We start from the raw sequence: 57,087 nt of genomic DNA on the forward strand, positions 1-57,087 counted from the left end.
AGTTCAGATCTGTCATCATATGAGCTCCCAGTGTTTGTTCAGATTAGATGAATAAAATTAGTCTTACAGATCGTTCCATGTAGCTAAAGTGTTGAAGAACGTTTCAACAACAAACCGTGTTATTACTGTTACTGACTGGTTTATAATTGACATTAACTCTTGAATAATGTCGCTGCGTTCAGAAACAGTTCTGGGGCCGTTCACTTTGATTAAACGCGCTTGATGGACGCGTCTGACCCTTGCGCGTGCGATCTTAAACACCGATCTGAAAATGCGTCTCTAAAACTAAAATAAGTTTAGTTTTCACTTTTCACATTTCTGAGGTTCTGAGAAGCAGACATTTCTATAGTGAACGCAAACTACAACAAATAGTTTTTGCGTTCACATTTGCATAACAAAAGACTTCCTAAAAGAGGGAAAAATCGAGCGATGACATTACATTGGACAGAAGACAGAGAGATATTAAATTGGCTGTGACTCTCTCAGAAACACTCACGCAGTTAGTTTAGCTGCTGCAGCCTACGTAATTACTAAGGCAAGAAAACTAATTATCGAGTTACAAATAGACAATAAAATTGTTAAAAATAAGCCATTAAACCGCAGAAACGTTTTAGGCAACAAAAACTAATTTCTCTTTTTTTGTTTATAGCTATCAGTTAGATTAGTGCGCACACTGTGTTTGGATGGAGACTCGCTCAGAGGAAAACCTTATAAAAGCATTGTTTCAGGGACATTCTAAAACTCTTAACGTGACCTAATGCATTAATTATTTTTATAAGACCTAACTCTGTAAACAGGTTATTAATAAATCATACTATGTACAGACAAGCAGATGAGTCCAGGATACGAATGCAACGAATTTAATAATGCATTAGAGTTTTCTTCCCATAGCCAGAAAACCGTGATCAGGAACATAAACGTGGATGCATTAAAACAGTGTTTTATTATTATGGGCTCTGCTTGTCTGTATGTACTATATAGAGTAGTATGCTTTATTAATAATGTGTTTACTGAGTTTTGTGTTTTAAAAACACTGTATTAACGCATTAAGCCACGTTAAGCATTTTAGAATGTCCTTTGTTTCACACAGAGGCAATTAAGTGTTCAAGTTGTTATCATGTTAAAGAGCAACTGGAATCATGTTCAACCAGATGTATTAGGAAGAACGAACTGAACATGAACAGCGATCTGTGTTAATATTTCAGCTCCTCTTTGTCTGTGATCGGAGGAGCATCAGATGATCAGCAGCAGATGGAGAGACTCCTGCGGAGAGCAGAGCCCTCAGACTCCTCCAGAACACGGCAGATTGAGTCTGAGGCGTTCATCTGTCAGATCGGAACATGACTGCCCTGTTAGGGTCATATATATATGATACATCTATATCCAGCTCAACTTTATCAGCATACATGCACTCACATAAAGCGATAGGCCTATATAATATATAGCAAATCTCAACTGATTGTTTATAAAGTTGCAAAATGTAACTACTGTATATTATCATCCAGCTCTAATCTGATAAATGCGATTTAAAGGCATAAAAATAAGATATTATATACATTAGCATCATGATTTTCTGTAAAGCTGCTTTGAAACAGTGTGTATCGTTAAAAGAGCTGTAGAAATGAATGTGGCTGTATCTTACACCCATATAAAGGGAGGATGAGTTTGTCCTCGTTCGACCTCAGAGCAGTGCGCATGCGCTCCGACTGTCTGCGTCTCACCGCTCAACCCTGTCTGTCTGACAGCTGACGACAGACACTATAGCGCGGCGAGTTTATTATAGAGGACCGAGCCAATCACACACACACACACACACATACACTCTCTCTTTCTCTCTCTCTCTGTCTCTCACACTCTCTCTCTCTCACACACACACACACACACACACACACACACACACATTCTATATATAAAAAAAAAAATAACAGTCTCTCTCACAGACACACACACCTCATTTGACTCACACACACACATTCTCTCTCACACACACACACACACACTCTCTCTCACAGACACACACACACACACACACACACACACAGTTTGACTGCATAAGCAGCACATAATAAAGCTGCTCATTTCCTCTGAAAATGAAAACGCTGATTTGCTGAAGAGACAGACTGGACTTTATCTCCCATGGCAACCGACATGTGACCAAATATCAGATGTTCTTCTGACCGGCGTTTGCATCAACACAGAAATACATAAATGCATGCTAGTTTATCGAAATATTCTAAATGCAGAGACGGAAAACACTTGTGTAGCACATGCACACATCAGTTTCTGAAGTCATCAGTCATTCTGTCTGCTTCTGATGTGCAGCAGATTGTGTTACACATGATGCTGATCAGTGAGTGCACTTCATAGGGCGCACATGTTGGCCTTTGACCTCCTGGAATCTGGCAGACGTTTGTCAGTGTGTGTGTGTTCGGGGAAAACACGTCTAAATATATCTGAAATACATCTGAAAAGATGAACACTTTAGCTGGAGAAGATGAAGTTTTCTCTCAGGATGTCATGGGAGAAACACGTTATTATTTAAACCAGCTGCAATTATTTCTGTCCTAAGTTATAAAGTCTGGTGAAATTATTTATACTATATATTCAAATATGGGAAAGTGAGTGGAAGTTCCAGCATGAATGTGAAAGATCTGCTGTGTATCGCGGTGTGAGAGCATGAAGTCTTCAGGAGATGTGAGGCGTGTTTACTGGCTCTTCGCTGGTATTAATATCCTGCGTTTGAGAGCGGACTGCAGTGCGTTTGCAGTGGTGTTATATTTGCATTCCAGACGCGGTGAGATCACAAAGATTATCACTGCTGTCGTCACGAGGAACCCTTCGGAGAACATCACTCCATTGTTTGAAAGCAAACGTTCATTCAGCTGAGACACAACCTCTTAGAGTTACACTGAGGTTTGGAGCGGGATTTACCCGGAAATGATTTTCACTCAGAAATAGCAATTTCACAAATAATTTTAAAGAAGTGGCAAGTAACTTGGTGAATTAAACATGTAATGTTTAAGTAGAATGGCTGAAGTGAGATTATACTCCAGTAATCTTTATTTACAACTTTAACAAATATTTTGGTACAGTAAGTGTTCATTTGTTAAATCCATAAATTAACAAACTAACAATGAGCAATTCTTCCGCAGAATTTATTCATCTTAGTAAATGTTAATCCCAATATTTATTGATACATTTAAATATCAAAAGTCGTATCTGTTATTATTGATTAATGCACTGTTAATATTGTTATATTAATATTATAATTATGAATATTATAAATATTGTTAGTTCATGTTATTTTACCAAATGAGAACTTATTGTAAAGTGTTACCAATATTTAACTTTTTTACATTTACAGTGTTACATTGTGGTAGGTTTCATCTTTAATTGTTAAAATGTATCACTTACTTAGTCATCATTACAGTAAATGTTTCCATCAAGGTTTGATGTTTTCAAATGCAGGCAAATGTTTTGCTTGTTCAGCATGATTTAAACTCTTCACTTGATTCGTGAATTGTGTCTGTCTGGTGTTAAAAAGAGAGTTTGAACTTATTTAGATTAACATGGGACAGAGATCAATTCTTTGAAAGACAAAAAGATCCCATGCCAGTGATGTTACGTGCCATTTAAGTCCTTGTGGTGTCTGTCCTGCAAGCCTTCAGTCTGATTCTTGATTCAGTCTAGACTGAAAAGAGCATCGTGTTTGACTCTAGAGCAAATGTAAATACAAATGTAAAAATAATTTAATAAAAGTAAATAACCCTAGTGCTCCTCGTGTGCCGTTCAAAAATGACAATGTTTTTATTTCAATGAAATGAATGTACTATATTTCAGTTTGATAAAGTTGTTTGGTTATTATTTTGTATTTTTAGGAGATTTTAATGGAACTAATTTATATTAATGATGAAAACTTCAATTGTCGTAAATCTCGAATGCTTTTGAACTAAAAAAAGGCTATAGAAGTTTATTATAAAACAAAATGCTCAAAAATACTATTAAAAATGTATATGTAAAAATTTTCCAAAACATGTTTTACTTTAAAACTGCAAGAAAATCAAAGCCATAAATCTAAGCAGGTTGTGCTCCACAATGGAGGTTGATATCACAAAACAGCAATCAACATTTTGGCTGCAGTACCAAAAGTTTGGCTTCCCATTCATTTCCAATGCTGTCATTTTTGACAGTGAACAATGTAAATGTGACTGTTTTTTTCAGGACCATTTAGCCTATGTTCACATAGCAAGTGCCACAACTTTTACCAAGTTTTGTACCATTCCAATGAAGTTAAACTTTCACACAAATTAATGCATTTGTTAATGTTCATCTGGGTGCGTCTCCCTCAGTGTTGAACCCAATATAAAACTCAACGTCAGCAGCCCTGACACAACCATCCGGCCTCAAAACCCAGAAATGTTAATGCTTGAGATCACATGAGCGATTATGATTATTATAACGTAAACATCTACGATCTAACACTTCAGTCACTAACAATCCTTGTAGTGTTGTTTTTCTGTCTAGATTCTTTAGTCAAAGTGTGATTATGATGAGGAGTATGACTGAAGCGGAGTGTTTCATCCAGCTGTTAATGCAAGATTATTCAAATGTTTCCACGGGAAATTAAAGGCTTTGATTGTTTTGTGCTGAAAATCCACTTACAGACTTTGAGCTTCTGAATGTCGGGCCCCAAAATGCTAAGTTTTCTGGTGAACGTTACAAATAACAGTCATGAGTAAAACATTTGAAAAGTGCAGGAGAATCTGCTTTATAGAAACCATTCTGAAAGATGAATAGCTGGCTATTTAGATCAGATCAATTTCAAACTGGTGTTACACACTCTCAGAAGTCTGCTCGGTTCATATCGGTTTACGACATGAAATAAGTGCCCGTTTGGAAATGTTTTCATGAGGTGAGAATGTAGATAGTAACTGTGACACAAATTAATCAGTGCAGATCTCCAGACCGAGTGTTAGTAGCAGTCTTTCATTTCAGGAAAAACAATAAAAGCTGATGAGACTGAAATGACGGGTTACAGGCCTTTCATTCTAGCTCTCTGAGTTCGTAAAATCATGCAAAGCTCTTGAACGGAAGAGAAATATAATCGCTCGTGCCTCATAGAATCTATAAATTACTCAAGAGACTAAAGTTTTGTTGTACGTGTCAACACATTAACATTCATATTTACAACTTTCAGTTTTTGCAGTGTTGCTTCACCGTATGTATTTCATCATGAACTATTAATTTCATCAGTGCATTGGCAGAGGGAGTCAGTGGGGGGGTCATTTGGTGATAAGGCTATACCTGAATGTCATCAACATAGCTGTAATTGGTAATTTGGTTAAAAGTAACTTTCCCGCACACTGCACATAATGCACTCATCTCGCTGTATTCAGTGGCACACGAGAGTGACATATTTCTCAGGACGCTACAGAAACGTGTGCATCTTTGAACGAAACGCAGAGGCATTGAGTTAGAGAGAAAAATGCACATAGATCAAAGAGCCTCGTGACTGTGAGAATATCAGATGTGTCCTTTGTGACTGCGGCTGCTGAGAAACGCCGGTTCATGTGAGCGGAGCGAGGGACGCTGCAGGATGATGAAGCGGCCACGATGACAGTTCGCCGGTGACAGCCTTCATGGTGTTTCATCAGCGCTGGACCGGAGCCACCTCAGTAAGCCTGCGGATCGCACTGGGTGATTTTCCAGCTCGCTGTCCTCAGATAAACCCAGCGCCACTGCCAAGAGCCAGCTCGCTTTATAGAAGGTAACTGGGTTACAAGCCAAGCAGTGCAGAGGAAAGACAGAGGCCCAGAGAATAAATCAATCATTCCTGAAGAACACGCATAAGCACACGCTAAACTGAGAGATCAGACTGGAAGCTGCGGATCTGGACGGGGTTGGTAGATCCCAATCTCAGCCGTGAATCCTCACAGTCACCAAACACACAATCCACTTCATTTCCAGCGATATCATTGACTTGATTGCACAGATACTATTTAAACTGAACTGAGCTGGATGATGACATCACTGAATTCAATGATGAACCGCTTTAACTGAAAACTGAGTGTTTACTATTGTCATTTTGCATTATTACACACTATTTTCCTATTTAATACTGTAAAGTGCTTTGACACAATCTGTATTGTTAAAAGCGCTGTATAAATAAAGGTGACTTGACTCAGACGAGAACAAAGATGTTTCTGAAGGACTGCAGTCAAGATGAAGATGACGTAGTTCTGATTTTGCACTGATGCTGCATTCCTCTTTTTGGAATACAAACCTTCTGACTCTCTTAAATTGAGTGAAGAAACAAAGTTAAGTAACACGCATTCAGCAGAATGAACAGAATGACTGTCAGAAGAACAGAGAGAAGAAGAAGCTGCTTCCATGGAAACACTGTAATCCGGTTTACAGAGAGACGCCGCTTTCATCTGAAGACCGAGACGACGCATCTAGACATACAGTCTTGTTCCTCTGACATGATTATGTGTTCACTTTATCCTGAAGAATGCCACAATGAAAGCAGATTGTTTTGTTGCTTTCACAAATAATAGCCTAAGAAATCTCAGATACTGTATCTCAACAGCCTGAATATGTTTGTACACATAAACTTTTAAGCTGTTTGGGTAGAATCAATTATGAACTATAGACCGAAAGAAGGGTTCGCTTCTTCTAAAAGAGTCTTCAGAGTGAGTTTCATCACAATCTGAAAGCTCTGTTTGTCTCTGTCCCTTTTCCGTCTTGGAGATGTGTGAGGTTACAGCAGCAGATACTGGAAGGGTTTTACACTCAATGCACAGAACAAAACTCCCAGTGACTGAATGAGAAAAGCTGCTGCTCTTGAGTCTCATCATAACGGTGCTGTTCTGACGCTACCCTCGGTTTTCATAAATATGTGTCCCTGCAGCACAAAAGCAGTCATAAGTAGCTCAGGTATATTTGTAGCAATAGACAACAATACATTGTATGGGGAAGTTGTGGCCTAGTGGTTAGAGAGTTTGACTCCTAACCCTGAGGTTGTGGGTTCGAGTCTCGGGCCGGCAAAATCACGACTGAGGATTCCTTGAGCAAGGCACTGAACCCCCAACTGCTCCCCGGGCGCCGCAGCATAAATGATACACACTGCACGGTGTGTGTGTGTGTGTTCACGGTGTGTGTGCACTTTGGATGGGTTAAATGAAGAGCACGAATTCTGAGTATGGGTCACCATACTTGGCTGTATGTCACGTCACTTTCACTTTTTCATTGTATGGGTCAAAATGATTGATTTTACTTTTATGCCAAAAATCATTAGGATATTAAATAAAGATCATGTTCCATGAAGATATTTTGTAAATCTCCTACCATAAATATATCAAAACATATTTTTGATTAGTAATATGCATTGCTAAGAACTTCATTTGAACAACTTTAAAGTTGATATTCTCAGTATTTCGATTTTTTTGCTCCCTCAGATTCCAGATTTTCAATTAGCTGTATCTCAGCCAAATATTGTCCTCCTAACAAACCATACATCAATGGAAAGATGATTAATTCATCTTTCAGATGAGTTTACATGCACATTTGCAAATAAGAGATGAATATGATGCATGAAGTGGGTCAGTGGCTAAAGCTGTTCTCCTTCACTGGCATCTGTCACAGACGTGCTCCTGTGGATATTTACATGTAACATACACCACACACATGAACACTCACTCCGTCTGTACTAATAGTGTGTTCTATTTTCGTCTGGCTAAATGTTCTTTGAACATCATAGAATGCATTCTGAACTTATGAACTTAACCTGCAACATTTTTAAAGCGCAATATGATACGGTGTGCAGAATCTTACATGTTTAGTTTGAAAGGTGATCCAGTAAAGCAACGGCTGTTTTAGATCATGTGTGTGAAACAATAACTACCGTAAACACTATAGCTTTCTATTCAAATAAGAAATGCAAAAAACACTGATTTATTTAAGGAATGAAACAAGTGACTGTCTTTATGAGAGAGTCATCTGAATCATCCATTCAGTCAGTTTCTTCAAAAACGATGGATGGACTTTTTTATTTGGCCAATCATGATTTGTATATTGTTGATGAATGAATGTTTTTAGGACACAGTATGAAAGCACCTCATGCAGCGACTCCAAACTAAACTACTTGAAAGTGTATAGCACAATTGATGCACGTGAACAGTAGCGTCAGCCTCCTAGAAATTAAAAAGCATTTGCTGTGCTACAGCTGTAAAATTATCCGAAAGTAAAAGTTGCAAATAGTTAAATTATTTTATTTTTGTCACTGAATGACATAAGAATTTTTGATGAGATTTTGTTTTTTTGTTGAATTGTAATGAGTTATGTTGTATGGGTCACAATTATACATTTCTCTTTTATACCCAAAAATCATTAGGATATTAAGTAAAGATCTTGTTCCATGAAGATATTTTGTAAATTTCCTACCGTAAATGTATCAAAACTTAATTTTTGATTAGTAATATGCATTGCTAAGAACTTCATTTGAACAACTTTAAAGATGATTTTCTCAATATTTCGACTTTTTTGCACTCTCAGATTCCAGATTTTCAGATAGTTTCTATTCAAAAAATTTAGTCCTATCCTAACAAACCATACATCAATGGAAAACTCATTTATTCAGCTTTTAGGTGGTGCATAAATCTCAATTTCAAAAAAATTGACCCTTGTGTTCCAGGGACACATATAATGCATAACATATATTACATAAGGTTAATTTATGCTCCAGCATTGGAGTATAACAGACCCTCCCCGCAGCTGTGAGTGCATGAGCAATTTAAAGTAAACTCTTAATTTTTCGGTTAAATAAAGCCGCTTTACACTGCCAAATTAACAATGCTTTGTGCCTGCTTACAATTCTGTATAAAAATGCAGTGTAAAAGCCAGACTAAATTATGCCTGTTCTGATCCGCCTCAGTCCCAGAATCAAAGTACAGCATAAGCAGCATTAAGCAGTGTGTGTAAAGACCAGGATGATTCAGTGGTGTTAACAAGCCACCAACAGAAGGCGACCAATTACCAGTAGAAACCCGCAGGGACCATTAGAGTTTCCAAATTCTGTGAGTTTCTATTGTTTGTTTGTTTTTTTCAGCAGGGCAGAATGCTTCGATGACCTGAAATAGTGCATGAAGCAATCTCTTGTGACGCGCGCCAGTGAATGCGCAGTGATTTGCGCGCTTGATCCGGTTGAAGATCAGAGGGTTAGCGCCGTCTGGTGTCTTCAGATGATCGACTGACGCTCTGCGGCTCAATCACTTGTTCAGATCATAGGAACTTTCGCAGCGCGTCGGGGAGTCATTCGCGAGCGTCCGTGCGCTGCTACAGCTCCTGAAGTGGACTAACGGAACATCTGAAGCCAGTTTTAACGTTAATAGAAGACGCTTTGATCTTAAAGCGCACTTGTTTGCGCTGCGCTCCGTTCCGCGACGGAATGGCATTTCGGAATATGAGTGATGCGCCTCGGTGTATCCCAGCGTGTGTTTGGAGGCGGAGTGACTGACTGACATTCATTCATCATATAAAAGGGAAGTTGAGCCGCTGAACACCAGAAACTCTTCTGGGATCGATCATGAATGCGGCGAAGGCGCTGAAAAACGCGCTGGCGTGTTTGGTGATCCTGCCGCGTTTTCTCGTCGCCGCGTTCATGCTGTGGTGTCTTGATTTTCTGTGCGTGAGGAAAAGAGTTTTATTCCATCTGAGGAGTGAGGAGCAGGAGGAGGAGGAGGAAGACCCTCCGCTGTGCATCTCCGACAACAGCCGCATGTTCAGCTGGGAGTCGCTCAAAGCGGTTTTCCACGGACACAAGCTGGACTGGATGAAGTCCGCGCGTCTCGGCCGCGACGCGCCCAACAGCGAAGTGGTTCCGCTCGCGGATCCGACGCGCAGACGCGTGCTGGACTTCGCTTGCGCTCAGAGGCCGCTGGTGCTCAATTTCGGAAGCTGCAGCTGACCGCCGTTCATGACGCGTCTGAAGGCGTTCCAGCGGCTCGTGCTCCAGTACGCGGACGTCGCCGACGCGCTGGTGATTTACATCGAGGAGGCGCATCCCTCCGACGGCTGGGTCAGTTCTGACGCTCCGTATCAGATCCGCAAGCACCGGAGTCTGGAGGAGAGGCTGCGCGCGGCGCGGCTGATGGCGCGGGAGGCGCCGGGCGTCGCGATAGTCGCCGACAGCATGGAGAACTCGTGCAACAGCGCGTACGGAGCTTATTTCGACAGACTCTACATCGTCCAGGACGGGAAGGTGGTGTATCAGGGCGGCAGAGGACCGGAGGGGTACCGGATCTCCGAGCTCCGGAACTGGCTGGATCAGTACCGCACGCGGCTGCGCGACGCCGTGATTCGCGTGTAAACTGACGCTACTTTTATGTTTCCATCCACCTGTTTTTATAGTATATATACGGATGGAAACGCCAAGATGCTCATGAATTCTAAAGATGCGCATAAAAAACGTATTGGTTGGGTAGGATAGACTTTACGCATATAAACTACGATGAAAGCACTGAATAAATGATAAAGTCATGTGAGTTCGCGCTATGAGACGGATAACTGGACTAACAGCGCACCGATCTCCTTCACAGCTTCTGAAATGAAAAGCCTGAGCAAAGTCTGTGGTCAAAGTATTTCTGTAGAACGGTCTTAAAGGACTGCGTTCCCAAACAGCAGCATCCACCTCTGAAAGCACTGACAGCATTTAGTGTGTTTCTTCTGCTCGCTTTGAGACACAAGTCCTTCATCATATATGAACATTATTATATTCAGTGGCTTCAACTACTGTTCTCAGTTTATCAGGAAGTGATGATTTTATTCTCTCTGACTCGTTGGATGGAAACAGTGCTTTATTCGCAAATGTTTTATGCGATGTTCCAGTTTTGTGCAGAAGTTAAATTCGACTCTTTGGATGGATACATTTTTTTGTTCTGTGTGAGTATTTGGGTGGGTGAAGTCTGTAAATAAGGCTTGGTTTCCCCTGACGAATGAAGCCTGCGCATAATGTGAAGATTTAAATGTGAAATGCATTTCTGTTGCTCTGGCTGAATCTAAATTCTGATTTGGAAAGAAATCGGTCACACTGAGTAAATTCGTTCATTCAGAGACGTGCGCGTTTATTGCTTGGACGGAGTTTGGTCACCTCCAAGTGTCCAAATACACGTGCAGAGTCCAGATGAGATAAACTTCACTCTCTTTAACTCAGTGCTGTTGAACTGAATATACAAATCCAACGATCTGCTAAAATAACCTCGAGTGAAATAATAAGAGAGCGCGCTTTATCTGTCATAACAAACCCCTACGCTTTCCTTCAGAAGCTGTTTTGTTTTAATTTCTATATTTTGAAATGTCATTTTTTATATTAAATAATGTATATCAATATTATTATCTAACACGATGTAAAATGAATAGAGTTGTAAATGAATGTGTTCGTCGATCTGGTGTGGTGTTGTGAGACTCGTTCTTGTCTTGAGCGCATCTTCGTGTGTTCTTCTGTAGAAAGGATCTTGTTGTGCGTAGCTGCTCTCTCTCTTTCCCTCCTGTATTTTTTGTGAAGGTCGATTTTTAAAAGGTTCACGACCAGAAGATCGACACTGATGTCTAAAGTACAGGACAAATACATGTAAATTATTCCTTTTTATCAAAGACGTTTTGTAATAAAACATTTCATCCGGAGGCGTGTTCGTGTCTCTGAATTACACACTGATTCAGTGACATGAGGAAAGTCATCTTCAGTTCTGCACGATCATATTCACACTCAGTATTCTGTCAGGTTTGTGTTCTTGAATCCTTTGACTGAGGTTCACTATTATAAATTAAGGCTTTTTTCTGCAGTGATGCCGTAGAACAAACATTTTTGGTTCCCTAAAGAACCTACCAGTGTTCAGTTCTTAAAAGAATCATTTATTTTTAAAGATCATCTAAAGAACCACTGATGCCAGTAAATAACCTTTATTTTTAAGAGTGTTGCTCATATAAGAGACTCATTAAAAACGTTTGATTCATTCAGGAAGGAAACAAGTGAAGTCTATATGAGCGAGCGGTCATTGAATCATTTGTTCAGCTTATTTTTTTTCAACAATTAGTTGAATATTTTATAAATAGACTGCAGCGATAACTAGAACTTCTAGTAGATTACATGGTCATTTTTTAGAATCATGGTGGGAGATATTCTCCATTCTCAGTTTATCCAGAATCCTGCAGCTCTAGTTGGTCATTTATCCACATGTTATGTAAACAAATTAATGACTTTAATTTCAGATAAAGCATTAAAGATGTGAGGTTCACAATCCAGAAGGTATACATTTATCTTGTGCTAAGTATTCTACAAGTTGCTCAATAAAAATACCCTGCAGTTGTACGAAACTGTAGGCAGTACCTGAAGTCTGAAGCTAAATCAGAACAACTAATTTTGTACTTAATGCACTTTGATTGTGCTGAAGCTCAAATAAAGATATATTGAGGCATTGATTGTACTAAAGTGGAACTATTGCAAGTATATGTCAGGTACAGTTTAAATATCTTGCATTTAAAGACTGATATTATCATAGAATAGTATCAATAAAACTGGGGCTAAGCCCCTTATCTCTCCCAGCCCCAGACTTGCACTGATTTACAACAGTGATAGAGTTCAGTCTGTGTCCACAGCATTCATTAAAGCCTGTTTGAGTTTGTGTGTCTCTACAGGGAAGAAATGATCAGTGTTGCCAGATCTTAATATCATTAACCAATGCACACAAAACATAGATTAAACAAGGCTAAATTGCAATCTGTTGCAAAACAATGTTTTCAACCAAAAAAAGCAGTGAGCAACCAGAAAACAAGACCATATTCTGCAACAGCATCTGAGACCATCCATATTTGTGTCCCTGCAGCACAGAGGGGTTTAAACTGTATTTGTGACCCAATGTTCAATAGACAACAATACATTGTATGGGTCACAATTATACATTTCTCTTTTATGACAAAAATCATTAGGATATTAAGTAAAGATCATGTTCCATGAAGATATTTTGTAATGTTCTCCTACCGTAAATATATCAAAAAATAATTTTTGATTAGTAATATGCATTGCTAAGAACTTCATTTGGACAACTTTAAAGGCGATTATTTTGTCAATATTTCAATTTTTTTTTTCTCCATCAGATTCCAGATTTTCAAATAGTTGTTTCTCCGACAAATATTGTCCTCCTAACAAACCATACATCAATGGAGAGATTATTTATTCAGCTTCAGATGATGTATACATGTTACCCTTATGTCTGATTTTTTGTTCCTGGGTCACATTTATGTGATTATGTGAAAAAAGTCTTAAAGGGACAGATTACCCAGAAATGATCGTTCTGTCTTCACTTACTCACTCTCATGTTGTTTCAAACCTGCATGAGTTTCTTTCTTCTATTTTGAAGAATGTGAGACACCAAACTGTTGCTGGTAGCCATTGACTTCCACTGTATTTTTCTTTTCCATCATATAGAAGTCAGTGAGGTCAAGCAACATTTTGATTACCAACTTTCTTCAAAGTGTCTTATTTTGTGTAAAAGATGACAGAATTTCTTATTTTTAGGTGAACTGTGCCTCTAATAACTGTGTCAGAGCAGGGCTGCAAAATGCAGATGTTCCTGAGAAACTCAGCACTAGCTGATCACATTCATGACTGTTGAACACACGTGAAGAACACACTCAGCAGGAGTGTTGTAGTTTATGGAAAGTAAACAGAGCTGATTTGATCGCTGATTCTTGCTGAAGCTGGGTTTCACTGTGGTGCAGTCTCATAAAAAGCAAGGATTTTTGGCTGCACCGTCTCACCATCAAAGGCAAAATGTCTTTTTCAGTTGCCTGGTTACTGTTTTGCATGCAAAACTATACAGATTTGTGACTTGCTTGTACTTTTATTGGAGGAAGAGTTTCTGAGCTGAGAGGAATGATGACTGAGCTTGATCTGCTCTTCTTGTGTTGTCACATGTAAGAGATTTCAGGAGCTGAATGCTGTTATTCACATCACGAATCCATCTGTGTGACCTGAACTCAACCCTGATCACACACACACACACACACACACACACACACACACACACACACACACACACATACACTTCTCACCAAATCTGTTTCACAGCAGATCATGACATCTGTCCATCAATCCATTATGTGTGAAATCTGTGTATTATTTTAGATAATCATCCACTTCCAGAAGAAAGACTGGCGTATCAGTGTAATACAGACCATCTGGAAGATCTCGCAGCACTTTATATTCAGGGTTTGAGGTCGTATGTGACCAGCGCTGCCAGGGAACCGCTTCAGCATTTTAACATATTACTCCCATCATGCACTTCTCCAGTGAGAATTAGCATAAGCGCTAAAGCCCTGTGCTCTGGCGTCATCTGCGTTTCCATATTATTATTAAACATCATTTATCTGAGAACAAGCTCTGCCAACAGACGCCCACTTTATGAAAACAAAAAGAAAGGCATGACGCTGATGTGACGTTAAAACAGCATAATCAGATCATGAGCTTCCCTTCTAGAAATACTGGACTTTAAAACTTTAAAAGTCACCTCAAGTCACTTTCCCAATTAAAATGTCACATACAAGGAAATTTAGCATGTTTTGAATCTTCATGTAAATGCAAGTCATCACGAGGAGGTCGATGTGTTGAGATCACATGACCAGCTGAATGTTACTGTTTCTCAGTGGAACAAAAGAATCATGTTTAACTGATAATAAACAAGTGTGTCTGTAATAGCATCAGAAATGATGTATTGGCTAGAAGAGATTAGACTTTAAGAAATACTGTAGTTCACCCAAAAATGAACATGTGCTGAACATGTCACTGTCTCAGCAATGGATGCTCTGCAGTGAATGGGTGCCGTCAGAATGAGAGTCCAAACAGCTGATAAAAACATCACAATAATCCACAAGTAATCCACAGCACTCCAGTCCATCAGTGAACATCTGGAGAAGACAAAAGATGAAACAAATCCAGCATTAAGATGTTTTTAACTCAAATACATAGAGTCTATAATCCATAATTATACACTTCCTCCAGTGAAAAAGTGTTCTGGTGTGAATCAGGAGAGAAATCTGCACAGATCAAGCAGTGTTGAAACAGCTCTAAACAAATATGTGTCTGGATTTTGATGCGAGAGACAACAGCAGATGCACTTTTTCACTGGAGGAAGTGTTATTATGGATTATAGACTCTATGTGTTTGAGTTAAAAACATCTTAATGCTGGATGTGTTTCATCTTTTGTCTTCTCCAGATGTTAACTGATGGACTGGAGTGCTGTGGATTGCTTGTGGATTATTGTGATGTTTTTATCAGCTGTTTGGACTCTCATTCTAGCGGTACCCATTCACTGCAGAGCATCCATTGATGAGACACTGATGCAGTGACACATTTCTACAAACCTGATGAAGACACAAACTCATCCTGATCTCAGATGAACTGAGGGTGAACTATTCCTTAAACCAAAGCGACATACACTGAATTTAAAGTCTGCACACATCAGTATTCAGTAACGTGTTTCCAGAGGAAGGTGATGGACCAGTACCAGTGTAACTTACAGAAGATCTCTAAAGACTCTAAAGACTGCTACGCTCAGCAGCACATGTTGTTTTTGTCAGATAACTGTGTCTGTGGTTCAGATGGAAGTACAAACTGGAGTCAGACAGGGACACGGCTTGATTAGATTCCCGTGCTCTGTCACCTCATCCGCTCTCTCTCGACGACCGCAGACAGAAACACTTCAGCTCAGCTCACAAAAACCACACTGAGATTCATTCTTCAGAAACATCCATCAAGATGTGTGTGCTAACTGTGTGCTGTCCGCCATCAAAAACAGCCAACTTCTACTTCAAAATCACTGTTTCTATGTAATAATTGTAGTGAAAATTGTTTTCCAAGTTTTCTGACAAGGAAACACCAGAAAAAGACACAGTTTTCTTTTTCTGTGATGCATTCTTTTTTTCCCCAGTGCTAATGAAATTTACAATTATTAATTGCAAAGATTGCCAGTGTTTAGAGTCACAGAAGGAAGAGTTTCAATAAAAGTGTGAAATTAGATGTTCCTCTCAGTAAATTAAAAAGTGTTTTCCCCATATGAATGCATGAAGGAAAGACACAAACCTGCTGTTTTCTTGCTTCAGTGATCTGACTGAAGTATCCGTGGAATCGTTTCTTCAAAAGTACAACTCTGTTTTGTTGGCAGCGGTTAGCCTCGCTTTCTCTTGTTTGGAGAATCGCTGGACTTCCGTGGCTTTCTGAGGTCAGAGGTCACGCTTCATTAAGGGCTGTTCATCTACAGAGAACACGATGACCTCGTGATGACCTCTGGGGCCCGGGGTCACGGTCCAGGCGTGTCAGAGATCACGACCGCATCGCTGTTTTTAACACTTTCATGCGATCCGTAAGCTGTGAGATCAGGCAGGCGCTTGTTCTCAGACCTGTTTCCCAGGCACACAATCAGCTCTCTGTGGACGCGCTTCTCTGGGCATCCGGCCCTTCTTCCACTGAGGACTCAGAGGTCAGACGAGGTCACCGCGGTCATATTTGCTCTCGCTTTGAACCGGTCACTGCATACGAGAGCTGGAGAATCAGACACACAGGAAATTCTAAAGTGCAAGTCAAAGAAAGATAAAATCTGTCTTGACAAACATCTGGTTAAAAATTATTTATTATGAGCAAGTGAATTTCCAATTTTATTGTACTCCAAAAGTAAAATTGCTGTTCAATTCATTTTCTTTGAGGGTTAGTGTTATGTATGTATCACTGAGATATTATTATTATACAGTATATATGTTTTATTAAAATAAATCAGTTTTTTTAATTTTTAATTTTCATATGATTAAATTTCATATTTCAAAATGATTAAAATTATTCATTTTGTTGTTTTTTTTGTCATTTAAATTTTTTTAATAGTTTCTCTTTTATAAATGATACGAACAGAGTTGGCGTGACAATGCACCTTTACTCATTTTCATTTAGTTTAACTTGATGTATAAAAAAATTCTACATTTTTATTTCAGTTTCAGTTTTGTTTATTTTACTACATTGTTTAACTAAATAAAAATTAGTAATGTTGCCTTGACCTAGGTTACATTTTTTTAAATATTTTATTTTAATTAAAGTTTATTTTATTTCTAATAACCAGTGTTGGGATGTAATTAGTTACATGTAACAGCATTACACAATTTAATTACAAAATAAATGTCACTGTAATCACTTACAGTTATTCAAAAAAATTGTAATTCAATTTCAGTTTAGGGTTATTTTAACGATTACAAAGCAGGTTTCATCTGAATATTTTTCACATACAGATTTATTTATTTCCCAAATTGCATCAACTGCTCTAAAATATGAGACAGCAGTGTTTGAGGAGTTTATTGAGTGTTTTTTTATTGTTTGTTTATTGTTTTTTACTGTTTTTTTTAACTGTTTTTAGATGGTTTTTTTTTGTGTGTGTTTTGTGTCACAGCTGTTTTAAGATTTGTTATCATAGCTATTAAGCTATTTCTTGTTATGATTTTAAATCTGTGTTTAACCTCAGAACAATCTCAGAGTAAAAAGAGGTGCTAAAGTCTGGTTTTGTGGTGGCTGTGCTTTAAAATGAAATTATTATAATCTTAATTTAATTTTTGTTGGATTGTTGAGGTTTATTGTTGTATTATTGTTTAATATTGATGTTGTCTGCTTTACACGTTTCAAAATTTTAAACAGTTCAAAACATTTGTTAGAAATTTAGAAAAGTAATCAAAAAGTAATCAAATGTAATCAGTTACATTACTTTAATAAGGTAATTTAAATAGTAATTGAAACTACTTATTACATTTTAAATAGGGTAACTTGTAATCTGTAACCTATTACATTTCCAAAGTAATAAACATGTTTTTTTTTGTTGTTTTTTTTATGGCTTTTGTTTACTATAACAACCCTGCTGAGAAATAATGACCAAAACGGACTGAATAATGTGTAAATCACAGTTTTTCTCTCCAGTAATGCCTCAGATGAAGCTCCTCAGCGTCTCATTTCTGAAGCTCGTACCTCAGATGACCAAACGTGACCCATTTACGAGCGCGTGGGAGGAACCAGAGGATCATGGGTAACTAATCCATGACTTTCCTGCTTCCAGGTCAGAGCACATTAAAACGAGCGCATCTAAAGCAGATCAGCGCTTGCCTTCATTTCCTCCACAGAAACGTCATGAAGTCAGAGAAGCACTCATCTGTAAATCTGCTGGACCGCATCTGTCCTGCCGCCTGGCTTTTATGACCTTTATTGTTAGTTTGTTTCTTTTAAAAGCATGTTTTGCATTAACACTTGCATGAGCCTTTCATTTGATGCTGCTTGACTTGGAAAAAAATTGAAAGATGAAAGAAATAGTTCACCAAGAAATAAAAAGTCAACAGTGCTGTACTTTTCTGATTGGAGGCAAGATTTGCAGCAAACTAGCGGTAAAGTGTGTAACTTATATGATATATAAAGGATTATTGTTGATCTTAAATGGGAATACATATAGTTGCTCTTTGCAACTGTTCCATCATTTTAAAGGATTATTGTTGATCTTTGTTTTATTTGTGTTTTATAATCGATAAAATTCTTTCAGATTTTTTTATTTTTTTTATCTCCTGACTGTTAAAAATCAGGCATATTAAAGGGGTCACAACAAGAGAACTCAACTCTCTTCCTTGAGCTTTTGACATATAAAAGGTTTTTGTATCATTACAACATCCTGCAGGTAAACTGTATTTATTTAACCCATTTAATCCCACCATCACAATAGTGACCGTAAAGAAGGTTTTCATTTATAGATTTGAAATGATTTTATTTCCTTAAAACATTCTTGTGTGGTTTTTTAGTGTGTATATTGTGAATATATAGAAAAAAATATAGGGTTTTTATTTTATATGTGTGGTGTGTCACATGGATAGTTCAAATTGTCACATGACCACAGCAGTTTACTTCCTGTTTGCATCTTGAGAAGCCAAAACAAAAAGGCTAGTAAAGTATGTTAGCATAAAGATATGATTTTTGGTACATGTTATCTTTAAGGTGTCTAGTATTAATATATGAATTCAGAATTATTAAGGTTTGCTGAAAGTAGTCAAAACATGAGTAAACATGTTTGGTGGCAACACTAGTGACCGGTGAGATAATACAGTTCATGTGTGTAAACATATAAATCCAGTCGCAGCTATTAGTGAAGGCTGCACTAAAATTGTTGCAGTAATTGTTTGCAGTAAATTTAGAGTTCTATTTTCAATTTTTAATTTTAATTTTTAATATTGAGTTGTTGTATTACTTGTTGCAATAGTGTTGGATTTTATGATATATGTTACAATAAAGTAACAATTTTGAAATGAGTGATGGTTGTATTTTTAGTATTTTTTAATCTCAGTATTCCGATCAGTGTTGTTCAAGGGTTTTTATGCATAATAGTAATACCATTAATGCTGTTCTTTAGTTTTTTTTGATTTTTCGAATCATTAGGGTTTATGTTATGCTTTATTATTAGTGAAGTAAGGGGTTTTTATGTTTGTTCGGAGCATTTGACTGCAGCCCAACTGTACTGGATCTGACAGCAACTGCACCACAAACTTTAAGTAAATGATTTCATAATGTTTTTTCAGTAACTGATGGTTTTATATGTATAATCTTTTAAAAAACTTCCTCACGTGCAGCAGCAGCGAGGGGGCATTGATATGTTCTACACAGTGATGTTAGCCAATCAAAACAGCGGCCGATTACTGACAAGCCTTAAAAGACCCGCCACTTAAAAACCTTTTTTCTGAAGTTCAATACACATATTAAAATAATAATAATAATAAACAGGTGTCATGACATTTTTAATCTTATAATTCTGTTACGTTTTCGTTTCATATACACGTATGTTTTCCAACTAAAGAAAAATACAGTTTGTTTGTTCTGTTTTTAAGGTTTTTGTGTAATAAGGCCTTGCGTTTATTAGCAGATTGATTTAGTTTTTTCTTTATTTTCGACCCACTGTCTGTCAGCACCATTATAATGCTGTTTGAGTGTAAGGCTGATTCTGTCGGATCGGATGGAGTGATTTAATGTGTCTGTCACAGGCAGCAGATGAAGGGCTGTAAGGATGTTTCATTAAGTGCTCTGATGCCAGACAGGAAGTAATCCATCAGTCACGTGGAAGTGGATTTTCACAGAGGTCAGGCAACTTTCTGAAACACATCAGTCATTTCAGGGATTAGACTCAGTTCAGATCTTACAGAAATAAATAAATACTATAAATCAATTAATGTCCAAATGTGGTTCACATATTAAAGGGATAGTTCACCCAAGTTCAGTCATCATTTATTCTCCCTCATGTTGATTCTTTATATACACAAAACAACAGCTTCTGATCCCCAATGACTTCCAGAGTTATTTATTTTTTTCATACTATGGAACTTAATGGCTACCAGCAGTTGTTTGGTTCCCAACATTCTTCAGAATATCTTCTTTAGTGTTCAACAGAAGAAAGAAGCTCACACAGGTCTGGAACAACGTGAGGAGAGTGAATGATGACAGAATGATCATTTTTGGTGAACGAGTTGTGACCTGAACAAACTGACACAGAATGAAGCGTGAAGCTCGCTGATTAAAGTGCTTCTGTGTGTGTTTTCTCATGGCTTTGGGTTTGTTTGAGCTTTGGGATCAGGGTTCAAGGGGTTTATAGTTTCATCCTGAGCAGAAGTAGTCCTCTAGTGGTCAAAACAGGTTTGGACTATTAAAACAGTGACTGCAGGTTAATGTTAGAATGATTTAAGATCATGCAAAAATCAGAATAAAACATACAGATGAACTGATAAACTAGATTACAAATGATGATCCATAACACTCATGTCCAGCATCTGCAGATGTTTCTCTAAAGCACGAGTGTCCGAAATCTTTCCTGGAGGGCCGCTGTCCTGCAGAGTTAAGATCATGCAAAAGTCAACACACCTTCCTGGAGGTTTCTCGTCTGACCTTGATTAGCTGCTTCAGGTGTGTTTGGAGCAGTGACCCCCCAGGACACCCTGATCTATTGTTTGTTTTAACGGGCGAACAGAAGCTCAATCACAAATAATCACTGTATGAGACACTAAAGATTTAAATATAAGCTCACATGATCTCTTTATTTTCAATATGCTCATACAACATTGAACTTCAGGAAAAACTCACAAATAAAAGCTATACCAGAATGTCAGAATTGTACAGATTGATAGAAAATGTTTATTAGCTCCTCAGAAATGGAAAAGTTTCTTCCATTGATCTGTAGTTTTTTATTCTGTACATATAATATTGTTGTTAATATACTATAAGTAAACTATATATGCGTGTATCAAATGCACAAACACGTTCATATGCAGTGTTTGGGGTAACACATTACAAGTAACATGAATTACGAAATCAGATTACTTTTTCAAAAAAGTAACGCATGTAACTTTGTTTTCTTGTTTATTCTCCCATCTCTGTTTTGAGAGAAATTATGAGTGAGGTGCAGAGACAGAAGCATTTCCTTCAGACTGAGGCTTATTCATTTCACTTCTGGTGGCCTTTATAGTTGTCACATCACACTGTTGAGGAAACTTGCAGGAGGCACAAGTAAACGTGAACTGTCTTTAATCAAGAAAACACAGGGGATAAACCACAATAGGCGTTTGAGCCAACACACATAGTTAACAAGTAGACCCGACCGAGACAGACTGCACAGACTAAGACTTAAATACAGGGGATGATTGGGGAAACGCAGGTGAATGGGATGACTAATCAAACTAAAAACACAGAACAAGGACAGGAACAAAACCAAATAAGGAAACACAGGAAGAACTACGGGGGCGAAACAGGTCCAAAAGTCTGACATTTCGCCCTTTACCCGAAGGTGAGTCTTCGCACTGTAGAAACAACAGAAGGAGGTATGGGTGGGAACTTAGGAGAAGGCTCAGGAAGAGACAGAAGGGGCTTGGAGCAGGAGAAGCCAAGCTGGACCTAGGCCACAGCCATGATGTTGACCCACAGTGGAGCCGACAGAGGGAGGATCCATGGAGGAGGAATGGCCGTCGACTCCAGGGGACCAACCAATGGCGGGAGCCAAAGTCCCAGGGGGATGCAGAGGATCCGGGGGGCCAGGGTGGAGCCGAGGGCTCCGGCGGAGATCTGGAGATCTGCGGCGGAGCTGGAGCAATTGAGGACCAAGGTGGAGCTGGCAGGAGGAAGGAGCCCAACAGAGTCCAGAGGCGATGGTCAACGCCCGACCAAGTCGGAGCCAGAGGGACGAGGGAGCCCGGTGGAGCTGGTGGATCGATGGGTGATGGTGGAGGCGAGGGAGCTAGGAGCCGAGGTGAAGCCGCTGGGTCTACTGGCCAAGGGGGATTCTGGGCCTCGGAGGCTGGAGGCGGAGGTGAGGGATTCTACACTCACACTGTATAGTTGCGGGCTGAGGGCGAGCAGAGGGGCTGGCAGACAACAGCGGTGGAGGAGGCAGGAGCGGGCGGGTGTTTGGGATTCATGAGCCTTCCGGGCTCTCAGACCTGCACTCGGGGATCAAAGCCCACTCCAGGCTGGACAGGGAAACAGGAGCCCCTTCAGGGCTGGAAGAGATCAGCGGGGACGAAGGAGAGAGGACAGGGGGCAAGTCGACCTACAGATCTTTTTCCCAGTCAATCGGATCCCCTTCTAAATCCAGCAGTCCCAGATGTACAATCAGCTCACCTTCAACCACGGTGCAGTGGGCTCCCCTCCACGCTCTCACCGTCCACGGCTTTCTCCCTTGCGATGGGCGTTGCAGCCTGTTCACACACCTGGTCTGACAGGTTGGGCTCTACTTCTGGGGCGATCCTCCGCTCAGTCGCTCTGTATTGCACTGATTGGCTCTCCATCATTGGCGGGCTCGGCCTGATGCTCCACACTGCGAGGAGATGGTGGGCTGTGCACTGGGTCTGGAGTTTTTTCTCTCCAGAGTCCACTCCACGAAGGCAGCGAATTCCTCTCGAGGACCATCTTCAGACGATGGCGCTCTGCACTCGGCGTTCAGGCTTACACTTACCATGAGTTACAGCAAATAGGAATAATTCTGCCCTTCTCATTCATTCATTTGTTTCAACAGTAACACAGTTAAAGACAATCAATTCTCTAAACACACTTATAAACTCTTCAGTGGAGTGTGTGAGTGTGTTTGGAAAAGAAGCTGAGACAAAAATGTGTTTTATACATCAACATTTATATACTCGCATACTGAATGAATTATTATAGGTGAAAAGAAATTAATAAAAAGCGGTGATTAAACATACAGGAGTTCAAACAACGGTACAGAAATGACTGTAAGCATGCGACTGATTCTCACACACACACACACGCATACACACAGTAGAGTTTTCAAGTTTTCAGGAAGTGCTTCTAGGTAGTTCAGTAAAATAACAGGAAAACATCCGTATGGAAATGAACAATCGAAGTGTCGGTGTCACACTGCTGCGTTTGGATCTGGATTCATCCGAACGGACCGAAGGCCCTCGTCTCTGCCGCTGGAAGGCACTGAGGTCCTTCTGGAGAGTCGAGTCTGAGATCATAAGAGATTCCTATCGGATCCCAGAGCTTTGTGTCGGATGAACTGATCCAGGAATGTTGGTGACATTCAGCTGTCGATCCGATGGAGAAACTGAACCATTGTTTGAACCAGTGAAACAGCACAACGAGCGGAGACACCACGTTCAACCAAACTGTCTGTGGCACAGAAGTGAACAAACAAAGTCATCCGATCTGAGCGACACACAGAGAGAACACGTGACAGACGTGCTTTAGTCTGAAACATCACAATAGCTGAAGCAATAAACAGAGAAATAAAACTATGGAAGCTAATCAGCATGACAGTATTGGCACTGGCAACCGTCCCTGAAAATAAACACAAATCTGAAACACAAAGAAAGCTTTCCGCTCCGCGTTCTCAATCACACAGCGGCGAGCATCCGGACCAGACGAAGAGAGTCAAGAAAACCCCGAAGATGTGGAGCCTCCAAACGAACACCTGAGCTAGTCGTGGTTGGTCAGCATGTCTTCGGCGCGCCGGTGTGTCTCCAAGGCTTTGTTGGTGAAGGAGTCCTGAGGAAGATCCGATTTACGCCTGACGAGCGGCCGCTCCTTCCTCTGCTCCCTCGACATCTACACAAATACACACACACACACACACACACACACACACGTGAGTCACACTGAATCCCAGAATCCCAGAATCTTATTCAGTGTTGGGAAGGTTACTTTGGAAATGTAACAGGTTACAGATTACAAGTTACCCTGTTAAATGTAATTAGTAGTGTAACTATTTCAATTACTTTATTAATGTAATGTAACTAATTACATTTGATTACTTTTTGATTACTTTTCTAATGTTTTCAACTGTTAATCTTTTTGAGACATGTAAGTTAAAGCAGGCAGGGTTAACCTTACAGTAGAACTCAACACTGATTACTGTCAGACTTTCAGAATCCTTCATCACTTGAAGTAAGATTATAATACTTTAATTTTAAAGCACAGCCACAACAAAATCAGACTTACTTTGACATTCATTCTGAGATTAAATACCGATTTAAATCATACGATATAGCCTAGTATATATAGCTATGATACTGTTTTTAAATAAAATTATATTTTAGTTTTTTTATGAATAGGTGTTATCTTATATCATATTTGGTATTAGTGTTAGTATTTAGTAGTATTTTGAATATTTGTATAGCTAAATATTAAATAAAACTATTATGGAATAAGCATGTGTTAAACATTGCTGTCTCATATTTTAGAGCAGTCAGTGCAATTTATGGAAGAAATTAATTAAATCTTTATGTGGAAGTGTGTGAAAAAAAAACTGTTTGTAACTGTTAACATTTTCATGTAACTGTAATTTAGTTACACAATTTTTCTCTGTAACTGATTATAATTACATTTATTTCGTAATTAAATTACGTAATTCTGTTACATGTAACTAGTTTCTTCCCAACACTGCTGTTATTATAACATATCTGCATCATTCTGTGTCAACTCAACCAGACGTACCTGACTAAACGATTAGATTTTTATATTTTTTCTGGTGAATGAAATACATAAATGAAGAAGAAAGGCAAAATATTAAATGCCATTTATGAGTAATCCACAGTTATGGAAGGAAGGTCAAAATGACAATTGCCTCCTGAGATTTGGAGGAGAAACTGTCTTCAGAAAGATGGATGCATCATCATGTTATGTTCTCGCAGAGATTGGAAGCTCTATTAGTAAAATCATTATATGCCAATGATGACCATTCAAAAATGGGGAAAAAATACTTGTTGCAAGTTTTTATGTGTGTTACTCAAGAAATATTAAAGATATCTTAATATCCTATTAGATTCTTGTTCTTAAACTTTTCTGTTGTAATCGTCATTTTTAAGAGCCTACGTGGTTCAGTCCCAGAGATACGGAGACTTCATTGTGGCTTCATGCGCAGATTTTCACCGTTTTTGAACTGTCACTATTGTCATATAAAATCATCTTAAAGTCATTTCCCCCCGTAATTTAGCTCTAAATCTCAGGTGATAATTGTTGTTTTGACTTCATGGCATCCATGGCATTATCAAGTTTCTGAAATGCGGTTGATTTGACTGTCTGATATACACATATGATGACTGATATTCACTGAATAAAAGCAGACAGTGGAGAGTGATTCTCCAGCTTCTAGTGCCCATATGGAAAGGTGGATTTCTAACTCATAACAACGAACGCTGTCGTTCAGGTGGAGACTGAGAAGAGAAAGATCTGAACATGTGACACGGATCATCCTTTTCCATATAGGCCATATCTCTGCCACACCTGATGATGATGATGATGATGATGATGATGAAGCTCTGTTAAGTTCTCTGAATTACCTGAATGGCTCTGGCCTGCACTGTCTTTTTTAACATCTGAACATCTTCTATAAAGGGACCATCGGTCTCCATTTCTACAGGACTGTTTAGTCCAGACGGATCAACACACATAACGTACTAGTGGAAAAGAAAGTAGCAAAAACACAGACAGAAACAGAAACATGAGCGTTACAGAGAGTCATCAGCAGTGACGGAAGAACCAGAATGAAGCAGACGGAGGTCAGTAGATTCTCTTTAGAGTGTGATTCAGGAGACTCCTGCTCACCGGCGGTTCGAGAGAAACTCCCCTGCGGGTTTGATCTGGCCAGACTCTCGATCTTCATCCAGGCCTCCTCTCTCTCCTTCAGCTTGGCCTTCTCTCTGGAAGCAGAAGCGTCAGTGTTTTCATCACGCATGAACTCATCTCACCTGAAAACCACGGCTGTGTTTGCGGCTCAACTCACTTGTTCTTCTCGGCTCTGAACTGTTGTGTGCAGTCGTCAAACAGCTTCTGGTTCATCTCCATGAAGAGCTTCAGTGCGTTATAGATCAAGCCGTGAATGGTCCTGCAGTCATTCACGAACACAGAGAAGAGAGAGGAAGAGTCATGCATTCAGACAGAACAAAACATCTTCACAGCTCAATAAAGCATCGTTCAGTATGTTTATGCTAGCGAGTAAAGCGTGACGCTGGATCCAAACGGCATCAAATACGAGTCTTACTTGTTCCAGTGGCTCTTGGAGTTGCGGTAAAGCGCGGGGAACATGATGGGTAAGATCCTGGCTGCGTTGTCGCTGATGAGACTCATGATGTACTCGTTATTCCAGTAATAAAGCGCTCTCTCCGCCACCTGTCAGAAGCACACGTCACGTCAAGGCAAATTTATTTCTATAACGCTCGTCACAATAGAGATTACTCACAAATTGTAGTCTGTTACTGATTCCAAATGACACGACAGAAATTGTAGTTAGTAATGAAATAATTACATTACACATTTCAGGTGATAAAATCAGACTACTTTTAGATTTTTTTTTTTGTTGACCTAATTTGTGTATCACATTAATATAAATAAGATAATCTTGTACCTAGGAGCCCTATGATTTCCACGATGCGGACGAAATCATGGAATCCAGTCATAAAAGCGGAATTTATTGTATCACGCGGAATGTCACAGAATTTGCCTAATTTGTTTGCTTTTTTTGCCACCTGAGCTGGGCTTGCTTATTTGTTTTTTAATAACAAAAAAATCCAAAGTTATATTTTTTGGCAACTGTAAAGGCCCTTTCACACCAAAAGTGGAATTTATAATCCTCAGGCTGAAGGAAGAGCCTCTGCACTTACTCCAGATTTCTCTCAACATGGGAAAAGGAGAGCTGTCAGTCAATAAATGAGAAAACAAAGTTACTCAGATATATCACTGAAAATTTGAAAGTGTCACGATCTCTAGCTGGAGTGCCTTTGAGTTTTGCTAGAGGGCACTCCATTCCAGACTCTTGCCACTTTACCCCGGACTCCATTTGCCATAATCCTTTGCCTGGACTCATCAGCGCTCAGCAATTGCAGTCACCTGTCTCTCATCACCTCATCAGTGAACCACTATAAGGATGACACACACACTCTTACACCGGTGATGTCTGATAGCCTGTAATGTTTCCTAATTTCCTTGTTTTCCGAGTTTCCTTGCCTTCATGTTTTTGATCTTGGACTGTTTTCTTGTTTTTTCTTGTTTGCTGCCTGCCCTGACCATTCCCTGTTTATTGGACTACTCCTTTGGATTTGTCTTGGATATTACTGTTTTGCTGGTGTTTGACCCTGACTATGATCTTAATAAAGCTATATTTGGATCCTCCACTTTGTTGTCACAACGCCTTCTATGTTACAAAACGTAAGGTGTTATTTGGGGAAAGTAATCTGATTACATAACTCACGTTGCTTGTAATGCGTTACCCCCTACACTGATGTAATCATGCAGTCAGTAAAAGTAACTAGTCTAATTACGAGCATTTTAAAATGTAATTAATTAATTAATTCAGTGCTCTACATCACATGTATGTAGTATGTAGGAGATAAAGAATGAATGTTGAACCTTCTAAAGCCCTGACTGATGTCTAAAACGCTTGGCTCACCTGGAAGTGAGGACTGGACACACACTTGGCCAGCTGACGGAAGAGCGGCTCCATGACCTTCACGAACTCGGACGGCTCGATCACGTCCAGGATCTCCTCCAGCTCGTTGAGGAACATCACCTCCTTTGGACTGTGAGTCTTGGGCCAGTACTTGAGAAGAGCCATGACCACCTGCACAGCGGCAGCAAAGCCTCACGGGTCACATCAATCCCATAATGCATCTAAAGCTGTCTGAGAGTGTGACGTCTTACCGGTTCAGTGAGCGTGCTGTCCTTCTCCAGGAACTGAACCACACAATACGCCAGCTGCAGCAGGACGAGACGGGGTTAAGCGGCGCTGGTCAGTGTGAGTGAACGATGTTTAATGAGCTGAGCGTGTGACTGACCTGCGGGTGATAGACGCTCAGAGACTTCACTTTATGCAGCGGCAGTAAAACCTTCAGCAGGAAGATCTTGTGCTCCTCTTTTAATGGTAAAGCAAAGCCGTTGATGATGCTGTCGGACAGAAGAAACAGTTGTCAGAAATCAGAAGATTTCCCAGCATGCACAGGGACAGCTGATGTTTTACCTGCCCAGGATCTCCAGTAACTCAGCGATTCCGTTGTGATGCTCCGTCTCGTAAATAAACCTGCGAACACACACAAAGAGACACTTACAGACAAACCTGAAACCTTTTTCCAACTGAGACTGAATTATCACACCACTAACACTGAGAAACCACAAGAAAGAGGCACTGCTCACCTGTAAAATATGTTATTAATTTGCTTTCTAATGTAAGCGCGCAGCCCGAGAAACTTCCCATATATTCGGTGCAGGGTGGTTTTCAGGAAATCTCTCTCTCGTGGATCTTCACTGTCAAACAACTCCAGAAGCTGAAATTCAGTTCAGAAACAGCATTTCACACGTCTGAACTCATGCTGAAACTTCAGCTTATTAGTGAAAATAATAAATCTTTACCTGCATCACAAATTTCTGGTCAATGTATTTCTTTGCGATATTCGGCTGAAAGTCGGGCGACTCTAGAAACCGCAGGAAAAACTCGTACACCAGCTTTGAGAAACAGAAAGATGCTGTGATGAGTGAAAGTTGACTCTGGAGACGTTATTTATTCAGATGTGGATTGCTGTACTAATCACTCGTGTTATCATGATAGCTGCTGTCGTCACACTACATACATGTACAGAATTACCTGAAAACACTGGTTCTGTTTATGTGGCACATTAAACATTGCATTAACATAACATAAAATTATGATTAAATAAACCATCAGCCAAATAAGTTTTTTTTTTTTTTTTGAAAGAAAACTCTCAACCTCACCAAAGCTGCCTTTATCAAAAATACAGTAAACTATGAAATATTATTACAGTGTAAAACAGCTGTTTTCTGTGTGAATCTCTGTTAAACTGTAATTTATTTCTGTGATGCACAGCTGTATTTTCAGCATCATTACTCCAGTCTTCAGTGTCACATGATCTTCAGAAATCATTCTAATATGATGATTTACTGCTCAAGAAACATTTCTGATTATTATCAATGTTGAAAACAGTTGTGCTGCACAATATTTTTGTGGAAACCGTGATACATTTTATTTCTCAAGATTCACAGATGAACAGAAAGTTCCAAAAAAGACTGGCGTAATGATGCTGAAAATACAGCTGCGCATCACAGAAATAAATTACAGTTTAACAGATATTCACACAGAAAACAGTTGTTTTACATTGTAATAATATTTCATGTTTTTTTACTGTATTTTTGACAAAATAAATGCAGGCTGTGTGAGCACAACAGATAAAAACGTTTAAAAAATGTTAATTATTTCAAACTGTTGGCTGGTAGTGTAAGGTCTCCTGTCTCTGGTGATGCTGTGAACAGTGAACTGAAGCGGTCAGACACGCTGTGAATGATGTACAGTACACCTGCAGATGAGGCCAAGCTGCTTCCAGAGTGGGTTCATCCTCCTCCGGGTCGAACTCTGCTCCCGTCGGGTTCGATGAAGGCGGCAGAGCCCTGAACATGTTCACCGCAAACTGCAAAACAAACACAAGCCGTACACGGCCATCATGTTCCTGACACTCGTACACTAGACGAGCAGCACTTCACCATGTTTACATCACACTAAAGAGAACTCTGTGACACAAACGATCTCCCGAACCTCATCAGGGTCACCAGAGACCATCGCTGAGCCTTCACTTGATCACGAGGAAACACAGAGAAATGTTATAGATGCACTATGGCATTCTTGGCTTTAAAACACTGAATTACAAGTTAAATTCATTTTGTTATCCATCAGTGAAGTTGAATGATTTGCTGCATGGATGAATCTGATGGTTTTACTCAAAATCTCAAAGAAATTCAAGCCTGATTGAACCTGACAACACTGCACTGCAAAAAAAATATTCTCTTCCTTAGTATTTTTGTCTTGTTTTCTAGTATAAATATCTAAAAATTCTTGAATCAAGATTAATTTACTGTATAAGTAAAATGACTTAAGATATTAAATCTTGTTTCCTAAAAAAAAAAAAAAATAATAATAATAATAATAATGTTAGTTTTTGCTTAAAACAAGCAAATGTATCTGCCAATGGGGCAAGAAAAATAATCTTGTTTAGCCTTTGAATTAAGATAATTTTTTTTACCCCATTGGCAGATATTTTGGCTTGGTTTTTTTGTTTTTTTAGAAAACAAGATTTAATATCATAAAAATTTTTACTTGTCAAGTAAATGCATATTGATTCAAGAATGTTTAGATATTTATACTAGAAAACAAGTCAAAAATACTAAGAAAACCATTTTTGCAGTGTGATTATTGTGTTCATGTCAATGAAATGAGAATTTTTTTATGTTCTCACTGAATAATTCATTTTCACCAAATCATTTGGTCACATTACAAAGGACTGCACTCTTTAAATCTTTTATTGAAATTAAAGTAGGAGATACAACAGACAAATGTTTCGGCTATCTGCCTTCATCAATCATTTCGTGAAAAATCCTCCGTAGTGGATCTTTATATCTTCTATGTGAGGGACGGTAAATTTGACATCATTCTCTCTTATGACTGCCATCTCTCTCAGTTTTTTTTTACTTTTTATTGAAGTCATGAAAACACTATAATGGAGTTTTTCTTTTCTATCTGAGCAAATGGGAATGCAAAAAATATATTTGTGGTACTCTCTGCTCTTGAAGATAACACAGAAATGTGGAAAAGGTCCGTTGTGTTTCAGATGAAACTGCAGCCTGATAAGGCTTCTTTAATGCTCTAAATAGAAAAGCATGTGAAGTCAGAGTCAATAAAGCACAAGAAAGGCCGCGGCTGACTCTAATGGGAAACAGAAGCTGCACTGTCTGGAGGTGTGAGATCAAACAAGCGAGGGCCGCCGCGGGCCCCTGAGAGCCAGCCTGACTCACCATGTGCACCACCTCCGGGTAAATGGGCTCCGTGATGACACTGCGATTGTGGTTGATGTACTCCACCATCTCGCTCAGCGCCGCCCGCTTCACCTCCTTCCATTTCAGGTCGCTGAGCGGATCGCACAGGAAGTCGAACAGAACGCAGCACTGACGCAGCTTCTGGACGAAGAGCTTCTCCTGCTCGGCCGGAGCCACATCTGGAAGCACAAGAAGAGCAGAGACCGTCGTCAGACCCGTACTGTACGTGATTAGAAAAACTGCACAATCATACAATCACCAGCTTCTGCATCCAGCCACAAACCACTCATGCATGTCATCCATCAATTCCCTTTCGCTGCTTCAGGAGGGAAATACATGCACAAAAATATTTGTCAAGTAGCATTAGTTTTATTTCTATTGTGCTTTATACAATACAGATTGATTCAAAGCAGCTTCACAGGATTATTGCTAAAATTCATCAGTTATGAAACATTCAATTTCAGCACTAAAGTTTTGCATTGTAGAACAGCACAAGTGTGCAAAAGAATCAATGAGAGTCAAGAACATGCATTTGTTTCCTTCACAAGAACACTCAGCTGAACTGAGCTGGACGATGATTGTCTTTGCTTTACAGCTGAATCACATCTGAAAACATTGACACTGATAGAACTGAACTGAATAATGACACTACTGTCTGCTGTAGAGCTGCTTTAAATAGCAGAATTGAACTCATTTAAAAATAGATGAACTTTTACTGAACTGTTATTGACTCTGTTAATGAAATGAACTGAACCAGCGTTGAACTGGATTGATCTGAACAAAAACCCTTTCACAGCATACATACAGCAGAATCTGAATTTGTCTCCATAACTGAGTTAATAATTGATTCTGTTATTTTCCTGTTCATTTCTGTGAAGCTGCTTTGACACGACGCTGTATAAAGCACTAGAGAAATAGGCCTAAATGTGACTCGACTGACCTGCTGCAAATGCATTTTAATTAAATTATGATAAACATTTCTTGTGTATTTGATCGTATTTTGACATGTATTTTGGTTCATTTGACCAGCTGTTTAGACAGAGAGAGAGAGAGAGAGAGGTCAACCAGTCCTTAACCATAACCAGTTAGGATCAGCTGTTATAATCTACTGGAGGAACATTAAAAATAGTTTAAGATCAAATTCTGCACAATATTCAGGAGCTGATCTATAAGACACAACTGATGATTCAAATGTACAATACCATGTTTGCACACGGATAGTGCCTCTGTTATGAGTGCTTTTATTATTCAATACCCCTTCTATTCAAAACAAATCATTCCGAGTGGTTCATGTCTGTTATTATTATGATTCCAGCAACGTCACATGCTCGAGATCTCCACAGACATCTCCCTGAGGAGGCTGAGAGGAGTTCATCCGCTGCTCCTCAGACACGAGACACTTATCTGATCCAAACGCCCCAAAATAACACCAGCATCTGATGCTCATGCACATGAGTGCATTATTACAGAGGTTATGACACTCTGGATCTGTCTAGTATACAGATCACTGATGAGAGCTACAGGATTTTCACTCTTTTAACTTCCTGTGAACAACATACAAACATTTTCACCTAATTAGATATGAATCACCTGTATAACTGAGCACTAATCAGACTCAAACATTCCAGATGATTTTCACAGTTTTCCAGCAGTGACTTTGCATCTCAGCACAACAGCTTTACTAACAACACAGAGTAATATGAAAATAGACCTTCTGTTAGAAACAAACACACATTGTTTCATTGTTTCAAAACTACTGAAAGGTTGCACTGAGGTTCAGCATGAAACAACTTGCACTTCTCTTCAAAGCAGATACTGTCATTCATAACATGAATCAATAAACACAGCCCATTTATATTTTTGTGGATGACAGATTATGAGAAAGATGAAAAACGCTTGAGAAAAAAAAAGAGAAAAATTAATAGATGAATCTAAAGCAGCTTTACTGAAACTAGTTGTTTCATAACAGGAACATGTGACAGTCGAGGAGAAACACTGTCTAAAATTACATCAGTTCACCTTAACTATCACTAACCTTAACCTAACCATAACCAACCCTTACCCAACTTTAACCTAACAAAAACTCTTGCAGTTAAATTACAACAGCTATTATTATTATTATTATTATTGTTATAAAACACCACAACTTGACCACAACTTGCCCCCAAAGAACTAGTTAATTATAGACCGATCTCGAATCTCCCTTTTCTGTCCAAGATACTAGAAAAGGTAGTATCCTCAGAATTATATTCCTTCTTAGGGAAAAATGGTATCTGTGAGGATTTCCAGTCAGGATTTAGACTGTATCATAGTACTGAGACTGCTCTCCTTAGAGTTACAAATGACCTGCTCTTATCATCTAATCGTGGTTGTATCTCTCTATTAGTGCTATTGGATCTTGTGCTGCGTTCGACACTATTGACCCACGCTATTCTTTTGCATAGACTAGAACACTTTGTTGGCATTAATGGAAGTGCATTAGCATGGTTCAAATCATACTTATATGACCGTCATCAATTCGTAGCAGTGAATGGAGAGGTATCATATCGATCACAAGTGCAGTATGGAGTACCTCAAGGCTCAGTACTAGGGCCGTTACTCTTCACGCTTTACATGTTACCCTTGGGAGATATCATCAGGAAACACAGTGTTAGCTTTCACTGTTATGCTGATGATACTCAGCTGTATATTTCTTAACGGCCCAGTGAAATATACCAATTTGAAAAACTAACGGAAATCATAGTCGATAAAGATATACTGGATGACGAGTAATTTCTTACTGCTAAATTCTGAAAAAACAGAGGTGTTAATTATAGGACCTAAAAGCTCTGCATGTAATAACCTAGAACGCTGTCTAAGGGTGCTTTCACACCTGTAGATCGATTGCTTTGTTCCGAAACAGGGATTAAAATTATTAGTTTCTAAACAGTCTAATATTGTTTATACAAGTCATGTGCGAGTAAACTGTCCTCTCATTGGTCAAAGTTCCACGGTTTTATTTTCCATGAATTCTGCTCATAGCTGTCATCCATCAGGATGGAACGACAACAGCTTCATGGGCTTATTGTTGGGTTTTTTGTAGCTGTCGTTATATTAATTTATTAATTTATCATTTTGAGCAGGGAAAACATTGATTCGTCGGGAAAACATTGTTAAAATGCACCTGCTACGAAGAGCAATAAGACGGCATTATAAAATGAAAAGGCGCGCTTTGATTTTGAATGGCAAAGATGTGTTCACCCACAGATATCGTCTACTGCTTTTCACGGAACTTACGTAATTACCCATCATACACTGGGATATAGCCTGGTTCGTTGGTCTGTTGGATCGGATTGCTTCCACACTACAACCAAACCACTCCAGAGTTTGTTTTCAATCGAGACAAGACCACCTCGTTCAGGCGATCTCAGAACGATTGTTTTACTGCGGTTCCAAGCGCAATTGGCATGTTCACATATGCCCAAACGAACCGAACTAAGGGGGGAAACGTGCAAGGTTCTGAAACAACAGGCCAGGTGTGAAATTATATACCCTAATATTTGATGGCTGCTCTGTCAATTCTTCATCATTAGTAAGGAACCTAGGTGTGCTATTTGATAGCAATCCTTCCTTTGAAGCCACATTTATAGCATTGGTAAAACCGTGTTTTTTCTATTTAAAAATATATATCTTAATTCAAGATTTCACACTTACATTTAATAAACAGAGTAAAGGTTATGCATATTTGGCGTGCTGTCTGAGGGAAGGGCTCCGAGCTCTGAATTTTGGCCCAAACCAGTTAGTCCAAAATGCAGCAGCTAGAGTTCTTACTAGAACCAGGAAGTATGACCATATTAGCCCGGTCCTGTCAACACTGCACTGGCTCCCTATCAAACATCGTATAGGTTTTTAAAATCTTGCTTATTACTTATAAAGCCCTGAATGGTTTAGCACCTCAGTATTTGAACGAGCTCTTGTTACATTATAGTCCTCCACGTCCGCTCCGTTCTCAAAACTCTGGCAATTTGATAATACCTAGAATATCAAAGTCAACTGCGGGCGGCAGATTCTTTTCCTATTTAGCGCCTAAACTCTGGAATAACCTACCTAACATTGTTCGGGAGGCAGACACACTCTTGCAGTTTAAATCTTGATTAAAGACCCATCTCTTTAACCTGGCTTACACATAACACACTAATACACTTCTAATATCCAAATCCATTAAAGGATTTTTAGGCTGCATTAATTAGGTAAACCGGAACCGGGAACACTTCCCATAACACCCGATGTACTTGATACATCGTTAGAAGAATGGCATCTACGCTCATATTAGTCTGTTTCTTTCTTATTCCGAGGTCACCGTAGCCACCAGATCCAGTCTGTATCCAGCCCAGATGGTGGATTAGCACCTAGAAAGGACCTCTACAGCCCTGAATGTCACCGGAGACCAGTATAACTAGAACCCCAGAGACAGATCCCCTGTAAAGACCTTGTCTCAGACGACCACCGGGACAAGACCACAGGAACCAGTTGAGTCCTCTGCACAATCTAACTTTGCTGAAGCCTGGAATTGAACTGTTGGTCTCGGATTATTTCGACAAACTATTTACCTTTTTTTAATACTGTAAAGCTGCATTGACACAATCTGCATTGTAAAAAGCGCTATATAAATAACAGTAACTTGAATTATATACACACATGCTCAGGAGTCGCACAAGCCCCAGTGAAATATAACTGATAAATCCGTATGTTTACTGTTTATTGTATACTGACATGATAATAATTTCTATCAGCTGTTTATAATTTATAATATCAGCTAAGCTTTATAAACACACCTGTGACATTAAACATATGAGAGCAAACCTTCCTGATCAACACACACTGTTGTCATTTAAAATCACCAGATCGATCAGTAATCAGCTGACAGAGCCATATCTGTCTCTGCTGCTCACACACACACACACACACACACACACACACACACACACACGTTTGTTTCTGTGAATTGTGGGGACTTTCCATAGAGTTCTATTACTTTTATACTGACCAAATGATATTTTCTATCCCCTAACCCTAAGCATACCCCTTACAGAAAACCTGTTTGCATTGACTGCAGGCCAGTCCCCACAATGTCAAAAATGTCAGGTTTTATTATCCTTGTGGGGACATTTGGTCCCTCACACACACACACAGACACAAAACACCCTTCCTTCAGCTGTGACCTCACTTCCTGTGACATCACTGCTGGAGTGGGGGGATGGGCAGGAGCCTCAATGACACAGAACGATCCCTGCTAACCGTCCGGATCACTCACCTCTGAAGTGCATTAGAGCCACAGGCGGGAACGGCCCGTTGGGATTAGAAGCGTCTAGCACCATCCTGCCTCAGACGAGCTGCATGTCAGCACACGGCGCAGCTAGAACACAGAGGCACCTACAGCACCAGAGCAGCCTCCATTTGAACACAAAATCTGAGCAGAAAATGAAGCTGTGTGCTGGAGGAACCGACTGCTGGCTGATGTCATCGGGAGCTGCGAGCCCATTGGTCCACTGCACACAGGAGCTGTGACATCAGCAGAGTGCAGGCAGAAGCCTATTGGTCAGGAGAGAAGGAGGTGGGACTTACGGGCCCCTCCAGCAGTCCTAAAGAGCCTTCACGCCTCATTACTCTGTGTGCGTGTGTGTGTGTGTGTGTGTGTTGAATAAAAGTCAATTCGAATTGAGATAGAGTGTGTGTGTGTGTGTGTGTGTGTGTGAGATTGTGTGTGTGTGGAAAGAGAGAGAGAGAGAGAGTGTGAGAGAGAGAGAGTGTGTGTGTGTGTGTCAGACAGAGAGAGAGAGATCTACAGCAGCAGCGGCGCGGCACACAACAACAGACACTGAACAACAGCACTGAGTCTGAATCACTCGTACACTGAACACAGCAAACCCTCACGTTTATGCTATCAAATATAACTGTGCAACAAAAACAACAAAAATGTTTATAACTGAGCTCTTCTGATTGGCTAGAAGACAGGAAGGACAGACGTGAACCGCTTCTCATCCACAGGATCAAAATCACACAAAAGTGCATAAAAACTACAAGCTTCATTATGTTTTGCTGCATTACAGAAACATCCCACCTTCAGTCTTAAATTAAAATCCAAGATGTTCACAAATCGCCATGATTCTCAAGCCAAGTCACCTTTATTTCTATAGCACTTTATACAATACAGATTGTTCATGGTAATAAACAGGAAAATATCAGTGTCAAAGTTCATCAAATATTCAGAAATTCAAATCCTGGTTCAAAGATTCAAAGCAGCTCTAGAGAAGACAATAGAGTCATTATTAAACAGACAGGACTGTGTGTCTGGATCTGATCTGATCTGTATGATTCACTGAACGAGACTCCAAACACATTCACATCTCTGCTCTGAGAGATATATTACATTTACAGTGAATTACAGCAAATACACAATCCAAAACTTATACTGCATTCAAAGTGTAAACATTTATGGATGCAGTTCAGCAGGGCATTTGATCGCAGACAATATTTCATCTGGTTTGGATTCTGTAAGCACAATCCAAATACAATGTGATTCTATCTCAGTCTGCTTTGAAATAATATACAGTGTGAAAAGCTACACAATTAAATGTAGTGCCTGTCTGTTTTCTGTTTGTGGAAAAGCATCAGGTCACCTTCATGTTTCTGTAAGCGATTCTGAGTGCATGATATCAAAGCTTTTATTTTAATTTTTAGGCTTTATTGGGTTTCAACTTTCTGTAATTTATTGATGAGTACAGCATCAGAAGATAACAAAACCCAAGCTGAATAAAGCTGGATGATGATTGTCTTCACTGATTCTGGGATTTTCCTGTTTATCACTGTAAATCTGACTGGAAAAGTTACTTGACTTCAGAGCATGTTTCTGCTGCTTTGATCAGATGTCAGTGAAATCAGAGCAGTGTCAGGAAAGAATGGCTTTGACAGAACCGTGTCATTGAGATGCAGGGTCAACAATCACGAGCATCCACTGAGATCTAAATCATGCATCACGCTGCATCCTGCTCGTTAAGAGAAAGACCAGGATCCACGTGGAGCAGCAGTTCTTCATATAAGGCCTGCGCTGCTGATTAGGGTGGACGGATCAGCACCACAGTTATATATCTGTATTTGTCTACTGGGTGTGACTCCAGCTCCAGAACAAACACTCGAGGGCTGGTTAAGACGCCTTGACGCTCCTCTCTGATATCCATCAGCACCTGTGAGTGCGTCCAGCTGACGGGGAAACACGAGGCACTCACTGCGGTGTTTCTTCAGGGCGCTCGGGACAGACGGAGGTTTGGAGCGCAGCAGCTGAGTGCTGGGAGGCTTTCTCGAGCCCACGCTCTTATTCTGAAACCAGAGTCACACAGAGCAGGTTCCTGTTACAGCCCTGACTTCCTGCTGGAGGATGCTGCGATCATTTATAAACAGATCTGTGTTATATTCCCACTGAACTGTGCTGAATTCAGAACTGTGCAGCACAATACCGCTCTTAGTATTCTGGCAGTATCGTACTATAGCAGAAACACTCAGAAATAATCATTTTGTATCAATGTCAATTAATTTGTATCATTTTATCAGCATGACACTAGAATGGTTTATAAAAAATATGGTTACGATTCTTGTTAAAGTTACATATTAAAACAATCAGGTGGACTGGTATTTAAAAGCAAATCAACAACTAAAAAATTAATATGGCATTCATGGCACAAAAATTTAATTACAATCCAATATATTTATGATTATTAAAATATTGGCTACCTACTGCATCTCTGTCTACAGATAGACAGACAGACAGACAGACAGACAGATAGATAGATAGATAGACAGACAGACAGACAGACAGACAGATAGATAGACAGACAGACAGACAGACAGACAGACAGACAGACAGACAGACAGACAGACAGACAGACAGACAGACAGACAGACAGACAGACAGATAGACAGATAGACAGACAGACAGACAGACAGATAGATAGGGTTAGATGAGTCATGTAACCCTCTTTGTAATTGTTAACATTTTCATGTTACTGTAATTTAATTAAACATTTTTCTCAGTAACTGTGACTGATTACAGTTACATTTATTTTGAAATTATGCAATTATGTTACATGTAACCAGTTACTCCCCAACACTGGGCACAAGTCAATAAAAACTATGATTTAGAAAGTAAGTGATTTTAGCTCCTACACTCAGTGTAAAATTACATAAACCCATGTTACAATATTAACTGAAATGTTTCTGTCTTTGTGTTACCTCCCAAAAATCTGATTTTGAATCAGTCTGACACATTATAAAAATAATTCTGTCAGTAAAAGACAAATTCACCTGTAAAAGCACCTGTTAACTAATCAGCTGATATGAGACTATTATTATAAAACATTATTTTCATATGTAATTTTATTGTTATGTTTTTTAATGTGAAACAAATAGAAACAAATAATAAGAAAGAATGAGAACGAGGTGTAAAGAGGTTTACTCCAGAGCATACTACAGTGTGTTTTCTTATAAGAATCACACCATGAAAGAGTCTTGCATGCAATAGAATTCTTAGAGTTTACATACACATCAAAATCTCTCCTGAAAACAAAAAAAATGAAGGAGTTTTATTTGAAAATTTACATTCATGAATATAAAATTTGGCAAGAAATGCATTTATGTCTTTCATATACACGCGTCATTGCAGCAGAGACGCGCTGTCGCGGGCGCGTGTGACGCTTCTCAGCTTTCTGGGATTTGTAGTTCTCGCGCCGCGTTCACGCATTCGCTCCACCGGTGGAAAAACTACATATCACAGACTTCCGAGAAACAATAAAGTTTGGCGACGCACGGGGCGCTGGTCATTCTGGTGAAGTGTCAGAGTCCGTGATACAGCGGATCTCTCTCACAGCTCCATCATCGGCTCTTTGCGTTTCATCGCGGCGAGAAATGTCTGACGGTGGCGGAGGAGAGGACGGCGGCGGGATGGAGGTCTCTGCCGCTGTGCAAACGGTAGCGGACGCGTCGGTTTTGCAGAAACACATCCGTAAGCTGGTGCCGCTGCTGCTGGAAGATGGTGGCGACGCGCCCGCTTCTCTCGAGAGCGCGCTGGAGGAGAAGAGCGCGCTGGAGCAGATGAGGAAGTTCCTCTCGGATCCTCAGATTCACTCGATCCTGGTGGAGCGCGGCGCGCTGAAAGGTGACAACACTCCGTTAAACGGACATTAACACCGAGTCCTAACGACAAGCAATTTGGCTGTCAACACCAGACGCGACGCGACAGAATCAATCAAATATCACAGCCAATCAGAAGCGTGTGTGGGCGGAGCCTCTGCACTCACAACGAAATGGATCTAATTCTTAAATATTAAACCTTTTTAACATTATTAAATGTACATACTAAGTGACTGATACCATCTTTGTTATGGAATACACTTGGTTGGTTCATATTGAGTTCACAGTTTTAACGTATATCTTTGCTTTAATTTATGTTGTTGCTTTCAGTATGGCTACAAGGTCAAGCCAAATGATATTTAAACTCCAATTAGACACGTTTAGCTTTGAATAAAGCATATAATCTGTACCTGAGACTATCACTGTCATGTAGTTCGTATGTTGTTGTTCCAGCCGCGACGTCGCGAATATAGAAGTTTCGCGTCGCCGTCGCGGCTGATGAGGACGAAACCTCAGATTAACACGGAAAAGATAGCTTTGATCGCATGATTAATCTCAGGATGACATGCAGACAGTGTTTGGGTGCGGTTTTGCTCTGACTGTCATCGATGTGCTTATGTTTTATTGCATAGAATTGTCGCAGGCATTGTGTAGCCCCGCCCTGTTTGAGTCGCTATACCAAGTGTGCAGATTAAACTTCACCAGTATGTTCAGAAACGGGTGTAAAGAGACCGAATCTGCGGTGATAAATGATCGCTGCGCGTTCAGGGCGTGTCTGCTGCACTGCAGACCAGTGACGTCACGACACTTTTATTTCAGGAGTCCATGACTGTCATGACGAGCGAGACACAAACAATGCTCTCTCTAGTGTGAATGTGTTCAGGTAATAACACAAACTCCAGCAGCTGATCATGTTTATCATCACATGCTCCTCTTCTCTTCTTGTGTTGGGTTCACATCAGACGATGAAATAAAGACCAGCTGTTTGTTGTTGTTCTGCAGAGGATGTAGGAGATGAAGGTGAGGAGGAGCGCGAGTGCATTTCCTACAGCATCAGCATCGACATCCATTACGGGCTCAAATCAAACAGGTAACGAACACCTGGGCGTTATTCAGATCTGCCCACACAGTGATGTAGACGTGGGGCGTGTTTAAACCACACGTTTCAGGAGGGCGAGTCTCAACTTTTATAAAGAATATCTCTTTGGGTTTGAGACTTTAGTCTTTGTAACTTTAGGGATCTTATCTATTCCCCAACAGCTTGTAACACTCCAAAGAGAAAGGAACAGTTGAAATCGCATCATTTCACCCCTTAAAATGGCAAAATGAATGTTTGGAAATATTTCCTACTGACACACTACAGCAAGAAACAGCTGGTTAAAATGGCAAATTTGTTTTTTGGAAACCTGATCTTCCAGCCTGGCGCTGATCAAGCGGACTGGAGTGATCGACGCGGACAAACCCATCTCCACTCAGGTGCGAGTTCTGACTCTGAGCGAAGACTCTCCGTACGAGACGCTGCAATCCTTCATCAGCAATGCTGTGTCTCCGTACTTCAAGTCCTACATCCGAGAGTCTGGCAAAGCCGACAGGTAAGGTCCGCTCGGAGCGTCAGAGAGAGAGTAACTGAGAGACGTGAGGAGGGTTTATGTGTGTGTGCGCAGGGATGGGGATAAGATGGCCCCTTCGGTGGAGAAGAAGATCGCGGAGCTGGAGATGGGCTTACTGCACCTGCAGCAGAACATCGAGATCCCCGAGATCAGCCTGCTCATACACCCCATCATCACCAACATGGCCAAGCAGTGCTACGAGCGTGGAGACAAGCCCAAGGTCACAGACTTCGGGGATAAAGTGGAGGATCCCAGCTTCCTGAACCAGCTGCAGTCTGGAGTCAACCGCTGGATCCGGGAGATACAGAAGGTTTGAGACTCAGATGAACATGTTCTGTTACAGAGTCAGTGTGTGTCTGTGGCAAACATGAGTTGGTGTCAGTATCTCATTATCTTCACGCTGTCTCGTAGAAGAGCCTAGACAACACTTTATCATTTTATGCAGGTAGTCTTTAAACTGTAACTTGAGTGTTTACTCTTGTCCTTCTGCATTATTAAAACACTGTTTTCCTGTTTAATACTGTAAAGCTGCTTTGACACCGAATTGCGTATTTTTGCGTATTATTAATCTCTGAATAAAACTGAGCTGTTTTTTTCTCCATGTTATCAGACTGTATGAGCCACAAACACCTGATGCAGCAAATATGATGCAAAACATAAAACACATGCATGTCTTATTTCTGTTTTCATTCAAGGTTTAATGAATTGTTCGATTTCAGAAATTTAGGTTTCTCAGCCCTGATGATTCTCTCACTGTGTCAAGCTCGTTTGCAGTGTTTTTACTTGTATATCTGGTGCAGGGTTTCAGGTTTGTGTGCTGTTGGTTTCAGGTGACTAAACTGGACCGAGACCCGGCGTCTGGAACGGCTCTGCAGGAGATCAGCTTCTGGCTGAACCTGGAGCGAGCCCTGAACCGCATCCAGGAGAAGAGAGAGAGTCCGGAGGTGCTGCTGACGCTCGACATCCTCAAACACGGCAAACGCTTCCACGCCACGGTCAGCTTCGACACAGACACGGGGTGAGCCGTCCGTACGAGAGCCACCTTACGCTGTTATTCCATGACGTTTGTGACCGGTCTGCTGTTTCTCTCAGGCCTGAAGCAGGCGGTGGAGACGGTGAACGACTACAATCCTCTGATGAAGGACTTTCCCCTCAATGATCTCCTGTCCGAGCCACGGAGCTCGACAAGATCCGGCAGGCGCTGGTGGCCATTTTCACTCACCTGCGCAAGATCCGAAACACAAAGTACCCCATCCAGCGTGCGCTGCGTCTGGTGGAGGCCATCTCCAGAGACCTGAGCTCTCAGCTGCTCAAAGTGCTGGGCACACGCAAGCTCATGCACGTAGCGTACGAGGAGTTTGAGAAGGTAGGGCTGATGAGACGACACTCACTCCTCCTGCAGTGACACACACGCAGCTCACACCTCACGCTCTCCTTCCTCCGCAGGTGATGGTGGCGTGTTTCGAGGTCTTCCAGACGTGGGAGGACGAGTACGAGAAGCTGCAGGTGCTCCTGAGGGACATTGTGAAGAGGAAGAGGGAGGAGAATCTGAAGATGGTGTGGCGTCTCAGTCCGGCGCACCGGAAGCTCCAGGCCCGCTTGGACCACATGCGGCGCTTCAGACGGCAGCACGAGCAGCTGAGAGCCGTCATCGTTCGTGTGCTCAGACCTCAGGTACGACTCCGACGGCTTCTGGATGCTGTGAAGCTCTGGTCTGTCATTCTATTGACCGATCAAAGATGAAGTGTTTCCTGACGAGCATCAGATTGAGTTTGAGACACAGACCGGACTGACATAAGTTTTAGTTCATATTGATACGTGACCCAGGAGCACAAAACCAGTCATAAGGCTCCATTTTATGAAACTGAGATTTATACGTCAAGCTGAATAAATAATCTCTCCATTGATGTATGGTTTGTTAGGAGGACAATATTTGTCTGAGATACAACTATTTGAAAATCTGGAATCTGAGGGAGCAAAAAAATCTAAATATTGAGAAAATCATCTTTAAAGTTGTTCAAATGAAGTTCTTATCAATGCATATTACTAATCAAAAATTAAGTTTTGATATATTTACGGTAGGAAATGTACAAAATATCTTCATGGAACATGATCTTTACTTAATATCCTAATGATTTTTGTCATAAAAGAAAATTTGTCTATTGCTACAAATATACCTGTGCTGCTTACGACTGCTTCTCTGCTGCAGGGACAGATAGATGATTATTACCATACAGCTACAGACGTGAACAGGACAAACCTCAAATTGGGTTTAAGAGTCTTTAAAGCTCCATTCACACTGTCAGTTCAAATCTGATTATTTGTGCATACTATTGGAAATTTAAGTGATTGACAGTCTGCACTTTGTATTGCAACTCTTCAGATCCAATTTATAATATCTTCATTGATTTCTGTGGCATTGATGTTGCATTAGTGTGCTGACATAAAAAAAATAACATCTACAGAGTTTGTGTTACAGATGTTCTTTATTATTCGATTTATGAGGCATGAATTAGTGTGATTAAATTATACAGAGTTTGTGTTACAGATGTTCTTTATTATTCGATTTATGAGGCACATAATTTCACCACATAAATATGGTGATTAAAGTTTTTGAAATTTGTGGCAGAATGGCAGCAGCTGTGTTTGAATGAAAGAGAGAGAGCGAGTCTGCGATACCAGGATGACATCATTACATAATTGTACACATAATATTGAATTGAGTTCTAATATTTTATTATTAGCTAACTAAACACAAAGCTTCCGAGCGTATAGAGCCGACTGCAGTGACCCGGTTATTAACAATAGCTTGCAGTCTGGTGACTGACCAATCAGAATAGAGTATTCCACAGAGCAAAAGCTAATAAAGTCTTTGCGTCTCTCCAGGTGTCCGCCGTGCCCCAGCATGCTCAGGGAAAGACGGCCGAGCCCGACGATATGAAGGTGGCCGAGGTGCTCTTTGATGCCGCAGACGTCAACGCCATCGAGGAAGTCAATCTGGCCTACGAGAACGTGAAGGAAGTGGACGGACTGGACGTCTCGAAGGAGGGAGTGGAGGCCTGGGAAGCGGCCATGAAGCGCTACGACGAGCGGATCGACCCGCGTGGAGACACGCATCACGGCACGCCTGCGCGACCAGCTGGGCACCGCCAAGAACGCCAACGAGATGTTCCGCATCTTCTCCCACCGCTTCAACGCCCTGTTCGTGTGCGGCCGCACATCCGCGGAGCCATCCGAGAGTACCAGACGCAGCTCATCCAGCGCGTCAAAGACGACATCGAGGCTCTGCACGACAAGTTCAAGGTGCAGTATCCTCAGAGCCAGTCGTGCAAGATGAGCCACGTGCGAGACCTGCCCCCCGTCTCCGGCTCCATCATCTGGGCCAAGCAGATCGACCGGCAGCTGACGGCCTACATGAAGCGCGTGGAAGACGTCCTCGGCAAGGGCTGGGAGAACCACGTGGAGGGTCTGAAGCTCAAGCAGGACGGAGACAGCTTCCGCGCCAAGCTCAACACGCAGGAGATCTTCGACGACTGGGCGAGGAAGGTGCAGCAGCGCAACCTGGGCGTGTCCGGCCGCATCTTCACCATCGAGAACACGCGCGCCCGCGGACGCACCGGCACCGTGCTCAAGCTCAAGGTCAACTTCCTGCCCGAGATCATCACGCTCTCCAAAGAGGTGCGCAACCTGAAGTGGCTGAGCTTCCGCGTGCCGCTGGCCATCGTCAACAAAGCACATCAGGCCAATCAGCTGTACCCCTTCGCCATCTCGCTCATCGAGAGCGTCCGCACCTACGAGCGCACCTGCGAGAAGGTGGAGGAGAGGATGTCCATCTCGCTGCTGGTGGCCGGCCTGAAGAAGGAGGTGCAGGCGCTCATCACCGAGGGCATCTCTCTGGTCTGGGAGTCCTACAAACTCGACCCGTACGTCCAGCGTCTGGCCGAAACCGTCTTCAACTTCCAAGAAAAGGTGTGTGCCGCTCGCGGTGATTTCAGCGTCACTAAATGAGGTCATAAATACACTAACAACATCTCCAGAACTGCTCTGAGGTCACTTAACTTCATTTGAGTAAAACTAGCGTCTCATCACATACACACAGCAGTTTAAAAGTATGCACGGCAAACCGGTAAAATAAAAGCTCGGTTTAACTTGAAAACATTGTGGCAGAAATATATTCCTCTACTGCTACTACTGTGGAAAAATTTGTAAAATTTAATTTAAGGAATAACACCATATTTATTTATTAAAGTTTTTAAATTTAACTAGAAAATACATTTAAATAAAAATAAATACATTTGTTTCATACCTTTATTTGATAACCAGAAAAATGTTAATATACATCACAGAATTTCATACAGCTATTGTAAGTTTTTGTTAAAGTTTTTCAGCTATTGTAAGAATTAGACATGCTATTTTTGAATTTGTTAAAAACCATGAGGTGTGAAAAAATAAAACATTTCAAAGGGCTGACCCTAAACATGTCATATTTGTTAAACTTTTAATAAACTGATGTTAATATGTTAAAATATTAGACATGCAATTAATAATTCAATTTAACCACTAAAAGGGAGGAAAATTAAAATGGAAAAAAATAGAATCCAGAAAAATAAAAACAGAATTTGGAAAAAAATAAAACTTTCACTTTTCAGTCCTATGTTACTTTCATCATTGAACAATAGTCATCCAAAAGCAGGGAGTTTTCCTGTTACTTACTAAAGGAAATTGACCAAGCTTTGGATGGACAGATTTAACGAGTGAAGTTAGGGCTGCGTGATAATATTGAAGTAGTTAATCATGATTATTGTCATGCTCAGTTTTTTTTTTTTTTTTTTTTTTACATTTCTTCAGAGTTTTTGGTCTTTGACAAACATAAATCAAGAGAAGGTCAGCTCACACTGTGGCAGATTTAGGAACAGCACAAATAACTGCGTGGAAGAAAACACTAGATGAATATCTGCGTAGAGCTCGCTCATCTCTAACTTACATGTTTTTATATCATCAATCCTGTCTCTGTAGTGCAGAGAGACTGGGGATATGAAGTAAAATACAGCAATTTATGAAAATAGCTCTGAATGGGGATTTAAATTCCTGAAATCTGGCTCATTATCAGTGCAAATGCCAAATTAAAATGAAACATTTCGGGGTAAATAACCAGCAGACTTTTATGCTTAATAAACTGAGAGAAGCAGAAATTGTGATCATGATTAAAGATTTATTGTGGAGCCTGACCTACAAGTATTTAAGCTTATTTAAGATAATTAATATTCACTTTTTCACTGCAGCTGGTGATCATAGACCAGTCGCCGTTTGGTGATGCAAAAGGAAAGCATCCGTTTTTATGTTAAGCGTTGTAGCCAGTTTCCTAATTTATGCTTATAGTATATTTTAATATTGATACTTTTTGTGTAAACCTACCTTGTTCAGTCAGGCCTGTTTAAAAACAGTTTTCTGTTCATTTGATTCACCAGCCTGCGGTGTTTTGTCATTGTTTAAATCCGTGTGCAGTGGCCGGGGGCTGATAATGACAGAAGCGGCTGATGAAAGCTTAATTGGAACTAATAATCCGTGTCAACCCGTCAAAATGGTTAAGAAACATAGATTCGGTTGTGTGTGTCCATGATTCGGTGTAGGTGTGTGTGGTGTTTACAGTCCGGCTGAGGAGAGATGTGAATGTTTGTGTGTGTTTCTCTCTTAGGTGGATGATCTTCTTCTGATCGAGGAGAAGATTGATCTGGAGGTGCGCTCGCTGGAAACCTGCATGTACGAGCATAAGATGTTCACGGAGATCCTCAACCGCATCCAGAAGGCTGTGGACGACCTGAACCTGCACTCGTACTCCAACCTGCCCATCTGGGTCAATAAACTGGACATCGAGGTGAGTCCAGCTGGACAGGAGCGCAGGGGACACGTGTGTCCGGAGAGTGGTGTTTGATCAGATGTGGTCGTGTTTCCTCCGTAGATCGAGCGCATCCTCGGGGTGCGTCTGCAGGCGGGTCTCAAAGCCTGGACGCAGGTTCTCAGGGGACAGATGGAGGACAGGGCTGATGTGGACATGGACACTGAGGCTCCTCAAGTCAGTCACAAGCCCGGAGGAGAACCCAAGATTAAGGCAAGACGCCGTGCTGTAGTTCTGAGTCTGTCTGCGTTGAGGATTCGTTACTTCACACTGAAACGTTTTCTTCGTCCAAACAGAATGTCATCCATGAATTGAGGATCACGAACCAGGTGATCTATCTGAACCCGCCGATCGAAGACTGCCGCTACAGGCTTTACCAGGAGATGTTTGCTTGGAAGATGGTCATTCTGTCTCTACCCAGAATCCAGAGTCAGAGATATCAGGTCTGTGTTTGTGTTTGCTCTGAATTTGTCTTCAGTTTTCAGCTCCTTTAAAGGGACAGTACACCCAAAAATGATCATTCTGCTGTTCCAAACCTGGAGCCTAAGGGCTGGGTAAAAAAAACAATCATTGATTTCTTGATGGTAATTGATTCTTATTTTTACAAAATTATATTGATTCTTAAATCCCAAGAATTGATTAGTCTAGCCTGTTTACAGTTAATGAATGGAACATTGTAGTGCGCCTCCCATCCAATAAATCACAATGAGCTTTGTTACTTTCGATATGAAAAACAGTCTGAGTCTTATCATTTAATCTTATTTAAATTCAAGTAATAAATGCTGCTGTTTGATGTGGAGTGAGAGATCGCTGCATGGAGCTCGCGTGATCTGGTCATCTCCTCCGCTTTAATACAAGTTACAGCACAAAATAAACATGAATAAACATCTGAAGGTACATTAAAATAAAGAGTACGACTTACTGAAATCTGTATCCTGTCAAATGTAATCACACAATCAGTGTTTCAACCACGGAAAGATGTCGATATAACGGCTTGTGAACAAAATGTAGTGTAATATCACATTTATGTGAAAAAAAAAAAAAAAGCCTTTGGTGACCATAAACTGGTTAGTCAGGTATAGAGGTCGACCGATTGGCATGTAAACATTTCGTCGGCGTGGAAGTTCTTTATTGTGAGTTAAACAGACACAAAGTTTGCTATTTGTAATATAATATTGACTGTTTTTTCGCTGACGAAGTTTCAATTAAAGCCACAGCAGAAATGTTTTGTGTCTGAGCAACACAGCAGTGTTTCGATACTGAATGAATCCACAATTTCTGAATGAATCAGCCGTTTGAATGAATGACTCGCTCATTAAAACATCGTCTGGTGGTTTGGTTTCATATTATGTATTGTATTTTTCTCCACATTTTTAACGTGCATGTTCAAAAATATTTAAAACATTGATCTTACTAAATTATTGTCTTTAACGTTTGCTCTTCCCGCAGGTCGGCGTTCACTATGAGCTATCAGAAGAGGAGAAGTTCTACAGGAACGCTCTGACCAGGATGCCTGACGGTCCGTCTGCGCTGGAGGAAGCTTATAACGCAGTGAAGGAGATCGTCTCCGAGGTGGAGCAGTACGTCAAGGTAACGTCTTTCTCTCGGAGTGAGCGAGGAACCGTATTCAGACGCGGGACTGACTGTGTTTGCTCCGTCAGGTGTGGCTCCAGTACCAGTGTCTGTGGGACATGCAGCCCGAGAACATCTACAACCGTCTGGGAGAAGACCTCAACAAGTGGCAGGCGCTGCTCGTGCAGATCCGCAAAGCTCGAGGCACGTTTGACAACGCAGAGACCAGGAAGGAGTTCGGGCCGGCCATCATCGACTACGGCAAGGTCAGGAGGGAGCCGCTCGCGGTTCGGTCATGAGGTGTGTCTCCACCACTGATCACGCTGAAGTGTCTCTGTTAATGTCTCGTTTAGGTTCAGTCCAAGGTGAATCTGAAGTACGACTCGTGGCACAAGGAGGTGCTCAGCAAGTTTGGACAGATGTTGGGCAACAACATGCAGGACTTCCACTCACAGATCTCCAAGGTGTGCGCCGAGCTCTCGCTGAAGGGACAGGTCATGTTTGTTTGCTCAAGTGAATGTTCTGAACTGTTCTGTGACTCTCACAGTCTCGTCAAGAGCTGGAGCAGCATTCGGTGGATACGGCGAGCACCTCTGATGCTGTGACCTTCATCACGTACGTGCAGGCGCTCAAACGCAAGATCAAACAGTTTGAGAAGCAAGTGGATGTGAGTACAGTCTACGTCTTAAACACGATTCTCTGCAGGAGATGTTATTAAAGTGTCTGGTCCTCTGCAGCTGTTCCGCAACGGCCAGCGTCTGCTGGAGAAGCAGCGCTTCCAGTTCCCTCCCTCCTGGCTGTACATCGATAACATCGAGGGCGAGTGGGGCGCCTTCAGCGACATCATGAAGCGCAAAGACACGGCCATCCAGCAGCAGGTGGCCAACCTCCAGATGAAGATCGTGCAGGAGGACCGCGCCGTGGAGAACCGCACCACAGACCTGCTGTCGGACTGGGAGAAGACCAAACCCGTCGCAGTACGTGTCTGGAGACGTCTGAGAGAGATCTGAGCCGCTGATGTTTGCGGCTCTCTTTCAGTGTTTGTCTGCTTGCTGTCGCTGCAGGGCAGTCTGCGTCCAGAGGAGGCGCTGCAGTCGCTCACCATCTACGAGGGCAAGTTCGGCCGCCTGAAGGACGACAGAGAGAAGTGTGCGAAGGCCAAAGAGGCGCTGGAGCTGACGGACACGGGTCTGCTGAGCAGCAGCGAGGAGAGAGTGCAGGTGTGACACCGCTTTAGATCTCGTTCATAACACAGACGCTTCTAAAGAGGTTTTAGAGAGACACAAACCAACTAACAATCACTGAGTTCATAAGATTCTATAGATGTTTGAGCTGTCGATGAACCCTGACTGCTGGATATCATTATTCTTTCCCCATTTGATAAATCACAGTACATTAAGTCTTTAAGATTTCTTGAAATTTCTAATATGACACAATGTGCTGATTTGAATCAGCACATATTTGTATCGATGTTCAACCAGCTCACGGTGCATCGTTACATCCCTAATGGATTGAGATTGAAATCTACAGACTCAAATAGATCAATTGCAATAAAATGAACAGTTAAATGTGTATTTTGGATGTTTTCTTTCCACTAGTCGTGATATGAAGACGTGATATGGAAGAAAAACAGAGCTCAGAACTGTCCAGTGCATGAAAACACGCTGGGTTCAGATAGCTAAATATTGAATTTTTCAGTTTTCTCACACATCTTTCTGAGATCACACTTTGTTGAAGACCCTCTTCTGCTCGTGGTGCTCTTGTTAACGCGTGTCGTGTCCGTGTTGTTGGTCAGGTGGCTCTGGAGGAGCTGCAGGATCTGAAGGGTGTGTGGTCGGAGCTGTCGAAGGTCTGGGAGCAGATCGATCAGATGAAGGAGCAGCCGTGGGTCTCTGTGCAGCCGCGTAAGGTGAGAGACACGCCTGCCGTCTCCTGCGACTCGCTCCTGAGCCTGGCTTTCACTGAGTCAGTGTTCTTTCTTCTGTGCAGCTGCGCCAGAGTCTGGACGCTCTCCTCAACCAGCTGAAGAACTTCCCCGCACGTCTGCGGCAGTACGCCTCCTATGAGTACGTGCAGAGACTGCTCAAGGGGTACATGAAGGTGAGCCGGTCCTGCGTTACCCCCGCTGAGGATGCTGGGATAGAGTCAGAGAAGCAGCTAAACCGTTCCCTGTGTCCTCTTCAGGTGAACATGCTGGTGATCGAGCTGAAGTCGGAGGCGCTGAAGGACCGGCACTGGAAGCAGCTGATGAAGCGTCTACATGTGAACTGGGTTCTGTCCGAGCTGACTCTGGGTCAGATCTGGGACGTAGACCTGCAGAAGAACGAGATGGTGGTGAAGGACGTGCTGCTGGTGGCGCAGGGAGAGATGGCTCTCGAGGAGTTCCTCAAGCAGGTCTGAATCACGTGTGTGTGTGTGTGTGTGTGTGTGTGTGTGTGTGTGTGTTAAAGATGTGTGTTCAAACGCTCTTTCCTCTTCACTGCAGATTCGTGAAGTCTGGAACTCGTACGAGCTCGACCTCGTCAACTATCAGAACAAGTGCCGCCTGATTCGTGGATGGGACGATCTGTTCAATAAAGTCAAGGAGCACATCAACAGCGTGTCTGCCATGAAGCTCTCGCCCTACTACAAGGTACAGACGAGAACGAGAGAAAGCGTGTGTTAGAGAGAAGCGTGTGTGTCCCAGCAGTGTCCCTCTGTTCTCGCAGGTGTTCGAGGAGGACGCTCTGAGCTGGGAGGACAAACTCAACCGCATCATGGCTCTGTTTGACGTCTGATCGACGTGCAGCGCCGCTGGGTTTACCTGGAAGGCATTTTCACAGGAAGTGCTGACATCAAACACCTGCTTCCTGTGGAGACGCAGCGCTTCCAGAAGGTCAGCGGCTGACTGCATTACATCAGTGTGCTGAAGAACACGCAGGCTTGGGGCTTTAACATGTGTGACTCGTTTGATTTCACAGCATCAGCACAGAGTTTCTGGCCCTGATGAAGAAGGTGACCAAGTCTCCTCTGGTCATGGACGTCCTGAACATTCAGGGGGTTCAGAGGTCACTGGAGAGACTCGCTGACCTGCTGGGAAAGATCCAGAAAGCCCTGGGAGAATATCTGGAGAGGGAGCGCTCGTCTTTCCCCAGGTCAGACAGTTTCAGCTTTACGATATAAACCATCCAGCGTCTGTTAAACATGAGAGCCGATGGGAATGTGTGGGAAATCCAGGAAGTGGGCGTGTTTTTAGTCTTGTTTAGATCTTTGTTAGTCCTTTACACATGATGTTAACCAATGATATTTGAAAGATTTGTAGTTTTTGCAGTATTATAATGAAAATGAGTTTTAAAATCTGGTGTTTAGTTGGTAAAATAATTGCAGGCCTTATTTCTGTACTCGTATCATCACGGTTGTCTAAACACTCATTTCTGATTCCCGCAGGTTCTACTTTGTTGGTGATGAAGATCTGCTTGGAGATCATCGGCAACAGTAAGAATGTGGCCAAACTGCAGAAACACTTCAAGAAAATGTTCGCTGGAGTTTCGAGCATCCTGCTGAACGAAGACAACACGGAGGTGCTGGGCATCTCGTCCCGAGAGGGAGAGGAGGTACGGCTCGTCCCCAGAGAGACACGAACTTCTGTTAGATGTTTGTTTGGCCAAAAACTAACAGTCACTGATGCAAACTCCGTTTCAGCTGTAGAGCAGCTCTGCAGAAGTGTCATCATTCAGATCGATCCAGTCCTCGTCTGACAGCGTCAGTGCTGTTAAATCAGTAATATGAGTGATGTCTTAGTGTGGGATTCTCTTGTTGCTCAGGTGCTCTATAAGACGCCGGTGTCCCTCACCAAGCACCCGAAGATCAACGAGTGGCTGACGCTGGTGGAGCGTGAGATGCGGGTGACGCTGGCCAAGCTGCTGGCCGAGTCCGTCACGGAGGTGGGCGCCTTCAACAAGGGCACGGGCATCGACCTGAGCACCTACCTCAACTGGATCGACCGATACCAGGTGACCCGTCGTCCTCCCAGACTGACCCAGTGTCTGTACACTGTACACGTGTTCGTGAGTGCTTAACCTCCGTCTCTGGTGTGTAGGGGCAGATGTTGTTGTTGTGTACACAGATATAGTGTTGTGTGAGAGTGTGGAGCGCTCTGACCACCATCAACGGAGGGGACGACATGGGTCCGCTGCAGGCCGTGCTGACCAACGTGGAGGCGACGCTCAACCTGCTGGCCGACACGGTTCTGATGGAGCAGCCGCCGCTGCGCAGGAGGAAGCTGGAGCACCTGGTGAGGACAAACACAGCAATGCCAGGCTTTCTGCGGGTTTAAATCAGAAGGAAGTCTTCAAATCATAAGTCACGGCATCACTGCAGACTGCATCTTCCTCAGTATTTTTGCGTTGTTTTCTAATATAAAATATCTAAACATCCTTAAATCAAGATACATTTGCTTGAAGTTAAAATTGAAGGCATTAAGTCTTGTTTTCTGAGAAATTGAACACAATTAAGTTTCTGCTTAAAACAAAAAACATCTGGCAGGTGGGGTCAGAAAAGATGTTTTTCATTTGAATTAATAGGTTTCTCTGAGCCCACCTTCACATTTACATTAAAAAAACCATATGGTGTTGACGTTACTTGGTCTTAAATCCTTCTGATGCACACACACAGACACAGATATTCACTCTTGAATCATGAGATCTGCAGACGTGTTCGTGACTCGTGTGTTTTTCATTCGTAGATCACGGAGTTGGTGCACCAGAGAGCCGTGAGCAGAACTCTGACTCAGTCAAGAACAAGATCAGACAACACCCAAGTCGCCTTCGAGTGGCCTCAGCCAGATGGCGTGCTTCGTTTTCTTAATTCCGAGGCCGAACCCCCCAAGCAGACCGACGTCCTCCCAGCAGCTCTCCACAATGTTCAGATGGCCAACGCCAAGTTCAACTACGGCTTTCGAGTACCTGGGTGTGCAGGACAAGCTGGTGCAGACGCCCTGACCGACCGACGCCTCTGCTACCTGACCATGACGCAGGCGCTGGAGGCCCGGTCTGGGAGGATCGCTCCCCTTCGGTCAGTCACAGACCGCCTCCTCCTGGACATGGGTTTCCACCGGTCCGCCCTTTAAAGTCTTATATTTAGCGTTGGGTCAAAGAAGAAATAAGAAATTCTTAATTATAATTTCAAGAGGTTATTAAGTTTTGGTGGATGGAAAGACCAAAATTTGTCAATATAGGCTTAATGGTGACATTAAACTATATTAAAGGCTATGAAGTCCGCTGCTATGCTGCTTTGTGTTGCTGCCGTACCAGGGAACGGTTATATTTTTATATTCCATAATTAACATTCCATCTCTATTTGACCCCTAACTCTAACAATCCTCTCGATTCTAATTATACTTCTTAAAACTGCCCTGTGTACTGCGTCACAACTAACTGAGATTTATAATACCACCTGCATATTATTACTCTTTGGTTGATTTTTGATTGCTTCTGTTGTCCTCATTTGTAAGTTGCTTTGTCTTCTAAATCGACTAAAAGTAAAGGTAAATATTTTCTGCTGTTTCTGAAAGCGCCTCCTGCTCGGGCAGAGAGATGAATGTGCAGTTTCAGTGAACCTGGTGTTTTGTTCAGACTAATGTGAAAATCCACCTTGCGACACGCAGAGGCTGTAATGTGAAGATAATCATTATACAAATCTAAACCGTAAAATGCATTTGTGTTTATTTAATTAATATAATAATTGATTGATAATTGTTTAAACTAATATAACCAATGACTTTTGACTCAGCCATTTTCTACAAATAGTAGAAATAAAGGCTGACAATGCGAAGTGTATCATTTTATAAATTTTTTGTTTTGGGGAAAACGTTTTTATTTACCGTTTTGAATAGGAGACCCTGGAGCACAAACCCAGTCATAAGGGTCACTTTTGTTAATTGGGGATAACTTCTCTCCACTGATGTATGGTTTGTTAGGAGGACAATATTTGTCTGAGATACAACTATTTGAAAATCTGGAATCTGAGGAGCAAAAAAATCTAAATATTTGAGAGAAATCATCTTTAAAGTTGTTCAAATGAAGTTCTTAAGCAATGCATTTTACTGATCAAAAAATTAAGTTTTGATATATTTACAGTAGGAAATTTACAAAATACGACTTATGGAACATGATCTTTTTACTTAATATCCTAATGATTTTTTGTCATAAAAGAGAATTGATATAATTGTTACTCATACAATGTATTGTTGTTTATTGCTACAAATATACCCTGTGCTACTGATTACACTGCTTCTGTGCTGCAGGGTCAGATATTGTACTATAGACACTGATCTAACCCCACTCATATGGTCTTCATTTTATTTCCCCGCAGATCCTTAAAAATGATCTTAAAATCTTACATTTGAGCTTAAAAATCCTCATCGAGCTCTCATAGATTCACACAGCGTGAGCTGAATCTGTTTCAGTGATGGTGATGTTGTTGTTCTGTAGTCCTGCTGGAACGGGGAAGACCGAGTTTCCGTCAAAGCTCTGGGTCACCAGCTGGGCCGCTTCGTCCTGGTCTTCCACTGCGACGACACCTTTGACTTCAAAAAAAAAAAAAAAGGTGCCGACCGTGTCACGGGACTGGTGTGAGGAACAGGTGTTCAGTCCACAGGGTTTGAACGGGTGGTCTTGTCCTTGCAGGCTATGGCCCGGATCTTTGTTGTGGGTCTGGTAGTCAGGTGGGAGGCCTGGTGGGCTGCTTCTGACGATTTCAACCGCCTGGAGGAGCGTCAATGCTGTCTTGCCGTGTCTCAGCAGGTCCAGGTACATCCAGGTTGCGCTGAAATACATCACATCAACCCCAACCGAGACTGCATTACGTGCATCCTATTACGTGCTGGGAAATAAATCAGATGTTATCGCAACTCGAGAAACTTTTCTGAAGATTTTCCGAATGTGCCCACGATAGCTTTCTCGAGTCGATTCGGGAGGGGGGAGGGGGGGGGGGGGACTTAGTTGTTGAACAGCCAGATGGCGCTAGTGCATAGCTTTAGAGAACAGCTGAACTCTGCTTTGTTTCCAAATCCCTTACACACACTTGAAACCTAAAATGAATCAATCATAAAGTCATAAGTCATGGTGTCATAAAAACCATTCTGAGGCCGCAGCCGCGTGAAATCACAGACTCAGCCGAACACACAAGTGCTCTTCAGCTCTTCTTCATCAGTGTTTGAGTGTGTGGAAAAAACATAAGAGGAGAGCGCCGTCTGCTGTTAAAATATAAGATCGAACCATTACAGAGAGAGTCCCGATGCATTCAAATATCTGTCCCTTAAATGGAAGAAAAAAAAAAAAAATTCTGCATTGATTTAATTCGTCGCAGCCCGTCAAGATAAGATCAGAACTCAATCATCATCCAACCCGAGCTGAAACAGATGATGATTCTTTGTTTGTGTGTGTGTGTG

General features: G+C 41.3%; 2 protein-coding genes and 1 pseudogene across 3 annotated transcripts; 2 read left to right on the plus strand and 1 right to left on the minus strand.

Moving 5' to 3' along the window:
- The first annotated feature begins 9,245 nt into the window (after positions 1-9,245).
- Positions 9,246-10,910, plus strand: LOC122140281 (annotated as a pseudogene).
- Positions 10,911-21,606: 10,696 nt separating this feature from the next.
- Positions 21,607-36,926, minus strand: LOC109058860 (serine/threonine-protein phosphatase 2A 56 kDa regulatory subunit gamma isoform-like). Of its 2 annotated transcripts, XM_042743302.1 has the most exons (14): positions 36,712-36,926; positions 31,398-31,597; positions 29,909-30,019; positions 28,950-29,042; positions 28,734-28,864; positions 28,561-28,620; positions 28,379-28,487; positions 28,245-28,298; positions 27,994-28,164; positions 26,590-26,717; positions 26,332-26,433; positions 26,176-26,248; positions 25,889-26,005; positions 21,607-24,155 (listed from the first exon to the last, which is right to left on the minus strand). In XM_042743302.1, exons 1-14 carry the CDS (start codon positions 36,773-36,775, stop codon positions 24,027-24,029), a joined length of 1,542 nt encoding a protein of 513 aa, XP_042599236.1. In that variant the 5' UTR covers positions 36,776-36,926; the 3' UTR covers positions 21,607-24,026. The 2 variants fall into 2 exon arrangements, with proteins under 2 accessions (XP_042599236.1, XP_042599237.1); XM_042743303.1 differs by lacking the exon at positions 25,889-26,005.
- Positions 36,927-40,253: 3,327 nt separating this feature from the next.
- LOC122140246 (cytoplasmic dynein 1 heavy chain 1-like) lies at positions 40,254-54,765 on the plus strand. The gene is given in 32 exon segments (XM_042743100.1): positions 40,254-40,605; positions 41,583-41,670; positions 41,999-42,172; positions 42,245-42,500; positions 43,021-43,208; positions 43,284-43,359; positions 43,362-43,556; positions 43,637-43,864; positions 45,077-45,289; positions 45,291-45,395; positions 45,398-46,159; positions 47,886-48,065; positions 48,150-48,299; positions 48,383-48,529; positions 49,536-49,676; positions 49,748-49,924; positions 50,012-50,122; positions 50,206-50,325; positions 50,396-50,635; positions 50,723-50,878; positions 51,454-51,567; positions 51,648-51,758; positions 51,843-52,052; positions 52,144-52,290; positions 52,367-52,430; positions 52,433-52,530; positions 52,617-52,792; positions 53,085-53,112; positions 53,114-53,251; positions 53,462-53,650; positions 53,737-53,931; positions 54,382-54,765. Coding segments are annotated over 32 exon segments (5,811 nt in total). The 5' UTR covers positions 40,254-40,355.
- The last annotated feature ends 2,322 nt before the right edge of the window (positions 54,766-57,087 follow it).

Source organism: Cyprinus carpio, chromosome B17 (genome assembly GCF_018340385.1).
Source record: "Cyprinus carpio isolate SPL01 chromosome B17, ASM1834038v1, whole genome shotgun sequence".
NCBI classification, from domain to species: domain Eukaryota; kingdom Metazoa; phylum Chordata; class Actinopteri; order Cypriniformes; family Cyprinidae; genus Cyprinus; species Cyprinus carpio.

What these genes read in the sequence shown, in the direction of transcription:
- LOC109058860 (XM_042743302.1), bottom strand. Translation starts at nt 36,775, where the DNA reads ATGGTGCTAGACGCTTCTAATCCCAACGGGCCGTTCCCGCCTGTGGCT. An exon ending in CAGCTTGGCCTCATCTGCAG is followed by an intron (nt 29,043 to 29,908) that starts GTGTACTGTACA and finishes TGTTTCTCAAAG; the next exon opens with CTGGTGTACGAGTTTTTCCT. An exon ending in ACCAGAAATTTGTGATGCAG is followed by an intron (nt 28,865 to 28,949) that starts GTAAAGATTTAT and finishes ACTGAATTTCAG; the next exon opens with CTTCTGGAGTTGTTTGACAG.